The sequence below is a fragment of the Lathamus discolor genome, chromosome 4 (genome assembly GCF_037157495.1).
Source record: "Lathamus discolor isolate bLatDis1 chromosome 4, bLatDis1.hap1, whole genome shotgun sequence".
Taxonomy (NCBI): Eukaryota; Metazoa; Chordata; class Aves; order Psittaciformes; family Psittacidae; genus Lathamus; species Lathamus discolor.
This window is the reverse complement of record NC_088887.1, coordinates 83,130,828-83,197,939: the sequence shown is the minus strand read 5'-3', so window position 1 is coordinate 83,197,939 and position 67,112 is coordinate 83,130,828. Positions and strand designations below refer to the sequence as shown.

The 67,112-nt window shown below is 41.4% G+C and overlaps 1 protein-coding gene across 2 annotated transcripts; it reads left to right on the top strand.

Annotated features, from left to right (window-relative positions):
* The first annotated feature begins 7,382 nt into the window (after window positions 1–7,382).
* Window positions 7,383–58,499, top strand: SLAIN1 (SLAIN motif family member 1). Of its 2 annotated transcripts, XM_065675806.1 has the most exons (8): window positions 7,383–7,915; window positions 11,123–11,262; window positions 37,591–37,740; window positions 39,592–39,741; window positions 41,901–42,239; window positions 52,203–52,367; window positions 53,741–54,038; window positions 57,541–58,499. In XM_065675806.1, exons 1-8 carry the CDS (start codon window positions 7,422–7,424, stop codon window positions 57,614–57,616), a joined length of 1,812 nt encoding a protein of 603 aa, XP_065531878.1. In that variant the 5' UTR covers window positions 7,383–7,421; the 3' UTR covers window positions 57,617–58,499. The 2 variants fall into 2 exon arrangements, with proteins under 2 accessions (XP_065531878.1, XP_065531879.1); XM_065675807.1 differs by lacking the exon at window positions 37,591–37,740.
* The last annotated feature ends 8,613 nt before the right edge of the window (window positions 58,500–67,112 follow it).

Here is a 67,112-nt window from a genome sequence, read left to right as displayed (position 1 = left end):
GAAAAATGATTAAGAAGATGAAAACATTATGCAAAGAAGCCAGTTAAGGACAAGTAGAATCAGTGATTTTGAAAACTGGGGATAGGAATTTAAAACGTAATAGTGTGGCCATAAATAATGGTGCCATTGAAATCGATAGCCAAACTTGACTGTAAGACGAATATTCCAGAAAATGTTGGTCTATTTTCATATCTTCCAGTTCCTCTAGGGAGTTTCCACTCCTGGAACTTTGGATTGTATTATCTCCATAGGTAGTTTGAATCTTGGAATTAAGAATGAGAACCCAACTTGCCTTACTTGTAGCATTTTGATTGCATATTAAAAATACTATTTTTTTGAAAATCTATAGAATTGTATGATTGAAAATGCATCTGAACATTGGTCTTATCTGTTTAATATAACCGATAATGCATTTGAGCATTGCTTTTATAAATTTACCAAAGTAACATATAAGCAGAAGTAACAGAAAAGCCTTTTGTAGCAAAATACCCATTTTCTTACCACAAAATTCTCCATGGGAGCAGGCGTACCAGTTTTGACATGAATGCTATCTGTGGAAAGCTGAAGGAAGAAAGCAAGGAAGGAAGTGGTATTTTCTCTGCCTCTTCTTATCTAGTGTGAGATATCCCATACACTCAGTCAGGGAAGAGAACATGCTTTGAGAACTCTGATTTCTAATTTTTGACTCAGAGATCACCACAACTCTTTAAAAACTTCCCCTCCTAATTCAGAATCGGGATCTTCTCAGTAGGAACATAAACGAAACAGGGGAGCGGAGACAGCAGGGACATTGCTTCCCATAACAAAACTGGAACACAAGGAAAAGATCTAGATAAGAAGAATATTTAGTAATACTACAATTCATACACCCTTCATCAATCCAGAGAGTGTACTCAATAAATGCCATTGCTGCACCATATTTCTTCTACTTACAGATTGTCTCAGAAAGGGCTGATTATAAAGCAGCTCTCCCCCCAGCCTCAGAGGTGTGTCTGGCACTGACTGTACACCTCCACAATGAACAAAAGGGACACAGGGGTGGAAAGATTGATAGAGTCATCACTACCCGCACCCAGGGGACCTCGCATGGCAGGAGGAATGGCAAAGGTTTTTACACTGATCTCATGATCTGTGGCAGGAAAGATTTCAAGACTTTTGCACACTACATAGTATATGGTCTGGAAAACAAGTTTAGATTTAGGTTTTCTAACTGTACCTAAATTCCTTTCTAGGTATCTTTGGCATTTATTGGATCTTTTCTGATTGAGTGTGTGACTGTGATTGTGCAAGGACAGGTTGTTGAATGATAACTCAGTTTTTAGATCCTCTCATGGGAAAAACAAATCATAAAGACAAATTACATGGGCATTTCTGGATATTCAGCAAAGATTTTTGTTTGATCAACTGAACTTGGATAAAAGTTCAGGTACTTATTTTTTAAAACCGTTCCCTATCTGGAAATTTAGCACAACCACTTTGACACAAGAAAAACCTTCCAAGCAACTGCAAACTTTCCATGCTTTTTTGACATGGTAGCAGTACTGCTCAGATGTGCCTTCACAAAAAACACATTTACTGCTGGACTGGGGGGGGTTATAATATTTATTTTTTCCCTAGATATCTCACATAGCCAATGCTAAGAATCTGGCTGTTAGGTTTTTTAACATGGTAACTTCTATACCATTTTACATTACCATAAGGCATTCGGCCTTGGCCTGTACTTACTAAAATTTTGCAAACAATAAAAATCACTCAGTTATCTATATGATGGAGTTGCAAATGGATAGTAATTTGGATAGTAAATATAGCAATTTTTTCCCACTATGTTGCAAAGCTGCTGAATTTCCTGAACCTGCTACTCCAAGCACATGCAGATAGAAGATGAAGAAAAAAAAAGGAAAGAAAAAGATCAGAATTTGTTGAACCCTCCAGTGTAATCATGTCGGCATGAAATAAGGCATTTTTCCTGTGTTAATTGCCACTGTTCCCTGGGGACAAATCAAGCTGAAATCTGGATTCCTGGCAAAATGTGTGTCATGGATTTTTAGCCTCCTGGAGAGAAGCTGCTATTTCAGAACCTTTACTCTAACATTAACAGCTCATTTATTAACAACCTTGAACTTCACATCTCCCCCTCCACCTTCTCCTTCTTATTCATCAGCAGTAAGGTTCTGTGACTTTCCAATATATTCTGTACTTTCCAATATACTCATATACTGGAGGCAATTCAAATGTTTAAGCTTCTTCGAAAGCATAATTAGTCTTGGCTCTTGATGAAGACTCATTAGAAAGAAACAGCCCATCCTGATTTGTAAGATTCAGGTTGATGCTTTCTGTCTAAAAGGAAGGGAAGCACTTAATGCATTTGAAAGCCAGTTATTTGATACAGAATTGATGAGTAAAAATAAAATAAGAATCCTTTGGATTAGAGCTGCCAAGGATAGTTCTGCCTAGATTGATCTACAAACTAGCAGACCCTAAGCTTAACACATGGGCAATATCTTTGGATACCATAAATGCTGATTTTCTGGAGCAATTGGGGCTCACTGAAAATGACACAAGTTTGGATTCCATCTTGTAGAAAAATCCATCTTAATGGTGATTACAATGTACTTCAATTTAATATTAATTCAATAAGGGAAAAAGCCAGAAGGAATAATGGTAGTTTTTAAAAAAGAAACTATATGAAAAAGAGAAAGCCAACTAACAGGAAATTAGCAACCGCTAGGAAGTCAAAATGTTTGCAAGAGACATGGAGAATGAAAAATCCATGCTATAACTCCAGGAAAATGTTTAATTGCTCAAATATTTCAGAGCAAATTTATAAATTTAGGAAAAACAAATTGATAGGACCTGGTAGTATCTATGCAAAAACTCTACATCAGCTCACATGTGACACTGTCGAACTTCTCACAGAGATCTACCCAATCAGTCAAAGCAGGCTTGGTGCCAAACAAAGTGGAAGCATCAGCGGGGACATCAGTTTTGAAAAACATGAAAGCTGCTCTGAGGAACTACGTTTCAGTTAGTCTGATTTTCTATCAGTCAGGCCAATTCGTACAAATTATAATACATAACAGAATACAGAGGCATCTGGATAGGTAGGATATGTTGGAGGAGAGTCCATACAGCTTTTTTAAAGCAAGGTATACTCATGAATATATGAGTGTTTCGGAAGGAATCAATATGGTTCTGGTTAAGCTGTTTTCTTTATCTGAGTATATTTGGATTTACAAGAATTTTTTGACACAGTCTTTCCCTAAGTTATGACAACATAGAGTATTAACAGAAAGGAAACAATGGGTCAGAAAATTCAGGTTTCGTTATGGAGGGAGATGGGAAACAATGGGAGGTTCAGACCGATTTCTGTGGGGGCAAGGCTATATGAATTAGGGCTTGTCAGCCTGAAAGAGAAGTAACGGAGTTTTATATAGTCATGAATGACAAAGAAAAGCTGAATAGAGAATGATTAATCATTCTGTCTTTCTCAGAAAACGAGAATGAAGGGACACCCAATTAAATTACTAGGCAGCAGATTTAAAATAGATAATAGGAAGCAGTTTTTCTTACAATACATAATTAAATTGCAGCAGTAATTGCCACAGGGTGTTGTAGAGTCCCAGTGTTTAAATGGTTTAAAAATGGGGCTCGGCAAATGCAATATTATTACACATTGGTGGCTATCAAAAATAAATGATCCAGATGCCCCAATTCGTGAACTTCAGAAAGCTGGAGAAAACCCCGAATATTTTTCTTATTTCTCATGTATTTTCCTTATAAAGCTACTATCAGCCTTTGTTAAAGACAGAATACTGTATTAGATGAACTTCTGCTGGCACGGTAGTGGCTCTATTTTTATAAAACTACTTTCACAGTCATTTTTCAGACTGGCACTGTGCTTTAGAATAATCTCACCAGACTTGAGTTTACCGTCCGTGATCTGACCTTATTGTAACCCATCTTTTGTACAGCCCAGACTGGATTATTGCAATTAATTCTTTACTGGCTTGCCTGAAAGGCAGGTCCAGCCTGCAGCTATTGCAGCATAAAGCAACAGGCTTATTATCAGAGAAGAGCAGATGGGATTTGTAGACTTCCTGCTTCTTTGTTCTGTGCATTGGGAGCCTATTAGTAACTATACTGATTCAGAAATTTCTACTATAGCATAGCATGTAAGTAGCATCCTGTATATAGCCCAAATCAGTGAAGATCTACTAATTTCTCGGGTCCAGGAATAACAGGTTTCATGGGCACGTTAGGATGTTTGGGCTTGGTGTTAAACAGATTTTCTCAATACCTTAAAAAAATAAATGGAACCATCAAGCCTTTGCTGTGGTTTGTAAAAAGCTTATGAAGTTCTGGGTTGACCCAACTCATCAGCTAGAGTTGGGATACTGAATGGAGCTCATTAACAATTCATTAGTAATGTCAGCATTGGGAGGAGAATAATTTGTGTTTCTCCAAACTGGTGTCTGCATTAGATTTTTTTTAACCATGCAATATCCTGACCACAGCATTCTGGCAATTGAAAAAAAATCAGACGATACCCATTCCCTGGTTTGCTTGTTTGTTGGTTTATTTTTTGTTGGCCCATTAAATAACTCTGCTTGCCTGGTTCAAAGAGAAAAAAGTAATTCCTCCATTTTGAATTTCTTTTGAGTATTTCCTCCGCCTCCTTGCATCATTCAGCACTGATGCTGTCATAAACTTCTTCTTGGCTTTTCTTTTTTCATTGTATATTACTGATGTCTAATAAACTTTTTATTACATGTGCTGCTTATAATTTTTATCACTTGACAATCTTACTGGATTAGTTTATGCATTTCTAAGAATTAAGGCTAGTATCGCTATTAGTGATAACAGCCCACTTTTGCCTGGGGCTAAAGATGTAGAAACTCAATTCTTACTTTCACTGATGGGAATAAAGATTACAACTATCTGTAGTAGTGAAAACAGGATTATGTTACTCACTCTGATGACATACAGTAGAATTGAGATATCGTGGTTTAACCCCACCTGGCAACTAAGCCCACAGAGCTGCTTGCTCATGTATTGGAATGGCGGAGAGAATCAGAAGAGTAAAAGTAAGAAAATCTGTGGATTGAGATAAAGTCAGTTTAATGGGGAAAGCAAAGGCCATACACACTAGCACAGCAAAACAAAGAATCACTTCCCATGGGCAGGCAGGTGTTCAGCCATCTCCAGGAAAGCAGGACTCCATCGTGCATAATGGTTGCTTGGGAAGACAAACGCCATCGCTCCAAACGTCCCTCACTTCCTTCTTCTTCCCCCAGCTTTACATGCTGAGCATAACACTATATGGTATGGAACATCCCTTTGGTCAGTTGGGGTCAGCTGTCCTGGCTGTGTCCCCTCCCAGCTTCTTGTGCACCCCCATCCTACTCTCTGGTGGGGTGGGGTGAGGAGCAGAAAACACCCTGACTCTGTGTAAGCACTGCTCAGCAGTAACTATAACATTATCGTGTTATCAGATTTCCAGCACTATTGCACAATACAGTTACATACTGGCTACTATGAAGAAAACTAACCCAGCCAAGTCCAGCATGTGGGGCCAGACGGTTTGTATATTCTCAACATTTTTCTATTCCTTTCTTCCAAAGGGACAGAGGAGATGCAACAAAAGTTCTGGATTAAGCACTATTTGGTTGGTACTGTAGTACACTGCGGGGTGTACTTAATCTCTTCAGTGACATAAATTGCATTATCTGGAAGTCAGCACTTTGTGACCTGCTATATCTTCCTTTCCATCAATTCCTGCAGTACCAGTTATTTGCACTGTAAGACCATTTAAAAGACTGACAAACAACAGTGTCATTGTCCTGTGCATGTGCAGAAGAAAGGTTCCCAACTATAAACAAGACAGAAAACTGTGACAAGCTGGATGACTTCAAAGTTGATCTATGCTCCAAAGAGAGAATTCGTGTTTGTTCCTCCTTACACCAGAAACCTGGGACAGCGATGAAGCACAGTGAAGGCAGTGGTGGCTGTTGTTGCTACTACTCTGCCTAAAGCTGATGCTCATGAACTGGGCAGCGACAAACTGATAGCTGTTATTAGTGGGTGGTGGTTGGCTGAGCAGCTTACACTCCTCCTGGAGATTTGTTCCCTATTTTATATCAGAGCGTTAGGAGGCTTCAGGACAGTAACTTAAAGAGGTTGTGGCCTGCAGTTGTAGCTAGGGGAAATGAATCCAGCAAGGGTTGTGTGATGGCTGAACTGCCTTGGGCAACACTGAATCTTTGCTCACCTGCTGGGTGGGGAAGGGACACAAGCAATGGCTTTCTCTGAATACTGAGAAATGAAGGAGAGTGTAAAAACACTAGCATGAGGGAAGGTCATTCTTCCCCCTTTCAAAGACTTGGAAAACTGCAAACCCATCTGTGTATCTGGACTATGCTACAAATTTCAATACGAAGGCATCTCAGGGGTCATGGAATCAGAGAATGGTTTGTGTCAGAAGGGACCTTAAGCATCATCTAGTTCCAATCCCCCTGCCATGGGCAGGAACACCTTTCACTAGACCAGGTTGCCCCATCCAACCTGACCTTGAACACCAGCAGGTATGGGGCATCCACAACTTCTCTGGGCAACCTGTTCCAGTGTTTTGACACCATCACAGTGAAGAATTTCTTCCTAACACCTAATCTAAATTTCCCCTCTTCGAGCTTAAAGCCGTTCCCGCTCGTCCCATCACTACATGTCCTTGTAAAAAAATTCCTCTCGTACACATAAATAATCACGTAGCTTTCTGCTGTGCTTGGCTCAGCCCTGGCTTCACCAGCTTCAAAAATACATCGCTTTCCCCGCTAAGAATCAGAACTGCTAGAATCAGCACGTTTCAAGCCCCTGAACGTCTGCTTTTGGCCGAATTCGTTCCTTTCAAGCCCAACAAAGCCCCTATTTGTGATTCCCATTCCCATCACACTTCCAATCTGCATAATCACAACCCTGGCACCACCAGGCTCTAATTACGCGGCTCACGGGCGGAGCGGCGCCCTGGGCCAGCTCCAGCGCGCGGGCGGGGTGCGGGGACGGCACCTTTGTTTAACGACGGGCACTGAGCCGGCCGCGGGGCTGCCCGCGGAGCTCCCTGGGGAGGCGGCCCCGCCGTCCTTCCCCCGGGCCGATGGCGGGGGAGCCGGGCGCCTCTTTGTTCCCGCCGTGTGCGTGTGCGCGGCGCTCCGGCTGCCCGAGTGGGAGGGGATGAAGGCATCCCACCCGCGTCCTCGCCGCCGCTGACGGCAGGCGCAGGAGCTGCGGCGGAGCGGGTCGGACCGCTCAGCGCCGGGCAGGGCCCCCAGCGCGGCGACTCCCGGCGCTCCTGCCGCCCGCGGGGGCCGGGCGCTGCCCTCCGGCGGCGCGGCGGAGCAGGTGCCGGTAGCGGTGGTGCCGGCGGCGGGATGGAGGCTGCGTTGCTGAAGCCGGCGATGATGGCGGAGGTGAAAGGGAGCGGCGCGGGCTCCGCCGTCAGCGCCGAGCTGGAGGTGAAGAAGCTGCAGGAGCTGGTGCGGAAGCTGGAGAAGCAAAACGAGCAGCTCCGCAGCCGCGCTGCCGCCGCCGCCGCCGTCGCGGTCGCCACCGGCCCGCCCAGCCCGCACCTGCTGCGGGCGCCCGGCGGGCTGCGCCCTGCCAGCCCTCCGTCGGCGGCGGGCAGCGGGGCCGCGCCGTGCCTGCCCGGGCCGGTGCCCACCCTGCTGTGCGCCGCCGTGCTGGGCCCGCCGGAGCCGCTCGCCTATTTCAAGCCCACGCTCGGCCTGCCTGCGGCCGGCGGCGGGGGACAGGACACTGGAGGTGGTCCGGGGTCAGCGGCGGCGGCGGCGGCCACCACCGTGCTGGACGAGGTGGCGGTGCTGGAGCTGGAGGACGGCTGCTGCGGACAGGACGAGGATACATGGTACATGCGGCGCGCCCCGCCCCGCCTGCGCACCTCTCACCCCGGCCGGAGCCCCCGCAGCGCGCACGCCGCGGGCGCTCCCCAGGCTCCGCTTAGCGTTAGCCCCCCGATAATCCACCCGATCTCCTTCTGCTTAAACTGAAATCTGCCGGTTTTCCCCCAAAACATGCCATCAGTGCGGGACCCGCCTGGCGGGAGGGGCCCGTGTCCGTGATGAGGTTCAGGTTGGGCTTTTGCCACCCCGTCTCGCTCTCGGTAGGGGATCTGTGCTTGTTCCCCACTGCGAGGAAGATCGCTTTTCTCTAATTTCGGATCTCAGCCGAGTTTCAGCCTCCTGTTTACATAAGGAATTAAAAATAGAGTAATTGTTCTGGGAAAGCCTTTATAAGAGCAGTGGCTGCCTCCCTATGCTAAAATCTGTGCCCAGTTGTCTCCTGTCTTCAGGGATTTGGCAGGGCTTTTGTCTTTTAGACACTGATCTAATGGTTGGTTGTGTATCTCAGACGCCCATGTAGCTCCACAAGGCTCGGCTGGGTGCTAGGAAATTGAAATAAAGCAGAAGTGAATGGCAGATGAATACAACAGAAAATAAAATCGACCTAGAGGGATGATTGGGCTCTCTTAAAAACAAATAGAGGGGGAAGTTGTAGACTGGAGATACAAATAAATAAACCTGGTGCCTGGAGACTTGTCAGCAACGTGGACAACATTGTAGGGACAGTGCTGGAATGCTATAGGAATCATTGGCTGCGTAACCATGTTTAAACATAATTGGTGCTCAGTTGTTCTAAAGTGTCAGTTATAAATTATGGATTAGCTGTATTTAAAGAACTGTTTTAAGGATCTGTCAGAGCTTTAATGTAGGTTTTTATGTGGTTAGTTTTCAAATCAAGCTGAAATTTATGTCATCTGGAAATAAAATACAGTATAGCGCTTCTGAGATGCATTTAGCATCCGTGTTTTTTTGGTAGAAGAGAAAGCGTTTAAAAATTAAGCTAAATAGCATAAATGTTTCTTGAATGCTCATGGTGTACTTCGCGGTACAAATAATACCATGCTGCAGCTTTGGAAAATTGCTTTTGAGAGTCATCAACAAGTATGGCAATTCATGCCAGTGTTGTTTCATTGTGCGTAGCGTTAGTCTGCACAGGGCTGTTTTGGGGTTGTCAGCCCAGACTCGAACCAAATTTTACATCAGTCCTAACCCCTAGCTTTCCTTCACGTTAAGAAATATCAAACTTATTTGATCCTGTCCTGTTAAACAAAATGCTTTCCCTGTTTGCATTTCAGGCTGGTGGACAGTCATTGTTATTTTATGTGCCTTAGTACAATATCCTGTTTTTCCAACAATTTCCTATAATTTCCATCAATTTCCTATTCCTTTCAACCTCTGGAAGCAGTCCTAAATGCTTGGGGGGGAGAGGGGGGGCAAAATTTACCTTCATATCACACAACTGTGTGTCCACTGGAAAAATTTAATGGCAGGGGTTTGTTAATCAGTTTATTCCACTAAGAGTGACTTGTTTTAGCTGTTGAACGTTTTCATTTCAAGGCTAAATCTCTGTCATTGTCCATGAAAGGTCAGCGGTGTAATGCTAGCTGCTTGGAGCTTGTTTGTAATGTCAGTGCTCAAAGCAAACTGCGATCTGGAAAGCCAGAGGCCGATGAGTCAATCCTAATTGTTGATCAGTAATTTTAGTCCTTGGATACCTGTGCAGTTACAAAACCCCATAGAATTAGAGTCGTTCCAGACAAATCCAGCCTATTTTTGCTGTTCAGCTTTTCACACGAACTCAGTTGTTCAGCTTTTGAGGCACTTTTGCAGGTTAACAGGAAAGATGAAAGTTTTTCTGGTTTGCCTTTTTTTTTTAGCTTTTTCCTTAGCTTTTTTTTTTTTTTTTTTTTTTTTCAAATAGGTAGCCAGGCACTGCTGGAAGTCAGGGGAAATGAGTCCTCTCCTTGGAGAAATTCAATAGTTGATCTCTGCTGGGATTGCTGAGAGAGATGGCAATCACAGCAAGGATGTTTATTCCTTGTGAGCTGGATAGAGAGTGCTGATTGACTTCAAAGGGATAAAAAAGAACCCCATTGATCAGACACTGGAGAGCAGTTGCTCTCGGGGGATTTGCGTAGCTGTTGAGCCAAAACCCCGAAAGTGAAAGGCTGCTACCTGTTAGTGTTTCTCTGAGGAGCTAATCCCTTGGGATTTTGTAGGGCTTGCCTTTGCTCCACTGTGTGCAGGTCAGATTCCTTTGCAGCCTGTGGAGTGTTTACCTGGTACCTGAAAAAACTTCCTCTCACTGCAGTCCCATCGATGTAATCCGAAGTGGTCAGGACAGGGAGCTGCGAGCGGCCTCCAGCAGCCAAGAATAGTTTCCTTCCTGGGAGACTTGCTCTCCCCAAGGTGAACCAGCATCTGCTTGTGCCCACTAATCTACAAAGGCAGCGGTGGCAACGCAGAGCCCAGCTTCAGGAATTTCCCCGATTTGATACCTGGCTGTACTTGACCATCTGATTAGCTGCCTACTATTGTCTGAGAATAGCACATACACTCTTAGCTTTTTTTCCTTATTTTTATTTTCCTGCTGGAATTGAATATCAAAATCGGATCTTCATTGTTTTTCAGCAGATGTTTTCTAATCTTTAAAAGTGTGATTTGTACAACATTTGATTCATCTGAGACAAGATACTGTGTGTGAATATCAGCAACACTCTGACAAGTTGATTAAATTGTTATAGGTAAAAGATGGAAATAGTTAACAGTGAAATTGTGATTTAAATGTGAAATCTAGTACTTGAAATTATCTAATCTCAAGTAAAGTTAAATCTGCAAAGGAAAACTGATAGCTCCTTTGGTGTATGTACAACACCTAATGCATTGGAACCTTGGGCAGTGCTGAAATTCAGACGATGAAAACAAGTTTAGATTTTCAGAAAGATGAGATGGAAGATTTTTATGAGAAATCTGCTTGAACTTTGTTTTGATGTGCCAGACCTGTAAAGTTCATATTTTGCCATCACTTTTTCAGAGGGGAAGGAATCAAACTAGTGAAAACTCTTCTACTTTGGAATATCTTTTGTTATTAGATACCATATTGCAGGCCTTTGCACTGTTACACATTGTTAGCAGGCAGGAAAGTGGGAATACAGAAGTAAACTTCGAAGTATTGTGTTATCTTCCTGATATTTGTGTGTATTTTGGTTAAGGTTGTATATCTTGCCTACCAAGACTCTCACTCCTCAAGAGAAATCACTGAGTCCCCTGCAGTGGTGCAGGCGTGTTCTGGATCATCCAAGTCCTGAGATAGAGGCTGCAAAACGTTCCCTATGCTTCAGATTGGAACAAGGTAATCTTATTCTTTAAATTTCTTTACTAGTATGTTATCGTTTTTGGTCTGGTCTTTCACTCGTGTTTGGTGTTTTTCACAATTTAGCAAGCTCCACAGATGGCACACATGCAAGTTTTTTTTCTATATATGCAAGTCTTCCTCCACTAAATGCTAACAATTGTTTGGGGGGGGTTTCTGCTCATGCATGTTTTCAAGTGTTCTTCTCCTTTGTTATCCTTTTCTTCACCTGCATAACTCGTGTCTTTTAAACTTGGCAGTTTTTATCCATTGCTTATAATGGTGAACCTCCTGGCAAGAAAACGTTAATGTAAACTTTACTGTTGGTGTCTCTATCAAGATTTGAAAAATGATGCTTTTTGTTGTTTTGCAAAGTCAAAATTATTATGGTGCTATAAATTTTTAGAGGCATATTTTTCCATATCTGTGTACTATCAGGACTTTGCTGAGTATAGGACAGACCAAGAAGAGCTATAACATGACTGCTAGCACTTCTTTGTTAGGCTCTCAGTAGTCTCAAGGACTGGGATCTATCCGATGGGTGTTTGGTGCCAGTGAACTTGTAGAATTATAGGTGGATGTGCTGAATGTTGTTCTAAATAAGTATCAGTCAGCATTATTTTTACTTTTTTACCACCCAGGGTCCTATTAAGATTGTAATGAGTGTTGTTGAAGAAAGTGGTTAAGGTAGGATGTTAAGGTTTATAACTCACTAAGAAAGAAGCAGCAAATGAACAATATAGGTGACAGGAAAATGGAATAAAGCTAATGACAATATGAGCATATGGCTGTATAAGCTAACTACAGCCATCATTAAAAGATTGAGCATGTTCCTGTATGCTTTGGAGGGTATGAGTAGCTGGGTAGCTGCAGATTAGTATTATCCAAAATCAGGTATTTAACAGAATCAGTCTCTGTAGGCAGCTGTCTTTACATCAACTATAAAAGATTGAACAGTGATTATTGTCCTAGCAATATTTAGTTCAGCTCATTTGCCTTAAGTTAGGTGGGCTAAGCTGTGGTTTCTATGTTGGTAATCATCCAACCTAGGTTTAGGGTGGAATTTGTCTCGTGATTTAGACACTTCTTGTCCATGCTTGGCAGTCAGTGGGAGTTTAGTCCATAGAGTCAGAGGAATCAGGGGAGATGCTCAAGTGATGAGATGTAGGAAATGGCCTCAAAATGAAGTCAGTAGCTCTCTTAAGACGAGTAATAGGTGCTTGACACTCAACTCCCATCTAGTCATCTGTTGTCTATGTGGTGTAGGATATCCCTGTGTGGTTGCCCCATCCCTTGAAGTGTTCAAGGTCAGGCTGGGTGTGACTTTGAGCAACCTGGTCTAGTGGAAGGTGTCCCTGCCCAGCAGGGGTGTTGGAACTGGATGATCTTTAAGGTCCCATCCAGCCCATGCCATTCTGTGTTTGCAGTCTGGAGCTGACTTTCATGTAGAAGCTCAGTTTAGATTGCCCCACATAGGTATCCAGTGCCATTTGAGAAGGCTTCAGTTACTCTGGTTTCCACTCAGGACAGATACAGACCTTCCACAAGTCCTGTGTCATATCTGCCATACCCTTGATGACATCTTGGCCATGCAAGATGGGCAAGCACACTTAATGTATAGACGACTAAATCAAGCCCGTAACATGCATGTAGAAACAAGCTCAATCTCTTTCTGTGCAGAAGTCACAGTGAGTGACATATGTCACAGAGTTATGCTGACAGTGAGCTGATTTAATCCATATGTTCTACTCATGATGGGTTCATGCATTTCCTGGGCTCTGTACAAAGTTTCTGAGAAATTACATGCCGTGTATAAAACTCATTATGGGAGCAGTATGTTCAAGGAGGGAATAGGCTCGTGTTTCTGCTGCAGCAATTCTATCCTGAAATTGTTTTAATTAATAACTCAGACTTGATTAACTCTCGTATTTCTAAAGATTTTATCACCTATATCTTTACAAGTAATACATAATGAGCCAATGCTGTATTTCTTACCCTAACTGTGTAGAAGGCTTTTTTCACAATATTTATTTCTCCCTCAGTTTGAAACCAGATATGAGGTTGTTGTAAGAATCTAATAATTTTGTTTTAAAAGTACAACAAACTTTCTGTAACCTGACTTTCCTGGGGTTTGTTCTGCAGTGCACTCTCATCAGTAAGTGTATGTGTATAAATACATACATATAATTTTAGCCTAATTGTAAAAATGTCTCAGTAAGAGCATCATTCTTCTTTTCTGGTCCTAAAATTTCAAACTTTGTCTGCCCCCTTTTAGCCGTATGCCTTGCAAGAGCATTTTAGCATTGAAAGAGCATTGAATTCTAGTTGTGCCTCTTCTGTTTGGCACTGAGTCTATGGTAACACTGAAGTACTTGAGAATTATTAAACATGTAGTGAAAAAATTTATGAAGTACCAGAGCATGGTTTCTGAAATGAATTAGAGGTAGAATTGGTTTAGTAATGTTATCCATGGTGCATTTGCCAAAAATTAATCCAGTTTAGATTGTCATAGCTTTTTAGGCACTATAGTGCACATAGAAATAAAAAGCAGTTAAAATTGATTTTTGTCTGCAAAGGCAGCATACCTAAGTAAGTGCACACAGAAAGAAGAGCTGTGAGCCAAAATTAGTAAAGTTTTGCCAGTCTATTTTTCTGAGTTTTAAGGAATTCCTATTGTCTTCTTAAGATTTTTAAATCTGTGCTCATCTGTTCCTGCTGATGTAAATTTTCTGTGTTACATATATCTTGATTTTCATAAAAGTATTAATTTGCTGTCTGAAATATCCCAGCATTAGGATAGGTCATAACAAGGCTAAAACTCTAGTGAGAAACTCCTGGCAAAACAGTCGTAGGTGATGAATTAATACAATGCTTACTTGATCTTCCAAGCTAGAGAATCAGTTGGATGATGCTCTTTTACTTTTTGCCTTGCTGTGCTCAACAGTCTGTTTCTTTTTGAGTTAAATTGACTGCTTCAAGTATTTCATTGTGGAAGTAAGATTTCATCTTGGAATAAATCTACGGGTATAAGCACTGTGGTGGTCTGCAGCAGGTGGTTCATCTGTGAACCCTGGACAAGGTCTACCACTAAGTAGGTAAAGCTTTTATCTTGTTCATAATGAACTAGGCTTATTACAAACTCTGTTTCTGTGGATTAAGCATGCTAGCTTTAAGGAGGATGACAGTTAAATGTAACCTCATACGATAAGATCTTTGCTTGGAGTTATTCCTGTTTTCCATGAGCTATTACAGTGTCTGGGTAATATTTGTGTCTCTTATTTTTTTCTTTCTCCCTGACCTGGATCACTTCTTTGTTTTTGCTCTTCTTCAGTCATCTTTTGTTTGAAACCTTTCTGGTTGGTTTTGTTTACAGCAGTTCTCTCTCTACCATAGGGTCAGTTCCCTCTCCCTTTGTTTTTTAATCTTGCCATCTATTTTATTTCCTTTAGATTCATTCAAATCAACAGGGCCACATAACAGTCTTAACAGTGTGATGGAGCTTCTTTGTATTTTGTTGGTAGTACTTGGAGATTTTGGGGCACATCAGTATTAAGCCCAGTTAGCAGAGAAATGTGGTGTGTAAACTTCCTAGCTGGTGCAGACGGGTATAGCCCTTCTGAAATGGATGAGATGGTGTTGACTGACACCCTGGCTGGAGATACCCTGTATAGCTTCACTGCTGTAAAATGCTCTGGAGGAGGCAGGTGGATAAACTGAGGAGTTAAGAGGCTTAGCAAGGAGTCAGTCTGTAGGAGCTCAGCTTTTATTCAGGGCTTCAAAGCATATCTCATCCAATTCAGCCTTCCAGACAGAAAGCTCCTCTTTCTTGGAGAATATGAACTATTGGCTAGTTTCCCACGACAGCTAGTTTCAGCGTTTGGCTTAGATGAGTTCTTATTCAGAAGTGCTGCTTCAGATGTTTAAGAAGTGGAGGCAATGGAAGTCTGTAGATTTTGCAGTTGGCTGCAGTAATTTACAGTTTCAAGATTAAACCCTTAAATTGAGTAATGTACTTCAGGATGAATGCTGTTATGTCATCTAGAGAATGATAAGGTGTGTTGTGAAACACACCTGTTCTGGTTTCCAATTGCTGATGATTTCACAAACCCCAAGAATCTCATCAGTGACATTTAGCCTTTATTGTGTTGGATCCCAATGTCAGATGTCCATTAAGTTTGATGGCCAAGCATATAACATACCCAGAAAAAAAGAAAAAAAATGTAAAATAAATTCCTTAACAATGGTATATTCTTTTTACTTGTAAAAAAACAATATTACAGCTGGTAGGGCTCCAGGCAGAAGATTTTTGCCTGGATGTGCAACTTCTTGCTTAAAGAGAAGGTTGAGGTCCCGTCCCATTCTCCTAATTCTCTTTCACTTCCCAGTGATTCATAGTGAAGTGATTTAATTTGTAATCTTCAAGATATAAAATACATTTCATCAACTGTTAAGAAGTGCTGTCAGAGGGAACTTCCGTGTTGTAGTCTGTTAACAGCAGAATCAAACAGAAAATGCTGTAAGTGGACGAAAGCTTTTATTTTGTGTGCTTGAGCTGGATCCAGTGCTGCGCCCAGTGCAAGGTGGGATTTTTTTATTATTCTGATACAGGTTTATTTGCTGTCCATTGATAGATCTGAAATGTGTGTTGTGTCACTCGGGACTAGATTAATAAGATTTAGTCTTATTGTATTTTTCTCATCATTATTTTTCATATGTAATGGAGATATAAAGTTTTATGTAAAATGCTTTTGGGGTAAAATGATACCGTGTTGGAGCTTGCAGATGATTGGATCATTGCTTCCATCATAAATAATAAAATGCCTAAAGCTCTAAAAGGAATGAAAGAAGTGGCACAACAGGTTTGGTTCCTTTTTCTAAATGTTTCTGATAATAAAAGGTGATAAGCAACTGTAATTTCTGTCATCATAAGAGCACCTTTCGGGGAAAGCACTATCTCAGAGGACAAGATGCATAGCTGTCTTCTGCTGCACTACAAGCTTAGTGCTTGGAGGGCACACATCCATGCACAGGAGCAATTTCCTATTAGCTTCCATTTATTTGATGTAACCTGTTGTAACAGCTACATAATTCCAAGCAGTTCTTAGAGGTTTTGCAAATGACGATATCACTGTATTTTCTGATGCAGCTGCTGATCATGATTTGTGTATTGCATTTGGGAAGAGCTCCGGTTTGATACTCTGCTTGCATTTCAGAGTATTTTCTCTCTCCTACTGGAACATTTCTACTCTGCAAATGCACTGCAAGATAGAAATATTTGGTTGAAAACCCTTATGGCAACAAATGCATAGAAGATCAAACACTTGTTCATTTCACAGATATCTCTTGCCTTTTTAATATAGCTCTTAGATATGACTTCCGCTTTTTATTAAATTATACATACTCTTTAAGAATTTAATTTCATATTTGGGGATTGATTGTCATGCAGCTCATAAATATTTTCTTAGAATTGATTTCTAGTTGTCATTACATGTGCCAGAAGATGCTGAGTTACGAAATTTACCTAAAGGTTTGTGGAGAGGTGGTGTTGGATCTTATCTCAGTTGAGAAGATACCCATCCCATTTTAGAATATAGGTGCTATATTAATTCATGCTAGCTGCTGAGCTGAGATTATCGACTCATCCTGAGTGTTTAAACAGCTAGAAAAACGCTGTCAAATTTTACATGAGGATTTCATCAGGCTTATTTAATATAAGAATAACTTATTCTTGCCATATAGGCTCAGAGTCTGTAACGCAGCATATGTCTAAAAGCAATAGTAGTAGCATCAGCCCTGACAGTCACACTAAAAATAAAGGCACAGTTAGTGTTATCCGGCAGAGTACTAATCATTGGTTTTGTTTCCAAAGTATGCAGCTACTTTCCTGGATAGACATTAAAAAGAAACATCGGATTTATTGATGGACCTCTGGGTACTTGAAAGCTTATCCTCTGAAGATACCTTTTGTATGGAAAAGAGGATCTTTTCAAAACTGGGTTGTGCTGGAAGCTGCCATTTCATTTTTGTTCCTGATAGTCTGAGTCATGCCAATTGTTTGCTAGCCCCAGTTATTGTTACAGCTTTTCTCTTACATGCTGACTTCCTTTCACTGCTTATTTTTGATGTCTGCAGAAGAGAGCTGGGAATAACATTTCATAATGTAGATGAGCCTCCCCCATGTGGTACATAGAGGTGGCACTGCCTCTTTACTAAAAGGTGGATTTCCATATTTTCACTTTCAGGGAGCACTTTGGTTCTTGTTCTTACAGCATTGCATCTTTTGGGAAGCTTTTGTTGAGACTGTTCCATGCCATGGCCCCTAAGTATCTTTTGATTGGTTACTTTTGGGGTATAGTCCGTAGTCCTGTAAATGTGCCATGCAGTTTTTCTCCTTGGTAGCTGACCTCATGTCTTAATATATTAGAAGTCAGTTATCTGCACTTGCTTTACTGAGTGTTCCACTGAGTGTTCCATATCCAGCATATCTCTGTTCATATTTCATGGAAATAAAATATTTACACCAGTAGTTTGCTTTTACCTAAGGGTTCATGCCAAAATGCTTGTAATAAAACCTTTTTGACTCTCCCTGGTAAGGAATGGTAGTCAATAAGCTCTAGTCTGAATACTTGAGGCATAAGGATATAATTTTTCTTTCATGCCCCCCTCCAACTTCTATTTTATTAATTTTACTTTTAGAGTGAAATATATTTGTAAAACTTACAACAACAGAAAAGGTTTTCTTGTGGAATGTTCACTTTTGGTGGGGTCCCTAAGCCATTTGTGAAGTCTTTGAATGTGGCTTGATCAAACACTATGATGGAATACTTCATTAAGAGATTTACACTTCTGAGAAATCTGAGGGAGAAAAGTAGTATAAATATACCTGTGGGACAGAAAATTACTTTTGTCAGCAAAAGAGGCTGAAACCTGGGTAATTCTTGTTTTGAAAAGCATTTGAAGCAATGTAAAAATTACATTTTTACTAATTTTAAAGAATCACATGAAGTCACAAAATATACTTCAACATGTTCTTGAATATTTTATTTTATGATTGAAGTGTGAGATGTTACGGAAAACGTACAGAGTAACAATTCATTTTTAAAGTGACATTAAGCTGATAGCTTATACATTATTTATTTCATCTTTTTATTTTATGTATTTTTTTAAATTTTTGTGTTATCAAAAAAACCCCAAACTGTGCTACAGTGTAAAGTACCTGTAAACCGGGTCTACATAGCTGGCTGAGCTAAGATCGAACCCACTTTCTAACACCAGAGAAATCTGTACAGTAGTGCTATTTTGGGATAGCTTTTTTCATAAAAGCAGATGGCTGATGTCTGTGTATATTTAACCCTGTGCACCTCCCTACCACAAAGGGACACTGCAAATGCATTCTGACTTGGAACAAGTAAGTTTTCTTACTTTTGGAAAGAAAGCCATCTTCTCTTGCATTCGTCTTTCCCCATTATCCCTGGGAGTGTTCAAGGCCAACTGGGACAGGGCTTTAAGTAACCTCGTCTAGTGGAAGGTGTCCCTGCCCGTGGCAGGGGGTTTCAAACTGTATGATCTTTAGGGTCCCTTCCAACTATTCTATGATTGGTACTGCATAACCATACAATGTTGATCTTGCTGCCTGCGCTGTATTAATTCAGAGTGAGTTGACTTGTATCTCGAAATGCACATTTCTGAAATGGTTGCACATAGAGGTAGCGGTGGCTAACTTTGGTGAAGTCCTCATGCAGTCAGATAAATTCCACTAAGTGAGATAAGAGTTGATGAGCTGTATCCTCTGCTGCATAGGAGAGATCAGTTAATTTCTCACTTAGTTTTGTCTGCAGCTGCTGGAGCACAGATTGTATCTAAGTAGGGTAAGGATTTGTAACTAGAGGGCTTTTTGTGGTGCTAAAGGTTATGACTAACTTCACCGAACTTTAGTGATTTGAATTAGATACCTGGGAAAAACTTAACTGTCCATTGACTCTGAAGAAGCTAAGGGGCAGTTCATTCAACCTGTCTTCCTCCATTCTTAAGCAATTGTCTGAACTGAGTTTAGGATACTCATTTCTCTCCACTAATTAGAAAAAACTTGGGAGTACTTAATGTTGGAAGGAGTTAGATGGCAATATGCCTTTATACTTTTAGCGAGTCTTCAATACCTGCTGCATTTTGCAAGGCTAGCGCTGATACCTTTAATTCAGGGACTGTTTCTCATTGTCTCCTTTTATTCAGTCATTGCACTTCAGACCCTGCTCATAATCATTTGTTTAGATGTTTAAGTTCATTCTAAGCTCATTAGGGGGCCTATAGGGATGCTGGGGAGGGACTCTTCATCAGGGACTGTAGTGACAGGACAAGGGGTAACAGGTTCAAACTTAAACAGGGGAAGTTTAGATTGGATATAAGGAGGAAATTCTTTCCTGTTAGGGTGGTGAGGCACTGGAATGGGTTGCCCAGGGAGGTTGTGAGTGCTCCATCCCTGGTGGTGTTCAAGGCCAGGTTGGATGAGGCCTTGTGTGGGATGGTTTAGTGTGAGGTGTCCCTGCCCATGGCAGGTGGGTTGGAACTAGATGATCTTGAGGTCCTTTCCAACCCTAACTATTCTATGATTCTATGATTCTGCAGAACAGGGACAATTGGGGTCTTTGTTTTTTTCACATACTGGTAGCTCATCTGAATCCTTCTATGATAGGCACAAAAATTTTGTACCAGGGTCCGTACACTGATGAAATGGTGTGATCACTGTAGTATGTGTCTGCTAGTAGTGAGATACATGGTATACTGCTTTGTGTTGCATATGAATCGCAGGGAGAAATCTGTGTGATTCAGTTTTGCTCAGACATATTTTTTTGTGTCGTGGTTACTGAAGCCAGACATGAAGCTGTTTCCGTTGCGTCTGACTGTAAGTACCTTGTCCTTGGATCTCAGACATTTGTTACTTAATTCATACAACATATTGCCCAGATTTATTCCACCTAATTTTAGGCATGTGCCTGGTATACCTAATTTAACAGTGCAATCACTTTGGCCATGGTTCATTTACCTTAACAAGGATACTACGTGTAATTTGACATGGTCTTGGGTCCTTGAAATATCTAGATGGGGCAGATGGTTTGATACAGGACCTGCACAGCAGCCTCACTTAACTGGACCAGCTGGAGCACCTCAGATGTCATTACATTCTGGTTTTAGACAGCTGAATTATGCCCCTGCTGTTCTGTGCTGAAGGGTGGGCTCTGCTCCAGGCTGCAGGTGTTTAAATGAAGCTGTCTAAGCATATGAGATGTGTTTAGTGTGCCCAAGTCTGGTGGACTTCAGGTCGCAAGGACAGTGTTGCTATGTTTCTCCAGAGCTGAAGCTGTTGGGAGTCTCAGACCCAGGAGGTTTCTCCTCTCCAGTCCACTAGATGTGAGGCTGCTACAGTTTCTTATTTTCATGTCCAGCCAGTTGTTAAGACTGAGTCTTGCCAGCAGGTCTCGCACTCTCACTTGTCCATGTGCAGCCACATGGATGTGTTTGCCACCCGCCTGGACTTACGTTCCCTGTGTTGTTCGGCTTCTGACACCCTTGCTGTGGTAGCTGACCCGTACATCCATTGTCCGGGCAGTATCAAGGCCCCAGACCTCTGGTCCTGTTCGCTGGCTAGTTTGACTTGATGTTTATTGACATTTCACACGCTCATGTGGACATCTGGTAGCTGGCCTAGACCCAAAGTCTCTCCGGTGCCAAGCCTGTAGCCCTGTAGTTGCTCAATAATGGGTTCCCAGACCTCTTGTCTGTCTGGTTGGCTAGCATGGTTTGAAGTTTGCTGAACTCTCTTACACATGCATGTGCGTTTGTGCACTCATACATGGCACAGACAACACCCTTTGTGCAGAAAAATAGTTCAGTATGCAAGTAGAGACTGATCAAGTGCAGGGCTGGCTTACAGCAGTGACCTGTTCACAGTCTGTTCCTTATTATGTCGAGCAACATTTCATGTTGCATCTGGTTACAAGTCGTCTCCTGGTATACCTTCATACAAACAGTATTTAGTAGCCCATTATAGCCAATATAAAGACAGGGCTAGGTTTGGTTGTCCATATATATGTGTGGCACTGATGCCCTGGAAATGCCCTGAATGGATATCTAAATGGCAGAATATGCCTACTTGTGGGCAGCTGAATTGAGCTGTAGGTCTTCATTGACTGCAGTCAGAGCTTAGGTGCAATACTTAGTTGTGGACATCATAGACACTCAGAGGACATGTCTGGGAAGGTAGAAAGGTAGTGAAGAATGCCTGAAGCAATCCTATGACAGAAGCTTAATTTTTTTTTCTTCTTAGAAATGTGTTAGCATCTTACAGGTTTTTTTAATAGACATTGGTTTTATTGGTAATGAAATCGAATTAATCTCTTCAGTGATACAGGTATTAGTATGCAGGCAACTTTAATATGTAACCTCCTAATTTGAAAGAATTAGTTTAAGAGTTTTGGAAGGAAAAATTGTCATTATTTTCTTACTCATTCTGGGTGTAACTTCCCGCTATAGCTTTTAAAGGATTAAAATGTTGGCATATGGCTTCTGTGGTTTTTCATGCGTCATACAGCAGTATGTATTCATTACTTTGTCTTTTCCATTTAGAATTGCTGTTTACATATAACAAAATTCAGTATGCACTTCATATTAATGATGTCATATTGTTGAAGAGTTACCAGAACATAAGAAAGTAAGTGGTGCAAGATAACGTGTATTTTCAGCATGTGAATGGACTTTGAGTAGCATTAACTACTTGCTGCTTCTTTTAAAGCCACTTGAAAGCCATGTAAAGATTTGTGTCAGAAATTTAAGTAAGCTGTTAGGGCCAGGGGCTGTCATTTGTTGTGTCCTTCAGGAGTGACTCATAAAATGCAATTCCAATTTCACTGGGCTCAAGGTACTACTGCAGTATAACCTTAGTAAAAGTAGGATTAAGTCTTAAGAATTTGCATCTGACTGGTAGCATATCTTTTTTTGTTGTTGTTTTTTCCCCCAATTTTAGAGTTATTTGGCACTTCATGTGTTTGTGATTTTTAGCTTTAGGCAATGTGTTTTCTTCATAACACCTCTTAAGTCTGTTATGGGTGCAGGGAGTGGTTTTGTGGGCTGTAGTATGTGATAGCAGTTCAGTTATCTGTTGTGTTGTTGCCTGCAAAAACAGAGGTCTGGGCTCGGCACCCTAACAGCTTAAGGTCCTTTCTTCCTAGAGGTGCATGTCCCTCAGGTAGATCTGTGAAACACTAGAAAAACCTCTGTGTTCTTTGTTGTTCCTTCCCAGTCCTTAGGGAGGTTAGGGAAGGGAGCAATGGCCAGCATGGAATAGGGTAGGATGGGGTGATGGAGTCATCACTTCAGCCTATCGCTCCATGGTGTCACCAGTTTTCTTTTTTTGTCATTTCTGCTTCACGTGTTGCAGTTATGTAGCCAACATTAAGAGTGCCTCAGGGTTGTTTATTAAATGTCTTTTGAAACATTGTGAAATACTTCGCTGTAATCAGAAATGAGTCTTTATTTCTAAATAAAAAAGATTCAGTCTGTAAGTAGGCACATGTTCCCACTGTATTGGACCTGATCCAAAAGAGATTTTATTTTTGGCCTGTGTGGGTGCTGTTAAATCTGAGGTAATTTTACTTGGAAGAAACAAAATATTTTTTTATAGAATCATAGAATGGTTAGAGTTGGAAGGGACCTCAAGATCATCTAGTTCCAACCCCCCTGCCATGGGCAGGGACACCTCACACTAAACCATCCAACACAAGGCTTCATCCAACCTGGCCTTGAACACTGCCGGGGATGGAGCACTCACAACCTCCCTGGGCAGCCGATTCCAGTGTCTCACCACCCTAACAGGAAAGAATTTCCTCCTTATATCCAATCTAAACTTCCCCTGTTTAAGTTTTAACCCGTTACCCCTTGTCCTGTCACTACAGTCCCTGATGAAGAGTCCCTCCCCAGCATCCCTATAGGCCCCCTTCAGGTACTGGAAGGCTGCTATGAGGTCTCCACGCAGCCTTCTCTTCTCCAGGCTGAACAGCCCCAACTTCCTCAGCCTGTCTTCATACGGGAGGTGCTCCAGTCCCCTGATCATCCTCGTGGCCCTCCTCTGCAGTTGTTCCAGCAGTTCCATGTCCTTTTTATGTTGAGGACACCAGAACTGCACACAATACTCCAGGTGAGGTCTCACGAGAGCAGAGTAGAGGGGCAGGATCACCTCCTTCACCTGCTGGTCACGCTCCTTTTGATGCAGCCCAGGATACGGTTGGCTTTCTGGGCTGCGAGCGCACACTGAAGCCGGCTCATGTTCATTTTCTCATTGACCAGCACCCCCAAGTCCTTCTCTGCAGGGCCGGTCTGAATCTCTTCTTTGCCCAGTCTGTAGCCATGCCTGGGATTGCTCCGACCCAGGTGCAGGACCCTGCACTTGTCATGGTTGAACTTCATAAGGCTGGCATCAGCCCACCTCACAAGCGTGTCAAGGTCCCTCTGGATGGCATCCCTTCCCTCCAGCATATCAACCGGACCACACAGCTTGGTGTCATCGGCAAACTTGCTGAGGGCGCACTCAATCCTACTGTCCATGTCAGCGACGAAGATGTTAAACAAGACCGGTCCCAACACCGATCCCTGAGGTACACCACTCGTTACCGGTCTCCAGCTGGACATCAAGCCATTGACCACAACTCTTTGTGTGCGGCCGTCCAGCCAGTTCTTTATCCACCGAGTGGTCCATCCATCAAATTGATATCTCTCCAATTTAGAGAGAAGGATGTCGTGTGGAACAGTGTCAAACGCTTTGCACAAGTCCAGGTAGATGACGTCAACTGCTTTACCCTTATCCATCAATTCTGTAGCCCCATCATAGAAGGCCACCAAATTGGTCAGGCAGGATTTCCCCCTAGTGAAGCCATGCTGGCTGTCACCAAGCACCTTGTTGTTCTTCATGTGCCTGAGCATGCCATCCAGGAGAATGTGCTCCAAGATTTTACCAGGCACAGAGGTGAGACTGACTGGTCTGTAATTCCCCGGGTCTTCCATTTTCCCCTTCTTGAAAATGGGGGTTATATTTCCCTTTTTCCAGTGATCGGGAACTTCACCTGACTGCCATGATTTTTCAAATATGATGGCCAGTGGCTTAGCAACTTCATTTGCCAGCTCCTTCAGGACCCGCGGATGGATTAAGCTTTATGGAGAAGCTTGAAGAAACATCTCAAGCTTTGTTGTCCAAGCCCACTTCTGCTTATTGTGGATGTGACAGGTTCTGGTGGTGGAAACTCTTTAAAGATACTGTAGAGTTCTTTTTATCCTGAAAGTAAGACATGGGCAGAAGGATGTTGCAGCAGCGTTATAATTGTATTGATGGTCATTCTGCAAGTTGTGTGCTTTGACTCATCTCTTGTGCCATTCTTGTGCTTTCCCTATTGAACTGTACTCTTGATTGGTAATGTTGTATTCCTCTCTCCTTTTCTGTCAGCTTACACTTATGTTACTTGTTTGCAAGGAGCAAGGATTTCCACTTTATTAAATGCTTGTACAATTCTTGCTAGAGCGTATGTACCTCTGGGAGGTACTCAGGGAGTTTCTCGTGATGTCTAAAGTCACTCCATGAGAATTGAAGTTTGGGAATGTGCTCTGAGTTAGTGCCAGGAGAAACCTGTCTTTCTGTAGGGAATCGAAAGAGACTCGTCTGCTTATGCTAAAAATTGTCATTGCAGAAGCCCTGACCCCCACGACAGTAATGCTAATGGTATCAATATCAAACATATGTACATTCAGCCTGGAGAAGAGAAGATTCCAGGGAAACCTTATTGTAGCTTTTCAGTTCTTAAAAGGGGCCTATACAAAAGATGGGGAGAGACTTTTTATCAAGGCCTGTTGTGACAGGACAAGGGGTGATGGTTTAAAAGAAGGGGTATTCAGGCTGGATGCAAGGAAGAAATTCTTTACAGTGGGGGTGGTAAAATCCTGGCACAGGTTGCCCAGAGAGGTGGTGGATGCATCATCCCTGGAGATAAGACTGGCCTGTATGTGGTTCTGGGCAACCTGATCTTGATGAAGATGTCCGTGCTCATTGGGATTGGACTAGATGAGCTTTGGGGGTCCCTTCCAACCCAAACTATTCTATGATTCATTGATTCTATGTCATTTCATCCATTCTCCTAGAAGTAACTGTTTGGCTAGTATTTCTTCATTTTACCCTAGATTGGTGTTGAACTCTAGTTCTACACAATGGTATGTATTCTTAATACTTTATTATAGTTGACAGTCACTTAAACTTCTATCAGTATTTTTCTTAATCCTAAACTTATGTGATTTTTTTTTTCCTTATTTGGTGTTTCAGAAGTATGAAAATGCCATTTTATAGTTTTTTTGTTTTTTTTTTTTTTTTTTAAGGGTTTTGTATTATTTCTCTGCTTTGGGTGGTAGTGTTAACACATTCTCATAATAAGCACATAGCTGTGACACCTGCTATATTTATCCAAATTCCACAGGGGCCCTTGAGGGTAAGTGCTGATTTTGACACCGATTTAAGCCTAACTTGTAGTTTTTCCAGTCAGATTCGGTATAGACAGCAAGTACACATGTGCAAAAAAAAGGGAGTGTGGCATCTTGGAACAGGGTGTCAGAGTCAGAAAGTGTAGACAGAGAAGCCCTCTGCAAAACCCTCCTTTCAGAGGTTTAACCTGTGAATAAAGATGGCAAGTAGATAATGTGTTTATGGGTGTTTCTTGGATGCAGGGGAAATTCAGAGCTAACCAGTAAGGTTAGAAAAAAAACGCAGTTTAAGGTTAATATTTGAATTATTTTATCCTTTTTGTGTTATGATAAATGCTCAAGAGATTTATATCCCAACAGAGACACATATTTGAATTACACCTGGTATGTAATTATGATCATATACTGTTTGGAGGAGGATGGGAAATTGTCCTTCTATGAGTCTGTTATTTACAGAATGGATCCCTTATCTCGCTTGCAGATGATAATTTAAAAATGAGAAAAAGGATTACAAATACTACCAAAAAAATTTAATTTAAGGAATGTAATTAACTGTGTTTTTCTCCAGCCAACTATTACTCTAAACAAAAATTTACATCTTTGATTCAAATTGTTGATAGCATATCTGGTTAGCAGTATAGTACATGTCCACTTAGGAGAACTGCTGTACATCCTTTGTGGCATATGGAAATGAAGTTCTGTCGTATTAACTGGGGCAAAACCCTATCTACCTTCTCTGAAGGAGTGCACTAACCACTACGTAATAGTCTTTTTTGGTTTGTTTTACCTCTAGTTCAGTGGATAGTCTAAAGGAACAGGCTGTCTTCAGCAGAAGAGCATAAGAGCACATGGTGTAGTAGCTGATCTCTGATCTGCAAAGGGAGTTGAACTGATACCTGTTCTGTATCAAGCAGAGAAGGGATGAGTAGCCTTGTTCCTTATCCTGGAGAAGCCCCCAAAGCGTGGACTCACAGGGTGAAAGGGCAATGGCGCCTTTCCTCTAACTCCATTTTGTGAATGGCAGCTAAGCCCGTCTCGAAATCTGTATTTAAAAAAAAAACAAACCAAACTGTTTTATTCTCTAAAATAATCCTTTCAACATGCGTTTTGGTTTTGGTTTTGAATGAATTTATTTACACTGCAGTTCAGTGTTTGCCCTAACTATTGCATATTTGTCAAGAGTTTTAGTTGGTACAAGTTTATTTTATTGTGGTGGTGTTTGTTTTTTTTTTTCATGAATGGCACTTTTACTACTGACTTCTCCTATCTTTTATTCAACTCCTGAGACCAAAGCTGCAGAAAGGGAGCCTGTCCAGCAGAGTTCTTTGTGACTGATGTGACTGCGATGACTCAGCTCCTGTACTGAATGCACAGGAAGATAAATATGATGGCACTGACAATCTTAGATGTACCAGTACAAAGACACAAAGACTCAAGAGATCACAAAGCAGCTGTTGTTCTCTAAGGGATGAAAACAGCATTTCCAAAAGAGTGGGTGCACTATTATCACTGGGGTTTTAGAATTGCTTTGGGCTGATTGAACCGGAGACATCTAATGTACAGTTGCAAGAGATTAAGGAGATTTAGTTCTGCACAAAAAAGCTCTATTAGGTTAACTGGTTTTAAAAACAGGCTTCCTTCTCAGACTGAAGTTAAAAAATACACAAAACCTGTAGTTTTTTGCTATGTAGATGGCAGCTTGCTGATAAGGTACAAGGTTTTCATGTTCTTAGTAGCCTTGAAGGGTGTGCTTGTATACAGAGCATATATAGGCACACAGATTACCTCACCCCTCCTTGTTGTGTTATCAGAATATAAGTAGACACTAAGAGTTAATCTTGTCAGTGCATACAACCTGTCTACACCGCGCACAGGCATGCCAAACAGCCTAGCTCTAGTATATCCATCCACACACTGCAGTGCAGTGTTGCATGGATAATATAATAATAATATATATCAGTATAGCTGTCGCTTGGATCCAGCTTGAATGAATAACTCAATACTCCTCTATTTCAACTCTCAGGTTATATGTTCTCTAGCTACCATATGTGTCTGTTTCTCTGTTAAATGTGCTAGAAGTGCATTCAAGTAAGATTTCTGCTAGCTTTTTTAAGCAATCTTAAACTTCAGGGTTGAAACTGGAGACTAATTGAAAAATAGAGACATCTGTGGAGCATGAGGTATTTCTTCCTTCAGTGACAGGGACGGACAGAGAGGAGCATAGCTGGTTAGGTAGGACTGGAGGTCAAATTTGAACATTGAAATGTAGTTGAAGTGAATACAGACCACAGAGTTTGGTAAAGACAGAGGACATGCTGCATTTTCCAAAATGTTCTTCCTCCATCTCTCCCCTCCTGTGTAGCTGGAGTTCGGATTGGCTTCCATACAATAGCTTCTGTAATAATTTTTAGTCATCAAGCAAAATTAATTTCCAGCCTTCACTTACTGGTGTAGTGTCTGGTAAACTGAAATTCTGTTGAAAGACAGACCTTCCACCACTGTAAAATTAATCTAAGGCAAGAATCAAGTGAAATGTCTCTAATCTTATGGTAGGAGGGAAGGTAACTAAATAAATAGTATTTTTAAAAAATGATCTTTTGTAATACATCTCCTGTAAAAGAAATAATGGAAAAAATATAGTCGTAGAAACACAGTGGGAAAAGGACCATGTTGATCCAAAACCTGTTGAAATCTCTAGAAGTCCTTCTTGTTGTTTGTGCATTGACTTTATGTTAGTTCCTTAAGGTATTTCGCCTACTGATTGTAAGCTTTTTGGAGCGAATGTCAGATTACTTTGAGAGGAGTCTTCTGCTTTATATTTGAGGTTAGAAATATGATGAGATTCAATATTTATTGGTTCCCACATGACTGAAAATAGAATGAGTTCATGCTCTTGATTTGGCTGACAGCAGTCAATACAAACTGTTTAAAACTCTGAAGCTTGATTCCCAATAGTCAGAGATTTTGCTTGAGGAGGACTTTGCAAAGCCTGCCATGCAGTGGTTCTGACACACAGTAGAGCTATACATGGTGTTCTTGCTGTTGTTCAAGTGCTGGGAAGATCAGATCTGTGCTGGAGACCTGAATGCAGCGTAGTTTTGTTCATCAAGAGTGTGAAAAGATGTGGATCCATTACCTGCTTTGGGAATGGTTGCGGGGTGTTGACATAAAGATCAACTTTGTGTAGTGGTATTAAGAGTCATTTACACATCCTACTATATTGTATTGGCAAAATACCCCTGCGCTAACAGGCTATTTAATCTTTAAGTTATTTGAAGAATTAAGCGGATGTGGCAAGTGGACTGCTGTGGGGAAACAGGTATCATTGAGCTGCATGATGGATGCCCGAGAAAAGTATCGTAGAATCATAGAATAGTTAGGGTTGGAAAGGACCTTAAGATCATCTTGTTCCAACCCCCCTGCCATGGGCAGGGACACCTCACACTAGACCATGTCACCCAAGGCTCTGTCCACCCTGGCCTTGAACACTGCCAGGGATGAAGTACTCACAACCTCCCTGGGCAACCCATTCCAGTGCCTCACCACTGTCACAGTGAGGAGCTTCTTCCTTATATATAACCCAAACTTCCCCTGTTTAGGTTTGAACAGGTAATTATCATAAGTGTTAATTAAGGAGTAATCTGAAAGAGAAATGTCCAAAAATGAAATTACTATCTTTTATCGCGTCTCAAAAATGTCACTGCACCTGCATGTCTTGTACAAAAGTAAAGGAAGCCCTCTAAGAATAGGAGACATGAAACTGCTTCTCCTTCCCCTTCGATGCTGAGGCAAATTCCACGTTTAAGGGAAGCCCCAGTGGACAGAGCTGTGTGGCTGGGGAAGAGGAGGACCTGTAACAAGAGTCCCATACCCAGTACGTGCACCAGATGGATTAGTAGCTTGAAAGCTTGCTCCTGAATAATAGATAACCATGTCTGAAGAAGTGCCAGGCCAGATTTCTCTAAGTCAGTTTTACCACCAGATGCTTTTTAGGATTAAGTGCTTACCGAAGTGCACAGATCATGATCATGGGCCCATATTAGAAGCAACCCCCCACCTCAGCATGCATTATTAACCTTATATATGAAACTAGTTTTCTCTCTCCATTGATCCCAAATCTCTGCTAGTGAGAGTGGTGAGTTAGAAGGCTCAGTACACCCCAGGGGACATGCCCAAGAAGGGTTGTAGAGATACAGCTCCCCAGATGCTTCCTGTAAAGTGGTTTGCAGAGTCTTTCAAAATAGCAACTCTCACAACTACTCTCTGTCTCAAAGTGGAAGAAATTTCTGCCTCCTCCCCTGGTTAAGGAACTTTAATTAGCATTTTTGTTGAATATTTTGATTAGTTTATGGGCCTGGATTTAGACTTTAAACTTTGTTTCTTTACAGCAGACCCTAAAATTAGTAGTGTAACAGCACATTTTATACTGAAATAGGAAATACTAACTGTGTATATTCTGGTCAGCACTCTACAGCTGTATATAACCTTTGCACAGGGTCAACAGTAAAATACAAACCATGCAAACAACCCTACACATCCCATTGCAGTTAAAGGCACCTCTCTGAGAGGTGATGACAATATGGCAGTGTTAATTCAGACAACACGGATTTAGGTCTTCCTGGTTTGATAATGCCACAGAACTGTGGTGTTAGTAATCCAGCACAGTAGCTGTCGAGCTGCTGGTCAGCAACACTTTACCGTGTGAGAGCCGCATCCTAGGCAAGCATCTCTGATGAGGATGCTGCAAGTGTTGAATTATGGAGGCTGTGGAGGTGAGTCCTGCAGCTTCATACTCCTTGCTGCTGCTTGTTGGCAGACTTTCCCTTAACTGCTTCAGAACTAGAGAGAATGTCATACTGGTCTGTAGAGCAAATGTCCACTGCTTTGAAAGGGTGTCAGTTATATAGCAGGCAGAGGTTGCCAGGGCTCTGCAAGCAGTAAGCAGTGACGTGCTGAGACCCAGGCACACTGTTTCTCAGACCTGTGAGGTGCTTCAAAGAACCAGCATTTAAAGAGAAGGACAAAAAGATGTTTTCCTGTTCAAAATGTAGTTGGTTTTACTATTTGTGGAGTGTTGGGGCAAACAGACCATTTAAACCAGTGCTGAGTGATTGCAAAATGTGCTTTCTGCAGTACTCTGTGGGATTTTGCTGTATCACAGTCAGTGAAATAGAGACAAAGCAGTTACCAAAGGTAATGAATTCATGAAGGAAAATAAGGTCGGGATGAGTTTCAGAGTGCTTTAATGCAGTGAGCATGTGCGTTCAGATTTTGCTTATGATGACGTCAGAGAGTGTCTCTCACAGTGTTATAGTGTGTGTAAGCAATGATAGAACTGTGTTTTATGAAGGAAAGTGTAAAGTATTTCACAAATTATGCCAAGCCAAATGTTTTCCCTTTAGATTACAGGCAGTGAGTAAAATGTGATTCACCCTGATCATGATGCTCAAACAATGTTTAAGTGATATATGTATCATGACTTCTGCCACAGCTCTGCTTAAATGTAATTCTTTGCCATGATGTAGACTGCAATAGCAATGTCTGCATCAAGACACCTGTTTCACGTTAGAAGAGTGAAGCCACCACTCATAAGTATGGCATGGAGCTTTCTGCAAGGTTATTTGAACTATTTGAGAGCAGGTTAGTTACACCCATCAGGTTTGGTGCTGCTAGCAAAGGTATGCTGATGGTGGAAGAGACATTACGAGGAGAGGCTGAGGGAGCTGGGTCTCTTTAGCTTGCAAAAGAGGAGACTGAGGGGTGACCTCATCAATGTTTACAAATATGTAAAGGGTAGGTGTCAGGATGATGGAGCTAGGCTTTTTTCAGTGATATCCTGTGATAGGACAAGGGGCAATGGGTGTAAACTGGAGCATAGGAAGTTCCACATTAACATCAGGAAGAACTTCTTTACTGTAAGAGTGACAGAGCACTGGAACAGGTTGCCCAGGGGGGTTGTGGAGTCTCCTACACTGGAGATATTCAAGGCCCGCCTGGACAAGTTCCTGTGTGATGTACTGTAGGTTACCCTGCTCTTGCAGGGGGGTTGGACTAGATGATCTTTTTAGGTCCCTTCCAACCCTTGGGATTCTGTGATTCTGTGATTAGTTTCTTGTCGCAGTCCTACCTTTCTTTAGGTAGATGTACCAGTCTCCTCAGAGCTTCTGCAGGGCTCTTGGACGCTCAGTCTCTTGTGGATCTGCTACATTTGGAATAAGATCATAGATGGTTTTGGTTTGGAGGGACCTTAAAGATCATCTCCTTCCAAACCCATTGGCAGGGCACCTTCCACTAGACCAGGTTGCTCAAAGCCCCATCCAACCTGGCCTTGAACACTGCCAGGGATGGAGTATCCACAGCTTCTCTGAGCAACCTGTTCCAGTGCCTTACCACTGTGGTTGAGTCTTCCTTTCATCCCTTTACACAGGAATGTAACTTGCTTTCTCTTTGGCAGGGACATATGTCCTGTTCTAACTTCATTTGTGCTTCCAGGAACCGCTGCCCATTCAGATCTACTTGTGATGATTAGATGATGGCTTCCTAGCTTATTTCAGTCACTACATGGTGTGTGAGCCTAACTAGAGATATGATAATTTACAGCCAGAATCAGCAGAGACAGGATGTCTATCCAGTTGGCACAGCAAGGGTTGGAGGAAGATTTTTCTTTTGCCTGATGTGCACTGTCTGCACATGGTAGCGACAGACCTTTACTCTTTGATATTGTAAGGTCATTATCATTTTGTTCCCTTTTTGTTGATAATTGTTAAAATGCAATGAAAGTGGTGGTGTTTTGCTCTGCATTGTATGTGTAAGCAAGCAATTGGTGTCAGACATGGAGTTAATCTCACCTACATTTACACACATTGTGGAGGCTGCTCTTGTTTCTTTTGGAGGCAGAGTGGGTTCAGCAGCCTCACCTTCCTGCTTCTTTTTTCTGCTTCTCCATCTCTCCTTAAGTGCCCTGGTACAACTTGACTCCATCTTGCTGGCAAAGGGCATTGAGGAGCTTATCATTGTTTGGGGTTTTTTGGTTTTTATTTAATAAATTAACACAAAGGTCATTTTAATACAGATTGAAAAATTGATCTAATTGAGCATGAAGTCTGTCAAGGACAGCTGTACCTGGGACATTGTACCAGTGCAGCCAAAAAGATAGCATGGGGAGGATGGGGGTAAAGCATTAGCCTGTAGGAAGGTAGCGAGGTTCCCCTTTCAACTGGAACTGCTGCCAGAAAAGATGTTCAGCCACTTTAATTGGGTATCTACAGCTGTTTCAATAGGATGCATGTGAGCATTGCAGTGCTCTAGGGCTGCAAAAGAGTTGCCTTTTTCAATTGCTTAGAAAAAGGAAAAAATGAATGCAGTCTCTGAGATGTGTTTTTAAGCTCTGTTTATTGTTCTCTGTAATGAATACTGTCAGAGTGAGTTTTGTTTGAATATATGCAGAGATCTGTATCGGAGCCAGTCACGCTGTGCTGCCTTTGTAGGTAGTGCAGACAAACAGGCACGGCTCATGACCTTTCCAAGTGGAGGTGAGATGAATTCTTCCCCACCTTTTCTCTTAGAGTATATTGTGTCTTCTGGTGACTAGGTGAACCATCAATGTCTGTACATTAAAGCATCTTCATTGTGTCTGTGACACAGGTTCCAGCATCCAAAATTGCCATAAATAGCTATTGGAAGGGAGTGAGAATATGGGGAAAGAGCTTACATGCCTGCCCTAACACCCTCCTGGTTGTATTTCCAGTTCAGAGACTGACTGAACCAGATGTTAACTCTGGTTTAGATGTGATTTATTAACCTTTGGTGGATTCCTCTTCTGTGAATTTGTGCAGTCTTCCTATGTAAATCTCTGCACTCACAGTGCCCTTTGGTAAGCATTCCTTGTTTTGGAAAGCTCCTAATTTCTTATTTGAAGGCTCCTAAAATTAAATGGGGTCAACATTTTCCTTAATAAATGGTAATAGTATGGCCAAAGAATCTGGGGCCATATATTTTGTTCCAGGTTACCTTATATAGTAATACATGAGAATGAGTCTTCTGCTCAGAAAAGTGTGTCTGTCTTCAAGCTAGCTGAAATGTGAGAGCTTGTATGCTCATGGATTTTGGTTAGGAATCCGCCAAATGGAATGAAAATTCATCAAACTGGTAGTTTATATAAAATAGCGCTTGCTGAGTATGGGAGCTGGGGAGGGAGAAGACATTTGGGTCCTGGGTCGTGCCTGGAGCTTAATACTTCAGCGTAACATTTGGCCAGTTTCTCAGAAAAGGGAAGCTGGAAAGCCAAGTTTGGCTACTATGTCTGCTTAGAAAATTTGCTTTTGGACCTGTGCCTGTGAGAAGAGTTGTGCATGCAGAAGGAAAATGAATGCCGAGACAGTTACATTTTTCACAAAGCCTCTGTGCTTGTCCATCTCTTTATGCAATGGTGCGCACTAAGTTGTATTTTGGAGACCCCTACTTACTAACTCTTGAAAGAAGTCCCCTTGCACAGTCTACATTGATATTGTTAAGTAATAGAATTGCAGAGTCACAGAATGGCTTGGGTTGGAAAGGACCTTAAATATCATCTAATTCCAACCCATCCACCATCAGCTGGGACACTTTCTACTAGACCAGATTGCTCAAAGCTTTATCCAGCCTGGCCTCGAACACTTGCATGGGTGGGGTATATCTGATTCATCAAGTAGAGGACCTGTACTTGATTTGTCCCTGTTTATATCAGTGTAACCCCACAAAATTAAAACAACATAATGAGGGTCTATGCTGATTTTTACCTCATGTCCCAGATTATTAATACTGCCATTAACTTGAATATAGCAACTTTTTTTCTTCACTTTCAAAAACATTCTTCTGTATATGGTTAGCAATTTTGTACCTTACATAGTTTAAATGAAAAATTGCTTTTAGTAAAGGAATTGCTTTAGATACAGTACAGCATCCTGTGGGTTTGCAGGGTGCTTCATTCCTTTTGAGCCATGCAATTCTGTAGATGTTTACTTGTTCAGGCTTTCATGTGGGATTTTCCATCAGTTCTTACCAAATGCCGATTATTCACAGGTGTCAGTCAGCATGGTGATGCTGATATTTTTCTATGTGAGGTATTATTTTTATCTATTTTAGCATTTTTTATATCTCCAGGGAAATTATAAAAATAAGGTCTTAATTGTACTTTGATATTTCCATTAGAAAACTAGTGAAAACTCCTTTCTATATTTGATCCTGAACAATAGAACTAATTGTATGCCAGAAAAGTGTCATTACTTTGCTGATGCTTAAACACTAGGAAGTTTCATTTTAGGCACGGTGGCGAAAGTTCCAGAATTGGGGATATTTTGCTTTGGTTCATTATATAGAGAGATTGGTTTAGAGTTTCTTGGCTTCTTTGTCCATCTTTACTTGAAAACACATACTATTTGAAAGAGGAGTTTGAAATCTGCTTTGCAATGAATACTAATTATATTCTTCATGTGGGCTCTTGCTTTCATAGTCACAGTAGCTGTTGCTTTGTGTTTAGTGGGCCAGTGCACGGTGGTTATTGTAGAAGGTAATGAATGATGTTTATTTGTGCTGTGCGGTCGACCACATCTGGGGTGAGAACATGCTGGCAGCTAATTGGCCTGGCAGATGATCAGGCTGCTACAAAACAGGATCTTGTGTTAGGCAGAAAAATAAAATCACAAGGAACTGTCAGCGCTTGCTCCTTACCGATGGTTTCTAGTGGAAATGACAAACATTGGCTGTGAATATGATATTGAGATCTACTCTGTTGCACAGATTTCTTTCAGGGAATGTCTCAAATCAATTTGCAGTTTTTAACTCCTTGTAAATTAATGTCATTCCCACCAATATGTGTTAGTTACTAGTTTATAGAGTGGTGTCCATCTGCATGTGCTCTCTTTTTTGCCCCAGAACACCTGTGTGCCTGACTTCTAAACTGATCATGCTAGTGGATGTAAATGACAAAGTAACACTGCCAGGAAGTCTGTGTTGTGTTGCTTGGCATCAAGCAGTTTCCTAGAGGTGGTACTGATGCTGCTCCTAGTTAAGGTCTTAGACCTTGAGGTTTCTTTAAGCTTGAAGGAACTAGAATCATAAAAAATGAGGAAGTTGCAATTATTCTTTGATGAGAGGACAGCAAAGATCACAATTTGAATTTTTATATCTTACTAATGTGTAGTTTAGCTCCTTACCACAGAGACTGAGCTTTGCAGGTACTTCTCTTCTCTGGCAAACTGCTTTGTGCCAGTGCTGGAATCAGGTAGCTGCCTTCACTCTGAGCTTAGCATTGGTGGGAAGAATAGGAAAGGCTGCTTCTTCCTTAAATCTCCTGGAGTAGCTTTGAGTGGGTCAAAGCAAAAGGTAAAGGTGAAAGTAGCATATTTTGAACTGATTACTCCAAAATGTTGCAAGGATATGATTGACAGACTGCCAACGAGATTCACTTCCCTGATTTTCCATGGTCACTTGGTGCTGATGTTAGCAAGAAGGAATAGTTCATATGTCCTGCTAAATCATTTTGGTGACAGTGAGGTTTTAAAATAGAGAGAGCCTAAATGCTATTTGGGTATCTGTCTTTAAAATGACTGGATCAACAGGTCCAAATAACATGGCAGATTTGTGGTATTAACTAAGCATGTGACAGAGAATAGCTTCTGGGGCTTTGAGGCCCTTCTAGATTTGAAAACCAGTTAGCAGCATCTGACACCACAAAAACCTGGTAAGGATTGAGGTTATGCCATTGATTTCTAAGTTAGGTAGAGCTATGTTCCTGACTCCCTCCCTGTGTCACTGTGTGTAACATCTGTCAGGACAAAATAAATTCTATCACAAATAACTATGTGATATTATAGTTTGGTTTTCGTCTGTGCAAACTTTGCCTGTACCTGTTTGGGTTCTCTGAAAATTCACATTTTTAAAATTCTGCATTTTCCTTCTAATTAAAACCACTTTATTTAGTTTCTGAAGAGCATGTGGATATTGTTTATTTTGCCTTTTGAATGCATGTTACAGAATAAGCAAACCAAAGGGCAGTTGTATTCATATTTTACTGGATGAGCTAAGAAAATATAAATTAAATAAGCCTTTAGCTTTTTTTTGCCTGCTCTGAGCTCTTTGTGATGTTACTGAGCAGATCGGATTTCTTGCAAGTTTATTGTAAACAGTACGTAGGAAAAGAGGTGCACTGTGCTATTATTTGATTAATCCTCAAAAAAGAAACCAAAAACCAAAACCCAAAGAGTGGAGAGTAAAAAGAAACAACAGACTTCATACTTAACGTAATCAGGAATCGATGCTGTGAAAAGAAGAGAGAAAATACGGTAACTTAAACCTGGCTATGGAATTACAGTTGTTTTTAGCACTTGATGGTTAAGTGCCTTTTACTGCTGTGTCTCTGAACTCCCATAACTGATAATTTAACTGCTAATTCAATTGTGTGATGATTGATTGCCATGAACAATTCCTTGAAGAGCACTACAAATTTAATCTGTGTTTCTCTATTAACTGTAGTGGGTTTTACTTCCTCTGTTACTTTGTGTGTTTGCACCCAGTGATGTATGTGATGAATGTACACCAAAATGGTGTATACATAGAAAATGGCAAACAAGACATTTGCTAGAAAACTTTTGGAGCACACTTAAATATAGAAGACTGTGCTGATCCTTTATTTTGCTGCTGAACTGTGACCGTTATTTTCCTTTTACTCTAAGTAAAAAATGTCTAATGAACAGACTAAGATGAGATGATTTTTCTCTCTAACAGCACTATTCATAATGGAACGTCTTTTTTTTTCCCCCTCCTCCCTCATATCTATAACAGCTAGCCGATGGCGGAACCTCTTCTCTACACCTGTCTCCTTGGCTTTTCCCTATAGTCCTGTTGCAAGACTCACCCCATATACCAATGGCTTTAACAGTCCCAGCTTCTCTAAAACCTCCAGTAAAGCAATACTAACACCTGAACGAACAGGTAATGCTTATCTTTTTATTGATTTATGGTGCTTACAGAATTGCTTGATTTATTCTAATCTTCCTGGCATGTAACAACAATGGACTGTTTTGATGATTGTATCTAGACTCTCACCTCAGAGGGTGATGTTTTTAAAAAACCCTAAAATGTGGCAATTAACTAGTAGTGTAGGTTATCTCCTGTGTTACGCAGCATGTCATAGGAAAGTGGTGCTACTAAACAGAGCCTATTTCTCAATAATGATTTACCGAGAGTATAGTTGTGACTGTGTCAGGTTAAACAGTCTTCAGCTTTGCCTGCCCTTTACTGCTCATTTCTGCCCCACTGTGCCCCTTCCTTCTGTCTACAGAAACATTTGTGCGACTGTGTAATGAAGTAGCAGGGAGCATTTCCCTACAATAAAAAACAGGCAACAGAATCATGGCTGTTTTCAAACTGGTATTGTTTAAATAATAAATCCAAGATTATTTTGCGTTCACCACTGATTTCCAGGGGACATAGGCATTTAGGGAAAATGTAAACTTTCTGTGGGCTGTAAATTGCAGAGAGTTGCATTTTTCCTTCTTCACTACAAGTATCAGGAGCCAGTTTGTATCTGTGACTAAACTGGAGTGGCAGCGGAGAAAATAATCTTGGCAAGAGGCATTAAAATTTTATTGCTGGCACGAGCAGGCATGGTCTAAGGAAGTTAGCTTCAGTGTCACACTGATCTGTGCCCACTGTTCTTTCCAATGTGTGGAATCAGTGCAGAAAGTCCTGTTCTAAGGGATATGGGCACTGCGGGTGAGATACAGCTCCAGACTGAATGCCTGGTGTAGGTGTATGTGTGAGCAAGATGTTTGAACTCCCCTATTCAATGGGATGTAGTTTAGTACCTAAATGAAGGCGTCTCATGCTATTTGAGATACCCTCAGGTGTCTTATCCAGCTTCCCACTGCTGCACCAAATAGGCACAGCTGTTACTACCTCTGCAAAGCCTGGAGGACCACTGTAACTTGCAAATTTAAGAAAAGCAAACATGTTTACTCCTTACAGTCTTTCCAAAGCAAAGCAATCCCCACCATTTTCTTTTCTGTTGGAGATACTATCAGAGAACAGCTGAACGTAGGATAAATTTTAGGTGGCTGCTTTCAGCAGTGCTAGAGGATGCAAACACATCTGTGTTATGAACACAGCTGATGAGCCACAGCCACAGTGGTTCTTGCCTTGCACGCAGCTGTGGCCCTTTGGTGGTCCAGAGGTTATTAGAAAGCAACTTACTGTTTTTTATTGAAAGCATTTGTCTTTAAAGCTGGACAACAACTAGCTCATGCAACTAACTGCAGGTAGAATCCAGACCCCTTTCCAAAAGCTAGCTCTCTGAAGGAGGCAATGCTTTAGTTTTAATTGTTGTCATTGATTTATCTGATTATTTTAATGAATTAAAAAAAAAAACCAACAAAACAAAACCAACCAACCAAACAAAAAACCCAGCCTGCACAACTTAGTTAAATGACTCTGAAATGAAATCTGAGTACTGAGTATGACACACACTTGCTTTTCAGAACAAAGTGGGGAGAACCAGAGTCCCATAAGAAGTAAGTCAGAACTGTGCTGGGTAAATTATTCATTGCTGGGCTATGTGGTGGTTTTTGGAAAAAAGCAGAGGAATTCATGATCCTTTACTACACTTATTATGTCTCACAAGAATCAAAACACTTTTGCTAATTTAGTGGATTGCACTACACGTCTGAAAGTTTTTATCTGCTATGCAGAAAATATTTTAAGGTAGTATAACATAAAGGGCAGATAGTAGTGAATGAAAGATGGACAGATGCAGTCACAAACTAAAGGTTATGCTTTCTTACATAGGTTACCTTTCTAGGAGTTCACCTTTGAGCCCACAGTCATCAATAGATAGTGAGCTGAGCACCTCAGAGCTGGAGGATGATTCCATCTCCATGGGATACAAGCTGCAGGACCTCACCGATGTTCAGATCATGGCTCGTCTACAGGAGGAGAGTAGGTGCCTTCTGTTAATTTTCCAAAACAGTTTGAGGAAGATTTCCCATAACGGTCAAAACTGCTCCAGTCTGGTTGCAGTCAGGTGGATCTTTCTTAAATGGTTTTGCCTCTTGAGTGGCAGGTGGAAAAACTCTTCACCTGCGTAGACAAGGCATGCACATTGTTGGGTTCAGGTTAATAGTACTGGATCATCCAACACTTGTTGCTTATGTTTTACGGAATCACAACTGGTGTAGCTCCATATCTGTTGAGTACATTTAGATTTAAGAGATATATAATGTCTTACCATGTTAATTAAAATTATTTTGTTTCTGGGAAGGGAAGATGCTAAAACATTTTTCTCACACATATGTTTTATGATAAAGGTAATAATAAGCAGCTCTCGTGGATTTCTTTACTTCGCTTTTTATGTCAGATGAATTTTTAAATTAATTCCGCTTTAAATCCTGAACTGGGGCGTTTAAATTTAGCATTTCAGTTTAAGACTAGTTACTATGCACAAATCTGAGCCCAGAAGCTTGTTTGACATAGATTTTAGTTTCGCTTGATAGTAATTTTTGGAAAATGTCTTTATTCATAAATAAAGGGCATTTGCCTTAGAAGTCACTCAGACAGTAAATGCAGTATGTTTCTCACTTCCTATGAATGCCAAGTAAGACATCAAGGAGGACATGATGAGGTGAAAAACAAGAGAAATTCAGAGATGACTGAAGGAAAATGCCAAGTAATAAGTGATTAGATAGAATAAAAATAAAATGTGAATTAAAAGGTAGAGCTGTGGTCTGGCGGCAGCAAACCTGAACAAGCTGGAGTGATCGCTTGTGAGCACTTGAACTTGCTGAGCATCTGGTGGCACTCATTATGTTCAGCAGAGAAATTAGCAAGTGTGAGGCTTTCCAAGATAGCTGAATTCTCTCTTAGCTGGCAAATGTGTGTGGTTACAGCTGGGAAAATTTCTGATACTGTGTTGAAGTTGTAATAATTTAAAAAAAGTAAAATGGTGACTATCAAAAATACAAAGGATTGCATTGGTTAAATGCCAGCTGCGCTCATCTCCTTCAGAGTGAAGTGTAAAAAAAAAAGACTCCTCTTTGAGGAATCAGGTCATTGGTAAACTGGAAGGAAATACACTGTGTTCTTCTCACCTCTATCAAGTGTAGTGGTTGTATCTCATCCTTGTAGCAGCTAGTATAGAGTGTTTGAGCACATGACAGTTGTGGTCCACTTAATCCTGTGGAAAGTGGTAGTACTATACATGTACACAAGCACACTCTCCTTAATGCCATGGATAGAATCTCCCACTTGAGGGTGGGAGGAAGCATATTAAGAAGTTTCCATTATGAGGCAAAGACATCTGTCAAAGATGAGGGCTTTTTGTAAATCTAGCGAGGCTGTTATCCGCAGCTATTGCCAGAGATACTCAGCTCCTGGAATTGTGATGTACATCCCCTTTTTCTCTGGCTGCTGTGGGGGTTGTACAAGGGATGTGGATGTTTCCCTCTTGCTTGACCTGTAGCTAACATGCTTTTCTGGGGCAGTGCTAATAGTGGAATGGTTTTCAAAACCTGGTGTTCTGAGAAGGAGGGGTGGAAGGTGGGGTGGTGCATACCTGTCTAAAAGTCAGCCAGGTTACCACTAAGCCTTGTCTTGCTAGCAGGAAATAATTCTGGTTCAGGGAAGCTGGAGAGCCAGAATCCTTACATAGGTTATAAGTTTAGGAAATGTCATTGTCAGCATTGTCACTGCATGAATATAAAAATTTAATAGCAATAACTTAGAAACCTAATAGGCTGAGTGTTAATACCTCTAAAAAAAAATACTCATGTTGTCTTTCTGTTGGCAGAGAAGGCAATTCATCTTAAGTTGAGAGAGGCATCTAAGACTTCTCACAGGTACTACGTTTTGGAGGTGCCTGTATTCTTTTATTTTTTATTAAAAAGGGATCTTGAGGGAAATTATTCAGAATTAGATGCCTGAAAGGTAGACACTGAAAGTTAGATGAGATGAATTGTACCTCAAATCTTCAGCCTGGTGACACAGTAAATCCAGTTCTTACTGTAAAATTATGTCTACTCTTCTGCTTAGTTTTCAAGATCGAAGTGCATGTGAAGAGTTACTTAGCAGAAGTTGAATTATCCTCTTCTTGGAATTTGCAGGCCTTAGGCAAGATTATGCTTCAACTTCAGCATCTGTGTCAAGGCACAGTTCCAACGTCAGTCTGCATGCAGGAAAGAAAGGGACATGCACTGAACAGGAGTATGATCGCTACAGTCTTGAGGATGAGGAAGAGTTTGACCACCTCCCACCTCCCCAGCCACGGCTGACTCGCTGCTCCCCCTTCCAGAGAGGGATTCCTCACTCACAGACTTTCTCCAGTATCCGGGACTGCAGGAGGAGCCCTACCTCCCCACACTTTCCTTCAAGTACTTATCAGCAGCCCTACTACTCTCCTCAAGCCCAAACTCCAGAGCAGCAACCAAATAAGATTAATGGAGGTGGGTTGCATGCTTTTCTGAGAAGTGGTCTTTTCTCTGTGCAAAGTGACAGTGTCATTTCAAAGATCAAGTTGTGTCAACAGAGTGAATTGTGTTTGGTGTTTGACAGCTAGATCAGCCTCTGAATTGTGACAAGCAGTTTAAGCCTGTGCAAAAGATTGAGGTATGTTATTAAGTCATTTGCTGCAAAATGTAATCTGTGACCTGATCATAAAAGTTGTTGCTTTAGTCTGTTTTAAAGTGCTACAAGGGTGACCGCAAGTGAAGAACAAAGGAAAAAGAAAGAAGAGCATCTTTTAACAGGTTAATAGGAAGAACTGATTGGGCTTTTGAGCATGGCCTGTGCATGTCCATTGTGAATATAGTAAAATACAGAATAGGGTTTTCAGATTTTCATTCTCCTTCTTTTTGCTGACTTTGCTGTTAATGCAGTGAATTCACAATGAGTGCTTACAGCAGGAGTCAATACTGTGCTCCTGTTCCAGATCTGGTAGTAAAAAAGTAGCGGGAGATAATGTCAGTCCCAAACTATCCTGAGCCATTGCTGCTTTTTTGCGCTGCATTTGGTACTTATTCCAGAGTCTCTGGACGATCTATTTTTCGGTGCTTACTCAAGACTTATGTTTTGCTCTGTTGTTGCTGTTACCTTCCTTTCATTCCTTATTATGATCACTGTTTTCTTCCTTCTGCTGTGTCTTACTTTCCCCAAGCTAAGTCAAAACAGTTTTCTGTCAGAGTCTTGTTTGTAACATTACAGGTTACAGCTCATTGTAGGGCCAGAAAATAAATCTTTTGTGCAAAAAATCCCCACAAAGTTGCTATTTATAGAGCACTACAGGTATGCATGTTGCTTTCCTGACAAATATGTCAGGACAGGTTGGTGCCAAAAGCACTTGCATTCAAAGTAAGACCCGTATAGTTGACAAGTGGCAGTATGTGAATCAGAGAACCGTAGAATAGTTTGGGTTGGAAGGGACCTTCAAATATCATCTAGTCCAACACCCCTGCAACGAGCAGGGACATCTTCAACTAAACCAGGTTGCCCAGAACCATGTTCAGGCTGGCCCTGAATGTCTCCAGGGATAGTGCATCCACCACCTCTCTGGGCAACCTGTGCCAGTATTCTACCACCCTCATTGTAAAAAAGAAGGCTGACACTAATAAGGTAGAGCAACATGGAAGTTTGTTGGTACAGCATATGTGCCATATTAATTTTAATGTTATTTTTCTTGCTGGTGAGGTACAAGTATGGGACAGTGCTGATGGGCTTGCAGAAATGCTGGGGAGATAGAAAGCTTATGGAGCATTTTTGATTCAGGAATAAGGACAGGGTCAGGTGCTATGATCTTTCTATATCATCCTCAGATACTTTTTCAATAGGCCTTAAGCATTGGATTCTGACATGGAAACGTCTCAGAAAGTACTTACAGGGCACTAAAAACTCTAGACTCCTATTTTATTAGCCAGAAAGCATATAAATGTAAAAGGCCACCAATTTTATCACCTGGTTGCCTTTTTTCTCAAGAACTTTGAGGTGTTAGATAATCTGTTTGGTGTTCCCACAAGATGGATTGTCAGTCCCCAGCAGCTGAAAAGCTCATGGTAAATGCTGTCATAAAGTGGGAGATATGTGCAACTGTAAATATGTTAAGATGTTAAATATGTGAAGATGTGTTTAAGGCATATTAGGGGCCACTTGTAGCATAGGCTGTAGGCGTACCTGTTCTTACCTCTTATACAACATTTTTTGCAGCCATCACCTGTAATATGTAGGTTAGCTCTGCTTTCTAAGAAGTTTTATTTCCAGTTCTAGCAAGAATACACTAAGAAAAGCTTTGCATGCAGTCTGCCTCCCCCCACCCCCACGCATTGTTTAATTACATGCTCTCCCTAAATGAGGCTAAATCAGCTGAATTGTTTGTAACACTTGAGTTACATCAGAAAAATTCCATCTGTGAACATTTTAAGGCATTCTGGTTTTCAGAGATTTTGTAATCGGTTAGTGGGTCAGAAATAGATCACTTAAGATCCAAGAGATACAGGAGGTAAATAGCTTTTGGGTATCTGTTGCAATTAGCTAATGTGAGTCCATCTAATTCATAGAATCATAGAACAGTAAAGGTTGGAAAGGACCTTAAGATCATCAAGTTCCATGCCATAGGCATGGGACACCTCACACTAAACCATATCACCCAAGGCTCTGTCCAGCCTGGCCTTGAACACCTCCAGGGATGGAGCATTCACAGCTTCCCTGGGCAACCCCTTCCAGTGCCTCACCACGCTAACAGGAAAGAACTTCTTCCTTATATCCAATCTAAACTTCCCCTGTTTAAGTTTGAACCTGTTACCCCTTGTCCTGTCACTAGTCCCTAATGAGGAGTCCCTCCCCAGCACCCTTACAGGTGACCTTCAGGTACTGGAAGGCTGCTATGAGGTCTCCACGCAGCCTTCTCTTCTCCAGGCTGAACAGCCCCAACTTTCTCAGCCTGTCTTCATACGGGAGGTGCTTCAGTCCCCTGATCATCATCGTGGCCCTCCTCGGGACTTGTTCCAACAGTTTCATGTCCTTTTTATGTTGAGGACACCAGAACTGCACACAGTACTCCAAGTGAGGTCTCACAAGAGCAGAGTAGAGGGGCAGGATCACCTCCTTCGACCTGCTGGTCACGCTCCTTTTGATGCAGCCCAGGATACGGTTGGCTTTCTGGGCTGCGACCGCACACTGAAGCTGGCTCATGTTCATTTTCTCATCAACCAACACCCCAAAGTCCATCTCTGCAGGGCTGCTCAGAATCTCTTCTCTGCCCAACCTGTACCTGTGCCTGGGATTGCTCCGCCCCAGGTGTAGGACCTTGCACTTGTCATGGTTGAACTTCATAAGGTTGGCATCAGCCCACCTTACAAGCGTGTCAAGGTCCCTCTGGATGGCATCCCTTCCCTCCAGCATATCAACTGAACCACACAGCTTGGTGTCATCAGCAAACTTGCTGAGGGCACACTCAATCCCACTGTCCATGTCAGCGATGAAGATGTTGAACAAGACCGGTCCCAACACCGACCCCTGAGGGACACCACTCGTTACCGGTCTCCAGCTGGACTTTGAGCCATTGACCACAACTCTTTGCATGCGGCCAGCCAGACAGTTCTTTATCCACCGAGTGGTTCACCTATCAAATCGATGTCTCTCCAATTTAGAGACAAGGATGTCATGCGGGACAGTGTCAAATGCTTTGCACAAGTCCAGGTAGATGACATCAACTGCTCTACCCCTGCCCATCAGTTCCATAGGCCCATCAGAGAAGGCCACCAAATTGGTCAGGCAGGATTTCCCCTTAGTGAAGCCATGCTGGCTGTCACCAAGCACCTTGTTGTTTTTCATGTGCCTTAGCATGCCTTCCAGGAGAATCTGCTCCAAGATTTTACCAGGCACAGAGGTGAGACTGACTGGTCTGTAATTCCCCGGGTCTTCCATTTTCCCCTTCTTGAAAATGGAGGTTATATTTCCATTTTTCCAGTCGTCGGGTACTTCACCTGACTGCCATGATTTTTCAAATACGATGGCCAGTGCCTTAGCAACTTCATTTGCCAGCTCCTTGAGGACCTGCAGATGGATTTCGTCAGGTCCCATGGACCTGTGCGCATTCAGGTTCTTTATGTTCAGGTTCTTTATGTTCAGGTTCTTAGTGTGTTTTATAATTTTACAAATCTTTCAGTATTTTGGCAATGGAAAGTTATACATTTACACCTCTCTGCCCTTCCTCTAATTTGAAAAACTTCATGGTTAACAGCTTAAAATGTCGCTAACTCTACTAATAATCAAGAATATTTATGTTTAGTCATTTTCATACAAGAAATACCACCAAATATTATAAAACCAAGCTGTTTCTTGCTTTGTGTGGTCCAAAAAGTTGCACTTCTTATTTTTTACTGTGACACAGAAGTGATCTCATTCATTTTAACATTTTTTTAAGCATTTTTTTATTTCTGTTGGTTCACTTTACTCTTTTTGAATAAATATTTATGCCCTTTATTTCTTCTGATTTTCTGAAACCAGAAGTAACAGAACTACTGTGCTGTGAAATCATCCATAGAGTCAAAATGCAGGGCAGACAGGATACTGAAAATGGGATTGATCTTCTTGTGTTCAGAACCACTTACCAGATCTTGAGATAAGCTTACTCATAAACTTTATTCCAGGTACCCTTTGTTTCATGTGCAATTTAGAGTGTCCATTTTAATAATGTCTGAAAATTGGAAAATATGTATTTTGGATAAACTATTTCAGCTAAAGAAGAAATTTATGATAATGCGGTAAGAAGGGGTAGATGAAAAATACATCCTTCACTGAGTAGCAGTGCATGCTCTTTGGTTAATTTGTACGTATATTTAACATTATCTTTTCATGTTGATTTTAAAGTTTTTAGCTTGGTTGATATAAACAGGCCACAGATACAATTCACTTGGAAAATTTTGCTTTTATTTTCCAGAAATTACTATTTTTGAGTTATTTTATTGCATATGCTTCTGCAGGATAACTTTTCTCAGGGAAAATATTATGAACATCATCAGCTGTTCCAACACCCTTGCCTCATTTGGAAAGCTGCTGAGTTTTGTTTGTTTGAGTGTTTTTTTAAGCAAACTCCAGCAGAAATAAAAGAGGAGCATTTCAAGGGCAGTAGTCTGGTGTTTAGATACCAGTTCAGTATAGACTAACATGGATTTGTGTGTTTGGGTAAAGGTCTGTTCTTACGGATTTACAGAGTATTTTTATACTCAGAACCTCTCTTGTTCAGTGAGGAACGGAATTCACTGTAGGAAGTTGTCGCAGATTTTATTAAAGGGGAAAAAAAAATCTTACTTTGTCACCTTTGAAGTTGTATTGAGAATAGTAATCTGGGGAGAAGTTATGGAAGAATAATGGAAAAATCTTTAATTTGCTGTAAGTATCTGTAACTATTTTTAACAAGACCCTGGTGTATTTGGGATGTCATAAATGTTATAAACATAATGAATGTAATGCAGATACTCAACTCAGGTCTTCAGCAATGAGGAAAAGAAATTACTCCCTTAAGGTGAAGTTGTAATTGAGTCTAAAAGTTTGTTAAGGATTTCAGAACAAACTCTGAATAACTACATAATATAAAATAATATTTAAAATAGAAAAGCACAGATTTTCTTTCCTTATTTTTTTTTCTAACTTATTTGTGCGCATAGTATGGATAAGGCAGAGTTGAATTTGCAGGGCTTGTGTGAAGGATTTAATTATGTGTAATGAACTGCTAACGTAGGTTATACAATGATACAGATTTCTGAGACACTAATAATTATGATTCATTGTATCACATTCCTTAATGATCGTGCACTTTTGGCAAGGCTTGTGAGTCCTTTTGTGCAAATAAAACATCGACAACACTTGCAGAGAATAACAATGAGTGAATAAATGGGTCTGAAGACACTTGTCTGTAGCTTCAACTTAAGCCCTCCTTGCAAGGAGAGCCTCGCTGGATGAGGTGTTTTGGCAGAGAGAAGATGTTGGCTATCAAGAACTGCTACAGAATCCCAGCCTGGCAGCCCACCAAAAGAGTACCTTTTCTGGGGCAGCTTTGCTCTGAGGGCAAAGTCTGTTTGTGTGCTACATGGACATTAATCTTTGGCCAGTGATAGTATTAGGTCAGAGAAGGAAAAAAATAGAAGCAGTGAAATGGGGGCAGCCACCAGCAGTGCTGGGACCAGAAGACAGAAGCAGGTGATGCCTGTTCTGGTGGCCTGCCAGAAAGAAGCTGGGCCACAGATCCCAGACTGACTTCAGAGAAGCAACAGCACTGGGGGGAAGAACTTGCTGGAAAAAAATCAGAACTGAAGCATCTGAGTAAGAGGCAAACTGCTGTCTTTCCTGTAATTTTGTGGAATGCGTGACAAAATAAAGGACACTTTTGCCTGCTTTTTGACCCGTTTCTCACCAGTCTTGGATATGATCTGTGCTGTTGGATGCACATTTTCAGGAGAGGGCAGAAGATCTTGTATTTCACAATTCTCTGTTTTTCCTATGCTGTAGTCAGCAGGCAATTCAGCATGGATACCACATAGGGGAGAAAGCATAAACATGCTGTAGGTGATTTTTGGTGCATCATTCTGCTGCCCATATGTGAAAAAGGGGCAACGTATGCCACCAGCACTCATGAAGTGACAAGCATGTGTGTGTATGCATGAACTATTCTGAGAAGGTGGTAATAAACAGTTCCTGGTTAACTCCCTTGTGTGAATTTGCATTTTCTTTAAACTTAATACCTCAATACTACAGTGTCTGTAGGTCATGCTGTTACATCTCAAAGAAGCCTGGGAAAGGCGAAGATTATCTGTGATGTTTTATATGGCCGCATCCTACTTAAACATCATACTTACTTTGGCCTAAATTATCATTGAGACTCAGTAGTGGGTCACAATAACTGTGGATGCTGTAGAAGGTACAAGTCCTTTGGAGTTCCTTGGTGGTGTTAATATCAACATCTTCCCAACAGAACAAACTGTAAACAACTGATATTTTTAGGCTTGCCACTGAACCAGATTAGTGCAGAAGAGGTAGCAGAAACTGTAGCAAATTTCAGCATTCATCATAAACAGGACAATTTGGGCAAATTACTTCTTACCTGAGAATACATCTCTATTCTTTCACTCCTCCTCTCTGTTAATTTTCTTATCAGTCATAGGAGAACAAAATGCTGTAGGAAGGGAAGGTTTGCTACTAGCAGTTTGGAAAAACACTTTTGTTTTCTTCTCATATATTTCCAGCAAGTTTGTTTCTAGTCGTGTCTTGGCATCCTGAAATAATGTTAAAATCTCATAACTCGCATCTTCTACTCAAGCTCACAAGAGCCAGCGTTCCATTTACAAACAAAATGTCTGTAAGACTCTTTTCACTGTTCTTAAGAGGGGAACAGGTGACAGAGACTTCAAGAAAGATAAAAGAGGATGCATCATCCAAGGAGATGAAAGCTGCAGAATGTCATCAAGACAAACATTTCTGGGTTTTCCCCAAACACAGAACTGACCTGCTATTTTCATTGCTTTTCAGGGCCATTTATCTCAGCAGACACAAGGACCCATCAAAGAAGTAAACACAGATGCTTGATGGATGAGAACTTGCAGGTACAGCAGGAACCTGCTGCCTGAGGACTGAATGAATCAGCAGTAGAGCAGACTGCTGCAAGGAGAAGGGACTAATGAACAGGAAGCAAAGGACGTGGATGTCCATGACATGGAGGAAATCCAAGCTACTTCTGTACCTATGCTTACTGCTTTTGTAGCTGCAGCCACTGGACAGTTCAAGGCTCAGATCATGCCTGTGTTGGCTGATACAGTTCCTGACTGGAAAAGCATGTAGAGTCTAAGGAATTCTGCTTATATGACATGATACATGAATAGTATTAGGAAAACTATTTTACGCAGTACCATTTTCCCTACCACCATCCTTCTGCTCAGACCTTTTTTGCCAAGTGCTGTAATGTTGACCTAGGATTTTAGGACCTAGGATCTTAAAAGAGTAGGCTAGGCTAGAATTAACAGTAGCTATGAACATCCCATATTCATGAATTTTCTGCCACTCTGGGCCAAGGATTGCATCATAGGAAGACAGTTCCTTTCCAATTTGCAAAATCATGATTATTTCAGTAAATAGAGTTATCTAGTAGCTGTATGATGCCATTGTTTTCATCCCCAGGACAGTTTTGGAAGCCTGATAACTCTTTCATTGTTATTATATGAGTGAGATTAATACACACCACCTGACTGAACCACAGTGATAATTCCTTTGCTAACATTTATCGCCGTACCACTGACAGTTTCAGCCTGCCATCGTTAGTGAGGAGTGACTGAAGCACAACAGCTCTAACTCTTTGATGAAGGATTACCCTTAAGCTGGTACTTTATTAGGATTTGGTTGTATTCTAGTTTCCAGGAACTAAAACCTTGCATTTCCTTTTCCTGCATTGAACCCCACCCTATCTCACCTCCCATATCTACTGTTTGATTTAAAAACTATGAAAATGTAGTGTATTTAATTCATGGGAATATTTAAACTATTTCCTAGACAGCAGTGGTTTTCTATGTTTGACTGCCTGTAGTAACTGAAAGTCAACCTTAGGTGAGGTGGAAGAGAAGAAGATCTTATCATCACAGAGCTAGTGTACATGGTACGGTGTCTAGGGCAGACAGGCACTAGTAATTGGGACCTGGGACATGGAGATTAGAAATGCTGAACCTTTGAAGTACAAGGATGTTTTTGACTATTTGCAGGATTTTGTACCATTCTTATCATGAGGACCAGTCATAAAAAACAGCTGGAGTTATAGCCTTGCTGTGACTGTTTGCTGGAGTTACATAGGCATCACATATATTAAAGTTACTGTTAGTGGCTATTAATACCTTGTATAGCTAGGTCTGTACTGTCGATTCTTATTAGTCATCAGTTCTTAGCAGCTTTAAGGATTAGAGGAGCTCATGCTGGTGCTAAATAGGTTATATATTTATGTGGACTGATAAGCAGAGATTCATAAGTCAGTTGTTATTTCTGTGGACTCAACTTGCCCTGTGTGAGCTACGAGGTCAGCCCAGAACAGCAGTTCCAAGCCATGTGATGTGTCTTTTCTGTGCAAAAATCCAAACCATCAATCTTGAAATGCCCTGCTTGCCACTGGAGAGAGCCATCATAGCTGTCTGTTTTAAGACAAGTGTGCCCCTGCTTTCTGTTGTAGTGGAAGAACTGGAGGCAAACATCTGCCAGGCACTGGAACCTATGGCATGGGCAGGAGCTGGTGGCCTCCATGCGGACCATGTTGCCATAAGAAACATAGCCACCTCTGAGGGGCACAGCACTGGTGCTTGTCAACCTGGCCAAGAGGCCAGCATTAGTTATAGTGTCAATTGCTGTTTAACAATTGACCTATTATTTCCCCACAGTTGTGCTTTACTGAAGTCTGTCATGTCACAGGAGGCAATTCAGGTCATTCAGTGTGTGCCCTTTTGCCCCAACCAGTCTCCTCTGATTATACAGAATAGAGTCATCCTTTGGCCCTGTGGAAGAAGAGACCAAAAGAGCTTCATCTTGGATTATCTAATGCTGTTGTGTTTGGGGAGTCCTTTTAATGTATCAGCCTTAGTTTTGGCTTCTGTGTCCAAATCAGCTAGCGTGAGTGAAGTTGCAGACATCTTCTGACTTCTTGGGTACTTGCCTTAGCTGTTGAACCTGACCCAGATGCATTTGAGGCATTTGCAGCTTTCTTCTTGTGGAAGACCCTTACAGGCCTGTTGTGAAAAAGCCCACCAAATCAGGCACCACAAGTGGGGTAGGAGGGAGAACCACCAGATGTGGAAATCCTGATGTCAACCCGGGACTCCAATCAACTGAAAAGCATCAAGACTTAGCAGGTTTTGTGCATGGCCATCTGCAGAAACTTAACATGCTAATAAGGTTAGGTACTGAGTGGAATTTTTTAGCATCTCATTGGCACCTGAAAGCAAGACTTCAGTCACTTCGGATGGACTCACCTCACCTGTCTTTAGACATACATCCACGGTGTAGATACATCTGTCTGACTTTCACTGCAGCCTTACTTTGTATTCACTGCAAAGAAACAGGCACGTTCAGGGCATGATTCGTCTGACCTACTTTACACGTTTTTGTGAAACTCTTCCTATTATGACACTTCAGTGTTTAAATCCTTGTGATTCCAAAAATGTACTGTATATTGATGTCTTTAAAATTATTTGTGAATAATCTTGCTGTTACAGTAGTCAGAAGGGTTCAGTTAGTAGGCTGTCAATAACATATTCATATTCTTTCTGCAGAGCAAAAAATTTCTGAATTAATTTGTTTTAATTTTTATTTTCTACAGAAATTGTTCAGAGGCTGCATCTGTTTGTTGGAAATTCTGACATGACCATGAACATTGTCTTCTTTTGCTTCAGATAAACTTCGAAGAAGCATGCCTAATCTTGCTCGGATGCCAAGTACCCCCACTGTTAACAGCAGTGCTGGCTTTGCTAATTCTCCAGTCACTGTGAGGAACAGTCAGAGCTTTGACTCCAATTTGCATGGAGCAAGTAATGGAATTTCAAGGTTGCAATCATGTAGTAAGTACCTGTGTTCTTTGGCTGCACGCAAGGAATTGACAGTGATAAAATATATGTCCCAGTCACTGTTCCTCTGCTTTATGAAAAGTTAAAATCAGATTGTGTTCCTTTTGCACCAGATTTTAATATAGCTCAGGATTTTCAAAGTTTCTGTTTTGGAAAGCAAATTCTGCCAGTCTTGCTATGCATTATTGAGAGTTTCATCACCTTTTTTTTTTCTTTCTTTTCCCATTCCTTTTGTGCCAACTGTAAAACTAAAATTATAATACCAGTAAGTAGTAGTGGTAGTGCAGAAGCACTGTAATGCAATTAATTCCTGTAAACTTATATTTTTAGTTTTGATACTAGAATTGAAAACTGCTTTTCTTGGTAACTTATACAATGCTGGGTTTACAGTACACTGTGTAAATAATATCTTAAAATACATGACCTCTCTCCTGCTGAAGTTAAGCCACTTCTGAGCAAGTGTGATAAACAGAGGGTTATGTCCGCAAGTGTAATATACTTGTTGAGTGGGGGAATTAAAATTACTCTGTAATATGTTCAGTTTAGGTGACTTCTTGATGGGGGGGATGAAGAGAGTATTGATCTAGTGGGTGTTATAATTATTAATGTAGAACGCGTCTTTAAATAATCTGCTGAGAGTTGAAAAAGGATTGGTCTGTATGTGCTGTGTTAGTTTTATGTGCTTCAGGCTTTTGACAGTTCGCTTTTGATGTGTGGCCTCTGAAACAGATGCATGCCTGGTTGTACACCAGAGGGCAGGATTGTGTAGCAAATCTGTATATAAAGCTTCTGGAGCCAGTAGCATTGATTTAAAATGATAGTTTACATAACATTTGCCTTTGAATATGCGGTTATATTCAAGATCTTTTTATAGCCTTTTGCTTATTTTTATACATAAAGCTGAGACTCCTGTGATGTTTTATAATGCTTTATGCAACTTTCCTTAACCAAGATATGGTTATGCTCAGCAAACTTACAAAATCTAAATGGTCTAACTAATTAATTTGTATGTTCAGCAGTTTCTCCTACTTAAAGCTCTTTTTGTAAAGGTGGAATTAGTGTGCTTGTAATGGCTAATAAAACCTTTTTGAGGGGAGAAAGAAGGGTGGGGTGAGATTTTTGTTCAGGACGGGGATGGCACAGGGTATTTTAGTTCACTGCAGTGTTACTAGACACAGTATTGAATACAAGGGAACTTTTGGCAGTTCCTAATTAGTAAGTAAATTGATAAATTGATAATGATGTAATGCATAATGATACATATAATGATTTATCCTTACTCATATCTCTCTAGAAATGAGTAATACTACCTAGCATCATCTGTTGCATATTGACCTTGCTGCTTCCTTTTCTACCACTCTTTACAGTTCCATCACCAGGACAGCTTCAACACAGAGTTCACAGTGTGGGACATTTTCCAGTGTCTGCCAGACAGCCTCTCAAAGCTACTGCATATGTAAGCCCAACTGTACAAGGTAGTAGCAATAGTAGCAGCAGCAGCATTCCTGTGTCCAATAACTTGCAGTTATATTCTAACACTGGGATCCCAATGCCAAACAAGACTGCCAGTCAAGGGATTACAGGGCGCAGTGCTCTTCCAAGACCATCACTGGCCATCAATGGGAGTGGCATCCCCAGGAGTAAAATTGCACAGCCAGTTCGAAGGTAAGAGTTAAACAGGCCTCCTTCCATATGTGGATGGCTTTGGCTTAGATTGTGTTTGGGTGTTTTTGTTCAGTTGCTTGGCTTGGTTTTGTTGTGTTTGTTTTTGGTTTTTTGGGGGGCTATAAACCAGAAGATTTTCTAGCTCCCAATGCTGAGTCACTGAATGGGTGAAGATTTCTTTCCAGAAATAGCAAACAGGTTTTTCTGGTACTTCCTAGTAAACTATGGTAATTGATAGGATGTAATCACATACAAGTAAGAATGGTTTGCCACCTGTCAATAAGAAATAAAGCAAATGCATCCCTCTTGTTGTGAATGGCAGTGTACTGCAAAAATGCAGCTTGTGACATTACAGCATTGTGAGGAAGAAACTGTCTTGGATAGTATAGTCTTGTGTTGAACTCTCTTCAACTCCAGCTGGGAGACAATAGGCGAACAGGGAATCCTGAAATATCACATACTTGGCAATGAGCTATGCTGTTAAGTGAATGTATTTTTGCATTTTTTCCAAGAGAATTTAACTTCCAAATGATTTTATTTTTTTAGGGTATTAAAATAAGCTTGAATAAAGATAACAGAACATACAGCTAAGAGTAAGTACTCTTAGCTGTATGTTCTGTAATTAATAGGTGATGAAGTTTCTCAAAGAGAAATGTCTATCAGTTTGCATCAACTCTTCCAACTACTTCTCCTCATCTCATGCATCCCTCCTTGTGTGAGGGCTTGCTGTACGACCACCTGGTTTTCTGTTTGATGAACTGTCGTTTAGATCTCACCATTTTTATACTTCTCACTAAACTGGCTAAATCGAGAGTAACTTCAATTGCTCACATTCTCACTTTGGTTGAGTTACTTGGGAATTACACTGATGTGACTGACAACAGATTTTGACCAACTGCGGTGAAACTTTCATAAAGAGCCATCAGGTTTCTTCTTTGACGAAGCCTGTACCATGAGATTTCTATTATAGCCTCCTTTGCTCTCTGCTGGAGCTCTCTCTGTTAGAGCTCTTTATAGTAGATGGTTTTCTTACCATTTTTTTTTCTAACTTTCCCCCACTTCGTGATCTTCTTCAGGGCTCTTAAATCTTTCATAGCAACATGTGAGAAAGATACTTCCTAGGCCGCGAAGACCAGTCCCCTTGCTATTTTGTAACTTTGCATCCAACAGACAATATTAAAGAAAAACAAAGTTGAGATTTCAGTGGGAGGGTGAGACACCTCGCTCTCAATGCTGGTTTTATTCAAAGCTGCTTCAGATCAGTAACAAAGCCATTTATAGTCCAGAAAGTCAGGGTTCCTGTCCTCTTACCTTCAAATATACCTTAGCAGGATCCTGTGTTGCCACAGAGCCAGACCAGTGATCATTGATGGTGGATGGTCTGTAGGAATTAATGGATTACACTGTAGGAATGACAAGTTTATACATCTCTAAAAGCACAGGCAGATAGGAATTCTTTAAGACCCTTGATTCATTTTATTTATGCATGTGGAAAATAAGGGCAGTTTCAGTTCATGTGGAATTTTCTTGGAAGCAGTTCAGCCATCAGAGGCAGATTTTCTCTCTGTTGATTTTTGTCACCGTGGTCATTCCAAGGAATGGTATTTCACTTTACCAGTCAAGAGTCTAGACTGAAAAATTAAACTGTTTCTGTTCATTACTTGATTAAAAGTAGAACAGGTCTTTTATTTTTTAAATAGATCAGATGTTCAGGGATAAGTACACATTCAGAGCAGAGGTGTGTCTTCATACGTATGGCCAGGCTGTTAGGTAGCCAAATTACTGATATTTTAGCTATTTAAAATAGGTTGTTAGACACTTTATATAGGACTGGCATTAGGGAACTTCAGTATTTACTGCATAGGATCAAACACAGGATAAGGGAGTACTTTAGATGATTTGTAAAATAAATTATAATAGACAAGGTAACAACTTGGCTAAATATTAACCACTTTTCTCCTTGCTGCTTGAGATTCATGCATCCACATGCAGCGTAAAAAAGTTGTAACCGTACAGTCCATCTTTTCTTGGCCTTACAAGTGAGACAGCACTTTTTTTTTTTGTTCCTATTGAATGGATTCAGACAATCCCTCAGCCCTCTCCAGTTCTATGCTTGGGGCTTCTTGCAGACCCCTGCCTTCGAGTCCTTCATTTTCTAACCTTATGTGAGGCAGCATGGCAAGGTGTACTGGGAGATGAGCAGGATAGCTAGGCTGCTTTACAGTAACCAACCAAGAGAATTACTGATGGTGACCAGGGTCAGCCAACGGTCCCAGTCTCCAGATAGGTCTACAGTGATGAAGCAGGTTGCAGCTAAAGCCAGGAAATCAGTCAGCAGCTCAGAGTCTGGATCAACCCAGGTATCAGGCACAGGCATGGTAGCAGTGTAAGCTCAGCTCTGGAGCCAGGGTGGAAGGCTTGCTTTTTCCTGCTGCCTTGTGCCTGGTGCCAGTCACTGGAATCCAGCTGGTGATGGAAAAGTAGAAAGGGACTGCAGACCCTCAAAACCTGTTATCTCAAACCACAGGGTATTATACTGACAGCCTGTGCCTGTTTGAGATGGTTTTCAGTGCTGGCACATGTGCCTGTTCACTGCCCGGGATATACAGTGATATTCTTAGTTATTTTCAACTTAGTTAATTATTATTTACTTTGGCCCTCTCAAAGAAAAAGTGTGAGAACAAAGCTTGAGACCTGGCTTTACAAGAAACAGTTTCATGGAATTGAGCTGCTTTATTTTCATCAAATTCTGGTGAAATAAAAATAAGTTTGCAATGAATTAGAGAGAACCTTCCTCATCAGCAGTGTGTTGGCAGTCACACAGAGTGAGATGGTTGGTTTTCCTTTTTTTAATCTTACTTGAAAGATTTAAAAGATACAGCTGCCACCATAGTTACCTGGAGAGTTTGGAATGTGGTCAGGAAACATTTTATAATAAGAAAAAGCACTCACTGATTAGTGAAAGAAGCAGCTTGGTTGTGAGGGTGAGGGCCTGGAGCATGGCAAGTTCCAAGTTGGAGTGGTGGTGCTGGGAATGGCGTCTCTCAGACTTCAGCTGTGGGGTAGAAACACATTGTCACGGGTCTTGGATAAAAAGGTCTGGAGCAAGATTTGGTAGAGTTCTGCAACTGCGAAGATCTTCCTGTTAGATCTTTGCTGACCATAGTGACAAAAATAGGTTTTTATCATCTTTAGCCCTGAAAACACAAATCTTCCTATTTAGAGGGGTCTCATCATCATGCTGGTTATTCACCAAATTCCTTTTTACAGAGGTTTTAGTCTCTTAAGACCAGGAACAGTAATGGGGTCTCATTGGAAGTGGCCTTAATTTCACTGTAGATCTCTATATTTGCATTAGTGTGAAGCCAGAAATGAACCAGAGTGATGTCTTTAAGTAAGCCATAAAGCCACTGTCACTGGAGAAGTAAATGATGTTTCTTACCTTGATCTTTCGCGTGAAATATGACTTCCTTCACCTTTTTCTGTCATTTGGTTAATACAGTTTTCTTCAGCCTCCAAAACCACTTTCATCACTCAGCACGATGCGGGATGGGAACTGGAGAGACGGCTGCTATTGATGAAGGATACCCATCAACAGTGGAAAATAATGTGGATTTCATTACCCAGCTGGCTGGGTAACAATGGTTTGGGAAAGGAGGGTCATACAGTATTATTTCCCCTGGGATTTTAATATGTAACCATCCATAATGCAATGTCATTTTTAAAAAATGAACATCTTTTCGAGTACTAAATACTGCACTTAATCAGTTACCTGAATAGCTGCATTGTTACCAGACTAACAATGACAGTGTTGGCATATGGAACTGAAGAAAGTTCCAGAATATTTCCTTGGAAAGAACTAGGAGATAATGCTTTTGGGCAGCTTTGCCATCCTGAAATTCTAAGTTAATTTATTTAGTGTAAAGTCATCATGCATTTTTTTTTAATTTGGGGGGGACTTATGTATGTGCTTGAATTTTTTTCTAGTGTTTCCAGTACATTTTATTTTGTATACTTAAGTTCATTTAAACTTGCCTGAACCTTGAACAGCAGAGAGATAATTTAACTTTTCTGTGCCATAAATAATATTTTTGGGGTAATGTACTTTTTTAGCGCTAGGAGCATATCTTACAAAGTGGTACCATTGGCAATACAAAGCAGTATATTTATGTTGCAGAAGCACAAAAAAAAGTAGCATTCACTGGAAATTGCCATCCAGCTGGGTCAGCATGGTTTTGTTGGTCTTTCGCCATTTGTTCAATTGTCATAGTGTTTTGTGTTTAAAACGGCAGCAAAAGTCACATTGCACTTACAAAGTGGTCTCTAAAACTACAGTTGATTTTCAGTACTTTATTACAAAAGAATTAAATTGTAATGTTTTATTAACAGTTGCTTATGGAAAATGAGTTTTAATGCAAATAAATTTTTTGATAGACCTTTTACAAAATCCAATTGCACTAATCAATGCTTTCTTATAATGGCATATGACTTAATATTTGATTACAACTGTGTATACTGCTGTTTTGGAATGTTTCAGAAATAAAGAATCTATTTCAGCAATAATTCAGCTCTTGAGCGTGCAGTGTAAACATTATCAAACTTTAGCAACTGACATCTACTCAAAGTTTTTATTATTTAGTATTTGTAAAGGTTATGCTGGATTTTTGCAAATACTAACTAAGTTCAGCTGAAAATTTCTGGGTCATTTTAATTGTGTTATGAAGCCATGGTATTCATTGAAGACATATGTATTATTTTTAGTCAATCTTACTATGAGCTTAAGAACTTTTTCAGTTCAGTGTTCAGATTCTGCAAGTGCAGATATGACTTACAGTGGGAAACAGATTGTGTACCAAGCGGGTCTTTCACTGTGGCTTTGAATTCCTCTCAGTTTTGCTCTGAATTTGCTCGAGGACCTGCATTTCTTAAACGGGCAAGCTAAAAGAAAAAAAGGAGAAGCATTTAGTGGTGAGTAAAACCTTCATTACACTGAGAAGTGATTGTATAGTAGTGCAGTAGTATCCCTGCACAGCATGATATTGTTTACCAGGGATAATAGATTTTTCATGTTAGTTCTTATAATCCAGTTAAAATCCATTTTATCAAAAAAAGAAAAAAAAAAGGCAGAACTGTTGAAGAGGGTATCAATAAATATTCCAATGATGAAATTATCTCTACACAGGCAAGTATTCCAACAGGAGTGTCCCAAACTTAGTTCATAAGAAGCTTTCATTGGAAAAAATTACTGCTGGTTAAACCAATGAGTCGTTTGTGGACAAACTGTTGTCCTTAATTGTTTATCTTGCTTTTGGACTGATTGTGGCAGGGGTGCAGAGCCAGCTTGCGAGGGTGCTTTGATATTTGCCTGTGACATGAGGGCTGCAGAACCTCCCAGATTAATAAACTGTCATGGCTCCTGGTGCTGGGGAACCAGTGCTCTCTATTTCATGAAAAATGGTTAGAGTCTAGTGGCAATGATTAGCTTTTGCTTGTTGCTGTCTGTGCCAGCCCTGGTCAGAACTGTCTCTTCACTCTTTCCCTAGCACCAAGATTTTACCTGTTTTCCTCCATTGTCTGGGACATCACAACCCTACAGTACTCTCAATTTTACAAATAGGTTGCAACTGTTAGAGGTAATACTGAGTTGTACACAGGAGGGCAGTACATACTTCGAAAATGTTTTCTTTTTGGTAGTTAAAGCTCTTCTATTTTCCAGGCTCTTGGTTTGAACCCAGTGCATATATTTTCTTCCAGTGTTGTTTATGTATGATGCCAACACGTAAAAGGAAGGTGCCCAACTGTTTGTGATTTGCATTTTTAAGTTTCACATTACAACATGTGATGTGGAGAGTCAAGCATTTTGGATATAATGAGCTATTTAAGTTAAGATGCCATCGTTTTTCCTGTTTTAGTTATCCTGTTCCCTTGCAATACATCATGTCAGGATTTGGTAACCTTATAACTTTGCTGTTTTAATTGTTTCTGTCAAGTATCTGTCACTCTGGGTACCATCAGACTTCAGGAGGAAATGCAAGGTGTGAGCAGCCTGATCTCTTGTACCCTCAAAAGAATCTAGAGAGTCACACTGGTTTCAAGCACAGGCTGTGATACTCCTGCTGTTTGCCTTTTGATGGTGGAGCTGGCTGTCTCCCCTGAAATTAGCATCAACTAACCAGGTACTATTGCATAGTGTCACGTACTTCACTGAAGTGTAACTGGGGGCAAACCGTGTGAAGTATGCAACATAAAACCACCTCTGTCATGCTCAGTTTTGTGGGAGGCAGAATCTCCTCCAGGGCAATTGCAAACAGCAAGGCCACTCAGTTATTTTTAAGAGTAAAGAACCAAGCTTACTTTTCACAACCAAAACTTAGTATCTAAGTGTAACGGAACATTTGAGAGCTCTGTCTTTGCTCCCTCTTTGGTGGTTCTCTATTGGTCCATGATTGCAAATCCCATTCCTGTCTCCTTGTTGCTGCATCCCCAAAATTGCCTGTCTCCTTCTGTTGAAACTGTAGTAGGGCTCAGCTCTTGAGCTGATGGCAGAGTCATGACTCAACCTTTTTCTCTAAGGTTTTTTCCCCTCCCTTTTTAGTCACTGGGGATAAAACCTCTACATTTCCAGTCATTCAGCACCATAAATGTCTTTGCCTTTTCTAGAACCTAATATTCTGGGTAGGTTAAAGGCCTGCATGCATAATAAATTTCCCTAATAATTTTCCTTTCTCATCCCTACAGCTAGTGCGTTCATCCATTACCTCCTCACCTGAAGTAATCTTTGGACTTGTAGTGTCTTCATCAAGAGATCTATCCAAACTAAAATGATAATATGATAAATAAGATTATTATAATTATATCTTATAAGATTATTATAAGATAATATAATAAATGCTTGGAGTGATGTAGAGATATTTCAGCTGCTCCAGCCAATGAGCTGGCTTCATTTGAGCTTGGCTCAGATGCCTCTATACAAATGCCCGTAGAATGGGGAGCAAACAAGAGGAATTAGAGATGTGTGCATATCTACGGGGGTATGATATAATAGGCATCACAGAAACATGGTGGGATGGCTCCTATGACTGGAGTGTTGGAATGGAAGGTTACAGGCTATTTAGAAAAGACAGGCCTGGCAGGCGGGGAGGGGGAGTTGTCCTTTGTGTTAAGGATAGGCTGGAGAGTATGGAACACTGTCTGGGGGCAGGTGAGCAGTTTACAGAGAGTTTGTGGGTCAGGGTTAAAGGGAAAACAGCCGTGGGAGACATTACTGTGGGGATCTGTTACAGACCGCCTGATCAAGGAGAACCTGTGGATGAAGCACTCTACAGACGGATAGGAAAAGCCTCACGCTCGCAGGCCCTTGTTCTCATGGGGGACTTCAACCACCGTGACATCTGTTGGAACGATGGCACTGCACGGCACAAGCAATCCAGGAGGTTCCTTGATTGTGTGGAAGACAACTTCCTTCTGCAAGTAATAGAGGAGTCGACAAGGAGAGGTGCCATGCTTGACCTTGTGCTCACCAACAGGGAAGGGCTCGTTGGAAATGTGATGCTTCAGGGCAGCCTTGGATGCAGAGATCTCAAGATGGTCGAGTTTGAGATCCTCAGGCCAGTGAGAATTGCGTGCAGCAAGCTCACTGCCCGGGACTTCAGAAGAGCAGACTTTGGCCTCTTCATGAGACTGCTTAGTAAGGTTCTGTGGGATATAGCCCTGGAGGGCAGGGGGGCCCAAGAGTCTTGGTTGATATTCAAGGATCACCTGCTACAAGCTCAGGAGTGCTGCATCCCAGCTAGAAGGAAGTGCTGCAGGAGGGCCAGGAGACCTCCTTGGATGGATAAGGAGCTGCTGAGGAAAAATTGAAGGAAAAAAGAGGCTTATAAAAGGTGGAAGCAAGGACAGGCAGCCTGGGAAGAGTACAGGGATGTTGTCTGGAAAGCTAGGGACCAGGTTAGGAAAGCTAAGGCCCAGTTAGAATTAAACTTGGCCAGGGATGTGAAAGATAACAGGAAGGGATTCTGTAGGTACATAGTGAATAAGACGGACTAGGGACAATGTGGGCCCTTTCCAGAATCTGTCAGGAGAACTGGCTACACAGGATTTGGAGAAGGCTGAGGATCTGAATCACTTCTTTGCCTCAGTCTTCACTGGCAAAGGCTCTGACCACACCAGCCAAGTCTTGGAAGGCAGACGTAGGGACTGTGAGGATGAAGACCTTGGGCCCACTGTAGGAGAGGATCTGGTTCGAGACCATCTTAAAGAACCTGAATGTGCACAAGTCCAATGGACCCCATGAAATCCATCCACGGGTCCTGAAGGAGCTGGCGAATGAAGTTGCTAAGGCACTGGCCATCGTATTTGAAAAATCATGGCAGTCAGGTGAAGTTCCCGATCACTGGAAAAAGGGAAATATAACCCCCATTTTCAAGAAGGGGAGAATGGAAGACCCGGGGAATTACAGACCAGTCAGTCTCACCTCTGTGCCTGGTAAAATCTTGGAGCACATTCTCCTGGAAGGCATGCTAAGGCACATGAAAAACACCAAGGTGCTTGGTGACAGCCAGCATGGCTTCACTAAGGGGAAATCCTGCCTGACCAATTTGGTGGCCTTCTATGATGGGGCTATGGAACTGATGGGACAGGGGTAGAGCAGTTGACGTCATCTACCTGGACTTGTGCAAAGCGTTTGACACTGTCCCACACAACATCCTTGTCTCTAAATTGGAGAGATACCAATTTGGTGGATGTACCACTCGGTGGATAAAGAACTACCTGAATGGCCGCACACAAAGAGTTGTGATCAATGGCTCAGTGTCCAGCTGGAGACCGGTAACGAGTGCTGTCCCTTAGGGATGAGTGTTGGGACCGGTCTTGTTCAACATCTTCGTCGCTGACATGGACAGTGGGATTGAGTGCGCCCTCAGCAAGTTTGCCAATGACACCAAGCTGTGTGGTCCGGTTGATATGCTGGAGGGAAGGGCTGCCATCCAGAGGGATCTCGACACGCTTGTGAGGTGGGCTGATGCCAACCTTATGAAGTTCAACCATGCCAAGTGCAAGGTCCTGCACCTGGGTCGGAGCAATACCAGGCACAGCTACAGGTTGGGCAAAGAAGAGATTCAGAGCAGCCCTGCAGAGAAGTACTTGAGGGTGTTGGTCGATGAGAAAATGAACATGAGTCGGCTTCAGTGTGCGTTCGCAGCCCAGAAAGCCAACCGTATCCTGGGCTGCATCAAAAGGAGCGTGACCAGCAGGTCGAAGGAGGTGATCCTGCCCCTCTACTCTGCTCTCGTGAGACCTCACTTGTATTATTGTGTGCAGTTCTGGTGTCCTCAACATAAAAAGGACATGGAACTGCTGGAACAAGTCCAGAGGAGGGCCACGAGGATGATCAGGGGACTGGAGCACCTCCCGTATGAAGGCAGGCTGAGAAAGTTGGGGCTGTTCAGCCTGCAGAAGAGAAGGCTGCGTGGAGACCTCATAGCAGCCTTCTAGTGTCTGAAGGTTGCCTACAAGGATGCTGGGGAGGGACTCTTCATTAGGAACTGTAGTGACAGGACAAGGGGTAACGGGTTCAAACTTAAACAGGGGAAGTTTAGATTGGATATAAGGAGGAAATTCTTTCCTGTTAGGGTGGTGATTCACTGGAATGGGTTGCCCAGGGAGATTGTGAATGCTTCATCCCTGGCAGTGTCCAAGGCCAGGTTGGAGAGAGCCTTGGGTGATATGGTTTAGTGTGAGGTGTCCCTGCCCATGGCAGGGGTGTTGGAACCAGATGGTCTTAAGGTGCTTTCCAAGCCTGACTGTTCTATGATACTAAAAGATCATTTTCCTCTCTCCCTGCTTTCACCATGTCACTGCTTTGACCACTTCTTGTGTATTGCTACTGATTTACTCCTCTCTGTGGAATACAGTTTTAAAAGACGATGAGCTTCTTTTAGAAAACCATGGACAATATCCTATCCCTTTACTAGTTTCTTATTGATTGTGGGTTCCCATATCCATGATGTCAGCCTGCATTGCACCTGTTGCAAACAAAGCACCTCCTAGCTCCTTTCCACGTTGTCCCTTACTGTGGGGAAAGTCCCTCGTAAGCATAAGGGTCTCCGTTTTTATTTGTCTGCATATCCTTCCTTAAAAGCTTTTTCTTTGGTACAGTACCACTCAAAGCAAGACAACAGTGTCTTTCTGCTCTTGAGTCCTTTAATAGATGCTGTCTAGCCAATTTTCCTTTCTCTGATTGATGACTATTGCTGTACCTAAATTGCAAGTTGTTGGAGACCTGGATTCCTGTATTTTTCCTTTGTACTTGTATAGCATGAAGCCCAGTAGGATTTCAGGCCTGACATTACAATGTTTATAATGCTAACACAAATACTAAAAATTAGCATCTCGGTATGGAAAACACTATTTAAATATCTACTATGAACGGTGGATGAGGTTTCATACTTTAAAAGACTTGGGGCAGTAACACTTAAAAACAGGATGGTGGTGTTTAATCTTCAGGCATGACTTATCAATTGAGAAATTATGGATAAAAAAAGGAAATTACTAAGCCTGGATGACTTTTCCTGTCACCGTTGTGTTGAAAAGGGTATGTCCAAGCTGGTCTGGTTTAGTTTTTCCCAGCTGACCAGCTCATCTGCTCAGCCATCTTTTTCCTGTTGTCTACAGTTCCAGCTCTTGCTCTCACCAGATTCCTGCCTTTCTTGTAACCTCTCTCAGGGGTTATACATGCTCTTGTGGCTGGTGTGGTTCCTGACCATCCGCCTGCAGATCCCACCAGTTAGCAATTTTGCTCCTTGCTCACCAGCCTGGGGAGCAGGTCCTCAGTGCATCTGTCTGTTGGGACTTTCAGCTGTTACCTGGCAAGGTAAGCAGTTATACTTCATCTAAATTGACAACAGTGGGAGGGACATTTAAGGCATGAAGAGATGCTCATAGCTCTGAGAAGTTAGTAATTAATGCCAGAGTCAGTGATGCCTTAGCAGGGTCACACCTCTACTGTCTGATCTGACCAGGCTGCCCATTAGTTCCAAATGTAATTAAAGGGATTGGCGTTGACCTAAAGAGGCCCGAGAGATTGTATTTCTACATGTGCAGTTCAGCAACAATTTTTACAAAGCGTCTCATGAAAGGAAGTGGGGAGATCAGATAGATTCATTCTTGAAGCCTTGTTCCTCCTTTATATAAGCCAAGCACTTAGGTGGCTTTGGCATTACAATCCCTTACCCATAAACAAAATAATAATTAAAAAAGAAAAAAAAAGGTATTGGGAGTCCTTTGGTGCCTAAATGCTAATCTTAACATCATTTTCACGGCATTTTCATGATTGCACCGCTGAAGGCTTTGCAATACGAAGCAGCAAGCTGTGGTAGTCTGTTTTAAGCATCCTGAGCCCATAAGGGGAAAGGGGTGAAGGGAAAGGTCAGAAGTTTATATGTCATAGTATGAAACCTATTGTAGCTGCCATTTTGTGAACAGTGGCTCTGTATTTTGAAATGTCATTATGACACATTTTTGCAGATCTCATCACTTTTTGGTCATGACTAGCTCATATGGCTCCCCAATCCATTTAAGTGTATATGTAAATATGTGCTAATTTCTTTGCATGTATTCCATGCTACGTGGGAGGTTTTAATAATTTCAGCATAGTGGCAAGACAAGGTACTTTCAGCATGGAATTGGAAACTGGTTCATGGTTTCTGGGTCAGATTTAACTCTGCTTTACCATGGTAAGTCTCTCAAACCATTCACATTTATGGCCATCTCATCTTGCACTGTGACTTTAGCAGCTTTTATTCCTTATTGAATGTATGTGGACCAGTGCATTGATGTTTATGACTACAAATAGATGAGGTAGCTGAGAAGATAATATTTTTTCAGATACTGATAGGTACACTGACAAAGAACATACTCACCTAGATGTGGAGATGTGAATGGTTCATTCTTTGGGGGGAGAAGAAGGGGGGTTAAGTGCTAAATATAAATAATGAAGTGCTTCATTCATGCATTACCTTGAGCAGAGTATGAAATTATAGCAGGCAGTTGCATACATATAAAAGCGACTGATAGTCTTTGTCTTTCACTGGCTCATGTAGAAAATGGATAAACATATAGATTGGGCTCTCTGAACCATGTTGAGAAGTTTGGACAAAGAACGATGGTTGAACTTCAAGTTTTCTGCAGAGAAATACTTTAAAAGTTAATCTCTTCTATGGACTTCTTGACTTTTTTGAGGTGGAGAAAAGCTTAATTTTTAACACAGTCAAAAGACATGCACAATTCCCAGATGCAGCTATCAAAATTATATGAAACTGCAAGTAGAAAACAGATAACATCCAAAGGCCATAAAGTGACTCTTGAAGTAAAATGTGACAAATACATAAAATGAAGGCAACTGTCACTGTCTTCACTGTCATTAGCTATTTGGTGATGCAGTATTGTATTCAGCCCTCTTAATGTAGAGGGGCTGGACATCTGAAACCATCTGAGCCACGTAAGTGGTTCTTGTGGTTGGACAGAAAAACACCCTTGGCGGCTCTTGCACACATAGGAGTAGACTTGGCCATGCAGTGTGGAACTGCAGCAGTCCTGATGTGTCCTTGGAGCTCAGTGCTTGCTGCACATGTGGTACCCAGATGCACAGCCATCACTGCCTACTGTTCTCTGTGAAGGTACCAGGGAACGAATGTTCAGTTGTTTGCCAAGGTGGAGTACTAAAAAGAGGCTAATTACTGGGGCAGAGTCCAGCTAGACTATGATACACAAACTTGTTGTTTTTGTTCTCTAAACATAGCCAAAAGATAATGTTTAGTCTTTTCAGACAGTCTGCTCTGTAGGGCTCTTTCCCTATACTTAATGCATGTAGTTGTATATTTTTCTATTGTGACTAATTTGAGTTAAAGAATGAAAATAACCTTTCTTTGTTAAAAAATGAAAAGAACATTTCCTTTTTTGTTTCTGTTCATTTACTCCTTGCACCTGAGATTTCTGTCATTCCCTAGAAAAATCAAGTATTATTCCTTTGTCCTTATAGCCAGACCTATAGGCAGAATAAGCCTGCAGCCAAATTCC

Bases quoted from the DNA above. Each gene is read 5' to 3' on its own strand.
- SLAIN1 (XM_065675806.1), top strand. From the start codon at position 7,422: ATGGAGGCTGCGTTGCTGAAGCCGGCGATGATGGCGGAGGTGAAAGGG. The intron at 37,741-39,591 runs GTAATGCTTATC...TTTCTTACATAG, and splicing joins ACTAACACCTGAACGAACAG to GTTACCTTTCTAGGAGTTCA. The intron at 52,368-53,740 runs GTAAGTACCTGT...CACTCTTTACAG, and splicing joins TTCAAGGTTGCAATCATGTA to TTCCATCACCAGGACAGCTT.